At 42.5% G+C, this 72,089-nt stretch overlaps 2 protein-coding genes across 3 annotated transcripts in view; both read right to left on the bottom strand.

Moving 5' to 3' along the window:
- The window catches only part of Elac1 (elaC ribonuclease Z 1), a 20,265-nt gene extending 17,357 nt beyond the window's left edge, over positions 1 to 2,908 (bottom strand). Inside the window, exon 1 of the mRNA XM_040741617.1 lies at positions 2,816 to 2,908. The gene's annotated coding sequence lies outside the window, so the exon portion shown is untranslated. The remainder of the gene's footprint in view (positions 1 to 2,815) is intronic.
- A 12,464-nt stretch (positions 2,909 to 15,372) lies between these two features.
- Positions 15,373 to 62,472, bottom strand: Me2 (malic enzyme 2). 2 transcript variants are annotated; one of them, XM_013116836.3, is made up of 16 exons: positions 62,266 to 62,472; positions 54,326 to 54,445; positions 50,856 to 50,989; positions 44,539 to 44,688; positions 42,969 to 43,044; positions 41,401 to 41,562; positions 41,028 to 41,131; positions 38,262 to 38,371; positions 38,068 to 38,165; positions 37,515 to 37,628; positions 34,741 to 34,855; positions 32,632 to 32,774; positions 26,858 to 26,960; positions 19,323 to 19,393; positions 18,380 to 18,478; positions 15,373 to 16,159 (listed from the first exon to the last, which is right to left on the bottom strand). In XM_013116836.3, exons 2-16 carry the CDS (start codon positions 54,431 to 54,433, stop codon positions 15,992 to 15,994), a joined length of 1,755 nt encoding a protein of 584 aa, XP_012972290.1. In that variant the 5' UTR covers positions 54,434 to 54,445; positions 62,266 to 62,472; the 3' UTR covers positions 15,373 to 15,991. The 2 variants fall into 2 exon arrangements, with proteins under 2 accessions (XP_012972290.1, XP_005074661.1); XM_005074604.4 differs by lacking the exon at positions 62,266 to 62,472 and adding an exon at positions 61,972 to 62,246.
- Positions 62,473 to 72,089: the final 9,617 nt, after the last annotated feature.

The following is a 72,089-nucleotide window of genomic DNA, read 5'->3' as shown; positions in this document are numbered from 1 at the left end:
TCAGAATTTCCTCATCTCTCATCCGAGTCTTCTACCTCTATTTTACATAATTGTTGCTATCCCCAACAAATAATGGGTCTAGACAAGAGGCTGGGAAAACCAGGAGCATATCAGAATTCTTCAGGGAGCTTAAAACACCAATGATTAGGTCCCATTTCAGAACAATTAAATAGAGAACTCTGTAAGGCACATGTTTAGTACTTTTTAAAGGGGGTACAAAGGTTGTTCCCCTGTAATTCTAACCATGAGTCACATTTAGAACTATAGAGTGGAACATGCTAGGTGATGCATACCCCAGCACTTAGAATGTAGAGCTAAGAGGATCTGGGATACCAAAACCAGCCAGCTTCAGCTGCATGGCAACTTTGAGGCCAGATTGCGCTACATAAGATACTTTCAAAACAGCCCAGCAAATACTTTCAAAACAGCCCAGCAAACCAATCAACCAATCAAACGAGAATGCCTTGGTAGGGCACTATAACCCAAGGATCATACCTGTAATCATTACTCAACATTAAAAAATGTTTTATTAAGAAAAATTTCAGGGGCTGGAGAGATGGCTCAGAGGTTAAGAGCACTGACTGCTCTTCCAGAGGTCCTGAGTTCAATTCCCAGCAACCACATGGTAGCTCACAACCATCTGTAATGAGACCTGGTGCCTTCTTCTGGCCAGCAGGCATACATGTAGGCAGAACACTGTATACATAATAAACAAACAAACAAATAAATAAATCTTTAAAAAATTTCAGGTGGGTCATGGTGGCACATGCCTTTATTACCAGCTCTCTGAAGACAGGCAGATCTCTGTAAATAGTCTACATAGTAAGCTCCAGGCCACCTAAGGCTACACAGTAAGGACTTGTCTCAAAAAACAAACAAACAAACCCAAGGTGAAATTTTCAGAGGCTAGAGAGCTATCTCAGCCCAGTAAAGTACCTGACAACACAGCCTGGGAATCTGTGTTCAGATCCCCAGCACCCACATAAAAATCTGGGTCTAGCAGGGGTGTTTATAATGCAAGGGCTGGGCAAGCAGACCAGCAGATCCCTGGAACTCACTGGACAACCAGTCTAGACAATCTGAATGAAATACCTTGTCTCAAAAAATTACAGTGGAGAGTAATCTGGAAGAGATGCAACTTCCGGCCTCCACATGCATTTGCACACACGTGTAGTGGATACACATCCACAGACAAATTCCAGGTGGGTGTGTTGGTGAACACCTCAGACCCTAACATGACAGGAGTCGAAAGTAGAGGGATTGAGAGTTTGAGACCAACCTGGGCTAGAGAAACCATGTCTTGAAACAGAGACAAAGAAAAGAAGAGATTTCAAATACAAAGAGAATTAGACATGTCAGGACAATACACTGCCATGACTATTCACAAAACTTCAAATTATCAACTCCTGGGCAACCTTGACTCATCTACACTCCAACTTGATTCTCACCACTCCAGAAGTACTTTCTAGGTGGTAGGGTGTGCTTCCAATGGAACTGACACCATGCTAGGATATTTCCTTTTCTGGTGTTAACATCTACTAATGATCACTGGCAAAATCCATCATTTCATTAGGGGCTGCCACTAGGCGACAAGTCAGCTTGTTAGTTGTTCCTCACTCGATTATCAGCTTATCCTGAGGAGAGCTTTGTATATAAGAGATCCATGAAGAGAGAAATAAGATCTAAGTCTTCATGATGAAGTATGAAATAATCAGGTCTCTGTGTACACAGCAGGCCTCCATAAGGTTTTCTAAATGCCAAAAGTAGAACCAGAACCAGAAAATGCTAAATACCACTTTACTGAGGAATTTCATGGAGATAGATTGGATAGATGGATGAATAGATAATAGATAGGTATAATATGTATATTACATATTTAAAAGATAATATGCAGGCTGTAGGAAAATACACATAGAACACACTGCTTGGTTTTTTAGCTAGTACAATACAAGGGGAAAACATAAGAGAGGGGATTAGGAGAGCAAAAGAGACAGGAGACATCACTTGTCTGTAATATGTGTAGCTTGTCTGGCTCCTGCTTTGGATAAACTGGGAAGGGAAGAGACAGCAGGGGAAATGTAAACACCGACTGGATAATAGATAATATGAAAGGCTATCTAGACTGATGATGACTTTGTTTAAAAACAGCTATCGACTCTTATAGACAGCCTTTAGCAGGTAGAAGGGTACATTTCAGAATCGCTTTAAAACAACAGTGGGAGAGGGTAGTGGGTGAAACAAGTTCGACCATGAATTGGGATTTTTTTTCCTCCATGGATGCTTGAAAATTTCTCCAATAAAAAGTTTAAAAATAGACTCAATAATCAAAAACCCTCCCGGTAGGTCAGGATGGCTTTGTGACACGCATCTCTCTAGGTATTAGGAATTAAATGCGAGCAAACCACCTTCGGTCCCTGTCTTCTGAACAAAAAGCAGCTGCTCGCTTTCTCAAGACTGTCATCCACGTTCGAGACAAGTGCGTAGTAATTTCAGCCTTGACAATGCTGTCACTTGTCACTTGGGGCCTGCCTGCAGATCAACAATATCTCTGCTGACCGTGGGGCCTCCCACAGCACCTGGGGGACTAGTGGAACCCAACAGCTCCTCAGTGTCCAGGAAGACAGTGTCAGGCCTGGGGTGCAGGAGGGTGATGACACCGCCCTTCATTTTTGAGATGAAGGAGCAGTGTGGGCCTGAGCATGAGCGGCCAGGCCTGTGGCCACCGCCAGCCCAGGGCACCAGGCGGCGCGTCCTCGCGCTCTGGCGCTCCCGGGACCTCTGCGCCCGCCCCCCTCGGGCGTCCTGCCCCACTCACCCTCTCTCCGAGGCCCGCCGGAGCCGAGGGAGGCGCAGGCCGGCTGCGGGACCCAGCAGTGCACGAGCGGCGACGCGCGGCCGGAAGTGCGCCGCCCCGCGGTCCGGCGCTGCCGCTCTAGGCGCGCGGGAGGTGCGCGGGAGGTCCGCGCTCGGTGGCGCACGCCCCGCCCGGGTGCAGTAGCTCCGAGAGGGTCGCGGGTCCCCACCCACTTCCAAGTGTCTGTAACGCGGTGACTGCGACGCGTGCCGGCCGCAGCTGCTGACCCCAAAGGGAAAACGTTTACTCTTCCGCGTTTGGTTTGATTTTCGTTCCCTGTTTTCCCAGACAGGAATGTTTAGCCTGATGCGCTTGCATAGTTTTTAGTCTTGAGTTGGGATGAATCTTCCAGCCGCAAAACCTGAAAGTGTAAGCTTGTGCTTTGAGAGGAAAACACTTGGCATAGGAGTCATTATCAGCATAATCACGTGCATCCTAAGGATTTTGTTAGTTTGTTTTTTGTTTTGAGACGGTCTCACTATGTTGCCCTGTCTAGGTTTGAACTGGATATGTAGGCCACACTAGCTTCGAACTCTTCGAAAGCCGTTTGTGTCAGCCTCTGGGATTAAAGGCTGTTTCAGTTTGCTGTTTAGGGATAATCTTTTATCACAGAAGCGGAAATGAAGTTAGAAAACTAACAGTGGCTTCCAAGTTGTCTTAGTTCTTGTTTTTACTGGCTGGAGATCGACTTTGTGTTTGATGAGTGCCACTGGCACCAAAGATATAAATCTCTTTGATTATAATCAATGCCCGTTTTTAGATTAGAAGGAACTTTATTGGCTCTTCCTGGAAGGCGTGCATGAGAGTGGATCACCTGCTGTCTTGATGCCCTTTCCTGTTAATGTGTGGGTTAAACCCAAATCTATTCCCTAAAGCTGCACATTCTGGATCTAAAGCCTGTTAGGAATGGATGTTTCCATACAATCTCTTGATCCTAAATCTTAGACGCACTCTCTGCTCTTTTCCTATCTACTCAAGGTGGTTGTTGGTACTCTTGTTTTCTCTGCACCAAGCTAAAAGCCTCAGCAAAGGGAACTCCTCATCCTCACTGCTGATTTGCTGGTCTGCTTTATAAATCTTTTCAAGGACAACCCTATCCACCTCCTAACTTTTCTCCTTGTGAGACTCTAGTCTCCCATCTTTAATTCTGGAATCTCACTAAAGGATGTTTCGAAGACCTTCCATAACTTTTAAAGCTAACATGAGTAAATTTACACTTTAGGAGTTGTCACTTGAGTTTGTTAAAACCTCAGTTGCTCTGTGTGTCTGTCCTTAAACTTTGTGCTACTAGACAGACAGTGGTATCTGATCCAGGTGGGGAATTCTGCACCACTTCTCCAGACCATGTGTCTGCTCCATGAGGGTAAAAATTGCCTCTGAAGCTACAGGGAATGATATCATTGCCCAGTAGTGACTATCTTGGACGGGCTAGGAATGGAACTATCCCAGGTTGGCGACGGGATGGACTGATGTTTGATCCAGGAATCTACTCTTACTTAATTTCTTTCCTTTTTCTTTTAGATATACAAGCATACATACATGGTTTAGTTTCACTATAAATTTTAAAAGTAAAATGTTTGCTCTAAAATGATTTTGAGAAAGGCACGTCCTTCTGTGAGGGCACACCTCTCAGGCACTTTAAGTCTGTAGGATGAGCTTCCCATTTTGACTTTTCTACTTTCACTTGGAATCTCCTTGAGCCTTAATGATCAAGTTAGACTCTGTGTCCTTACAATGTGTTTCCAAGAAAGGGCCTACCTTTGGAAATATAGACCGAAGGTTAGCGTTGCTTAGTGCTATAAAGAAAATAGATAAACTTAAGACTGACAAGTGATGACTCTAAAAGAAGGTTACAGATCTTTGGTTTTTCTTTTCTTCCTTTTTTTTATTGACTCTTTGAGAATTTCACTCCAATACCACTCATTTCCCAGTTCCTTCATATCTGTCCTTCACCTTGTAGCATCCCCCCAAAAGAAAATTTAAATACAAAGTTAAAAAATTAAGTAAAAAATTTTAGTTTTAAAATTAAAAAATTAAATAAAAAGTAAAAAATTTTAAAATGCAAATAAAAATATTAATTAAAATAAACATAAAACAAAAAAGAGCAAAACAAAAACAAACAGAAACCACTTCTGTCCTCCATCTTTCCCACCTCTCCATCACTTCTTCGTTTGTCTCAGTGGCATTGGGAGCTACCGTGTGTCAAGCAACTCTACTTGCAAATGTTCATTGTTTAATGTCAGGTTCAAGGCCTCTGGCTTATGGCACCCCATCAATACCGGACTCTCACCAAAACTCCCCATGGATACCCTGCTGTTGCCCAATCCTGTGGCCATGGCTCTCCAGGACTACTCCTTTCACGTGCTCCAGCCAGTCATAGATGGATAGACGTTGATGTATGCCAACACGAAGGCCTGGATATGTGCCTGGGTGGTAGCTAAATTGGTCAAGCCTGGCTGCTGGGGCCACCCCCTCAAACAGGGGCAAAACAGCTCTCCCACAGTGAGGGGCGGGGCCAGCTTTCCTAGATAGGAGGGACAGCTCTCTTGTGCCAGGGTCATGGAGCAACTGTCCCAGGGCGGGTGAGGGGTCAGCTATCTGGTTGGGGGGGGCTCTCCCAGGGTGAGTGAGGGGTGGAGCCAGCTCAGCACCGCCCTCATACTTCAACACATGGTTCACATGGGCCCCTGTGGTAACATGGGCAAGGCACATCAACACAGATGTCAGCTGCATCGGTATCTTGGACCTAGACATGGCCAGCAGCAGGTGTGTTGGGCCCAGATGTCATCATAACCCAGGGTGGCAGCAGAGGCCTCTCAAGTCAGCATGGGCTCAACAACAGTGTGGTTCCTAGACTTCATCATGGCCCCATGTGGAAGCCCAGACCCTGGGCTTTCACATAGCCTTCAATGGTAACAGGAGCCATGGACATCAACACAGACTCTGTCTGGAATAGGGCCATAAACCCAGACATGGCCCCCAGACACAGTTTGGCCTGGATGTCACCACAGCCCCAGATGACAGATAGTGCAGGTAACTCCATTTGTATGGCTCCAGTGTCAGCATGACCCTCAAACATCAACATAGCCTCAGGTGTGGGCCCAGACCCTGGTCATTTGCACAGCCTTTGGTGGTAATAGGAGGGTCATGAACCCTAACAGGGCCCTTGGCAGAAGCTCAGGCCCCAGCACAGGCCACTCAGATCAGCATGGTCCCTGGCAGAAGTACGTCTCTTGGACTTCAACATGGCCACAGGTAATGGCACAAAACCTGGGCATCTGTGTGGCCTTTGGTGCCAACATAGGCCAGGGACCCAGACATGGTCCTTAGCAGTAGCAGGGGCACTGATGTCAGCATGGCCCCATTAGGCAGCACAGACCACTCTTTGGTTTTTCTTAATCAGTCTGTATGTATAAGTATGCATATGTATATGTATGCATTATCTGCATCTGCTTGTTTGTTTAATTGTTCTGAGGGGGTGTTTTTTTTCTTGTGTGTGTATGTGTGTTTCCATGGAACTAATTAGATTATAAATGATTTTTCATGTAAAGCAAACTACTTAAAGGTGACAGATGCCTTTTACCTCTAAAACAGAAAATCATCTTTAGCTGACTTGTACACACTGCAATTCCATACTTGTGTTAATGGATATATCCTCATCTGCAGGCACATATTCAAAAATCATCTCCTGTGCTAGCCTGGGCCTTCCAAGAAACACATAAGATAAATTTAAGCATTCAAGTAGCATATTAGGAGACATGTTTGTTCAGAGTGGGGAAGAAGCCAGCAAAGGCTGTGAGAGGCCTCAAAACACCATGGACATTTGCTGAGTGGTGGTGGCACATGCCTTTAATCCCAGCACTTGGGAGGCAGAGGCAGGTGGATCTCTGTGAGTTTGAGACCAGTCTCCTCCTCAAGAACTAGTTCCAGGACAGCCTCCAAAGCCACAGAGAAACCCTGTCTCGAAAAACAAAACAAACAAAATAACCACGATGGGCATTCGACCCAATGTGAAGGAGACAGGTAAGGAAGGAATGTTTGGATAAGCAAGCACCTTACTTAGATGGAAACACAATTCCACAAGACCACTGGGAGGCCATGAACTGATGTTGCTCTTTGGAAGGGTCGGTCCTTGACTGTCAGGCAAGGGCCTGCCATACTGTGCCTGCTGCCCTAAGTTGTTGCCTGAGAGTGTCCAAAGGCAGCCTGTTTTCCAAGTTCAAAGAAAAGATGATTTCAAAGCATAGCACTCGTGGCTCATAATCTAGCATGATGAAGGCATTCTCGAGGCGGCCACACTGAGTCTCCAGGTGGACAGTGAAAGAATTGAAACAGATCCTGTGGGCTGCAGCATTGCTTGCTTGGGGGTGAAGGGAAGTTGCACACACCAGAGGTCAGGAGACTGTTGTGAGAGGCTGTGGGAGAAACGTGGGTGTTTTGTAAACACGAAAGAAAAAAAGCTTTGCATTCATAGCATTCTTACTCGGTTGGGGGGAGACACATCATAAAATAAGTATCACTGTATCAGATAGTGGAGAAGATTAGGGGGAATGCTGGAGAGTCTCAGCTGCAGAGGGTGAGTCAGAGAAAGCCTTCCTGAAGTGATACCGGTGAAAGTTGAAGGCGCAGACGCTGTGAACTCAGCGTTGCAGGCAGAGGCATGGTGAGCGTGGAGGCGGCTCTTGAGGTCCAGTGTGTAGCCTGGGGTAAAGGAACATCATGCCCGCAATCCACTCTCAGCCATTCAGAAAGTAACCTTTATGTGTACAGAGCGACAAAGGAGGAAGAGGGAAGGAATGATGAAGCAAAAGGTAAACACATGTGCCTCTGGGTGAAGGCTGGCAAGTCCTTGGCGTTCTTCCTGCACCTGCCCTGTGCCTTGGACATAATGTCTTCCTGCCCCTGCCCCTAGCCAAAACACATATAAAAGCCAGAAGAAATGACCTGTATGAATGCATATGGGATTATGAAAACTTTAATTTGGGCTTTGATTAGCAATGGGAAGATCTGTGATTGTGGGGTGGGTGTGAAGACCTGGATGGAGTGATACAAGGTCAAATAGAGGCAGACCGGTGTTGTAGCTCGGAGAAACGGTGCTGTAGCTCAGAGGGAGGATTGGTGCTGTAGCTCTGTGGTGAAGCATTTGCTGGGCATGGCTGAGGCCCTGGGTTCAATCGCCAGTACTGCCAGAGACTGGACAGTGACAACTGAGGCCAGGAAGAAGTTAGTTCAAAATTCCTCTACTGAGTTTTGTTTTGGATCAACAGCCTGAGAGGAAGAGGATCTAAGAGCCTTGAAGAAGTTAGTTCAAAATTCCTCTGCCGAGTTTTGTTTTGGATCAACAGCCTGTGAGGAAGAGGATCTAAGAGCCTTCCCAACACTTTCAGGATGAGGGAAGTGGAAGATTGTTTGCATCCTGGTGCCAGTGAATGGCAGAGAGAGGACTGATGGCAGCAAGACAGTAGAGCCAATGGAACCAAGCTCCTGGACTGAGAGGAATGAGCCCAGAGCCCAAAGAGCACATGGTCCTGGTGTGTGTGTGTCTGTGTGTGTGTGTGTGTGTGTGTGTGTGTGTCTTCTGGCCAAAGGCCTCAAGGAATGCATATGCAGTTCACCAAGTAGGTTACTGCTTATTCCTATGAAGGAGTATGTATACTGCAGGGAAATATGGGTGTCTTAATAAGTTAGTATTCTCCGAGCTGAGCTCAGAAGGCTTGCTTAGCATGTGGGCGTGATCCCCAGACTCTATAAACACATTTTAAAAAATGAATAACTATACCTCTTGCAAGCTGTGGATCTGGTTAGGTGAACTTGCAGGACCACTGAAGTTGAGGTTCACTCAGGATTGGGGGTTTCAGGAAGCACAGACGTTTCTAGAACAGTTAGTTTCACAAACTGTATCTGCCAAGAATCAGCACTTGACCATTCTGGTCAGGAGAAGTGGATGATCAATTTTTTGTGGTCTCAGCAATCGATGCCTGTGTTTTATCTAGGTACAGACAAAGTGCTCCTGCTTTACCTGGTTCCATCCTGATCAGTGTGGCCTTATAATGATTTATATGCCACAGAACACAGAACACAAGCATAGATGATCCCTAAGCAGCAAGAATAATGGAAAGAGAGCCCCAGGGCGCCCTCTTCTGATCATTCTTTCTCTGTAAGATGGAAGCCAGGCATCTGCCAAGCATGAAGGTGCAGGGGGATGTCAGTGATCTGAAGGAATGGGTATCAGAAGTTCACTGGACAGGGACATGGCAGGCAACAGGGTTTCTTGAAGTTGGTGGTTTTGGCCATCGACAGTGACAGGTTCTGTAGTCATGCTTCACTGCACTAGTCAGAGATTCCGTCTGGAGAGTCCAGCTTAAAGGGGACTGAAATTCCACTAGACTATGATGGGTTTGGAGGTTTGAATCTTACCATTGCCATCCCAGATACCTCATTCCACTGTGCCTGATTTTGCATCTGTAAATAGGGAAATTAGTACTACTGATGTCCCCTAAATGTTAAGAAGTTTAAATGAGTTATTTTGCCAGATACCTAGAACTGAGCTGCATTGGGTGGGTGCTACCTATTACAGCATCCACCACCCCCATCATTAAGTCAGCATACATTTCTAAAAGTGTTGGCATGGGTTCGGGTCTCCTTTACCATTGCAATTAGGCTAAATTTGGAGATACAAAGAATAGGAAATGGAGCACAGAAAAATAAAGGCCAAAAATGAGGAGCTTAAGAAGTGTTCCATGTGTGGATTTAAGTCTAACAAATGTCCAAGGGGTCAAGCATTTGGGAAGAAAGGAGTGGCTCACAATAATACCAAGTTTTAAAGGTATCCTATGCACTCTTTAAAAACAAGGTTACCCAGTTGTATAGCTTGGTCTACTTGTGGAACTCCTAGCAGTTGGAGCAGGGGCTGTCCCTAATGCTTTGGATGGTTTTGGGAATCTATTCCTCATATTGTCTTGCCCAGCTTTAATACAATGGGACGAGCTTAGTCCTACAGCAACTTGATATGCCATGCTTTGTTGATACCCATGGGAAGCCTTCCCTTTTTTGAACAGAAACAGAGGAGTTAATGGGGACTGGGGTAGGGGAGAAGGAATGGGAGGAGAGGAGGGAGGGGAAACGCAACTGGTATGCAAAATAAATGAATACATTTAATTAATAAAAAAGGTCACAGCCATTTTATGCATAAGAAAAATTTTACTAAGAAAATATAAGAACACATTTTATTACAAGTAATAATACATCACAAAAAGGAAAAATAGTTCATATAACTATCAAGTTTTTATACCAGTCTCTGGACTGGTAAGAGGTCAACACAGCATGATATACTCTACACAGAGTATTCTCCTTGGTCTTCCCATTAGGGAATCACCACAAGACTTGTCATCCCATTATTTTACCTTAGTACAAAGGTAAGAAAGGCTAAGTGATGACATACAATGTGTGGTTTCTCCAAATCAGTGATTGATACTGGTGATATTACTGAAGGGGATGTAACAGCATCAAGTGTAAAAATACAGTTCTACTTTCTGGTGATTTGAAAGCTTATTAGGCAGAGTACAATAAACAACATTGGGTAGAAATCTTGTCAAATGTTTAGTGAATATGGCTTTCCAGAGATTCCTTATTACACACATATCCCTCCTTCATGGAAGTTGTGTGTGCACATGATACAATAATGTCATTAGAGTATATGTTCCAGGTGTACACTGACAGGAATAGATTCTCAAAGTGAATGACAAGTGCTACTGACACTGATTTCCAGAAGTCACGGCAGCTGGTGGTTCTATGGATATTATTCAATCAAGGGTTGTTAGTGAACTAGCTATTGAGAATCTTTGGTATAATCTATCAAATTCAAAACAAAACAAAAACTTTTAATATACACATCCAATGCTTAACAAAGAAGTGGTTTGTAGTGTATTTGAATTGTTAAGTAGGAATAAGGGAAAAAAAACCACATGAACTGGTAAAATGCATTCAAGAGGACTCAAAACTAACCTTGTACAAATAGGTAAAGAATTTTCACTCAGATAAAATTGGCTGCAGAGGCCAGCCAGCCCTGTATTGACAGCTGAGCCCCAGCTCGGCTGTTCACTATGAGATCCTTAACTCTGTCCTTGTAACACAGGGTCAGAAACACAGTGCTCCAGTGCAAATGTACAAGATGCTTTGAATGTCTGACACAGGGCAAGCACAGCCATACAAGTATGTCATGACTTGCCAACTCTATATGAAAGGCAATGGTGACAATTCAATGACCAAATGAGCATCAATGATTTTCTAGAAGTACTCAGTTAGGAAAGGGAAAATACTGTTTCTAGAATGTGTGCAGACTATTCCGGCATGGGGGAGACTAAGTCACAAGTGTACAGTTTAACTAGGCTATAATAGCCCTTCCTCAAAAAAAAAAAAAACAAATAAAAAAGCCAAGTGAAAGAAAAAAAAAAGGTTCTGAAAAATGGAGGAATAAAGAAACATGTCTCAGAGTCTAAGAGTTAACAAATAGGGTATGGAAGGTAGGAATAATGTCTAAAGTAGCAAATTTGAACATACATTTTAACTTGGAAGAAGAGTTCAGTTATTGGGGAAGTATCATTTAGCCAAAGATATACTTACTTGACACATGTGCTAGCCTGGGCCGTCCTGGAAACACACAAGGGAAAATTAAACATGCAAGTAACACAAACTATGTATTTCCTTATCTCTTGGAGGGAAACAATTTTCTTTAAGGAACTGCTTTAAGCTGGGCAGTGGTGGCACACGCCTTTAGTTCCAGCACTTGGAAGGCAAAGGCAGGCAGATCTCTGTGAGTTTGAGACCAGCCTGGTGTACAGAGTGAGTTCTAGGACAGCCAGGGCTACACAGAGAAACCCTATATCAATAGAGATAGATGAGAGAGAGAGAGAGAGAGAGAGAGAGAGAGAGAGAGAGAGAGAGAGAGAGAGAGAGAGAGAGAGAGAGAGAGAGAGAGAGAGAGAGAGAGAGATTGTTTTAAAACCTAAGTACTACTTTAAGTCCCAGTAAAGATTAGAGAGTTCCACAAGCCATGCCCCCCTTTGGACTCTCTGAATGTCTTGAAATTTGAAAGAAAAACAAAAATCCAGCACTCCTTCTTCCAGTACATATTAAGATATCTGACTTCAGATGAGGTGGTTTTCTATTGCTGAACTATCTTGAATATTTAAACTATTTAGAGTGTAAATGCTAACATATCTTTGGAGGGTTTTGGGTTTTGAGGCAGGTTCTCATGTAACCCAGGCTGGCCTTGATCTCCATCTGTCGTTGAGGCTGGCCTTTAACTCCTGATCCTTCTGCTTCTACTTTCCAAGTGTGGAGATGAGGCTCACAGCACACCTGGCCAGAATCTCGCTTTAACATAGTGTACAAAGTGCAAGTCACACTGGTTGATGGCAGACATGTTCTAACAGACCTGTCCCACGTGTGCGGTCAGCAGTGTCTACACAGGAGTGTGTCTTGAATGGAAACAGGCTGCTGCTGCTGTTCCTGCAGGGTTTCTCTGGGAAGGGAATCCCAGTAAGGAGCTTTGAGATTTGTAGTAATGTTCTCAAGTATGGCAGATGGTCTCCAGGGTTGGTTCTGTTTAGGCAAACTTGAGAACAGGGACACTTCAATAAAGACCAAACAACACTACAGGGACATCTGTACTTTCCCCAAAGGCAAGGAAGGCTCTTTGCATTGTCACCATCCCTGTGGTGCAATGATGAATACTCTCTACTCTGCACTCCTTAATAACCATCAGTCCGATTCCATCAGTAACTTTGTAAAACCTCTTCTCTAAAAGGCGGTAATTTAGAGAAGAGTCAAAGGACCAGCAAATCCTTCCACAGAGAAGAAAACTGCCCCACAAGTAGATACTGGACAGCTGCTGTTTCACAGATACAAACCCGTCACCAGATTTCATGATCTTAATAAAGCATTATAGATTGCTCTCAGAAAAAAAATCTATCTAGAGTTTCCTTATTAACTTCAAAAAATATCCTGTATTAACTAAAAGAAAATCAACTAAAGAAGGCCATTCTGTATAATTTCAGTTGACCCTTTTCATATATAGAGAAGCATATAGTGTCTGAGCACTGAACATAAAAGGGCATGCAACATACAGTACTTGATGCAAAACCACCTAGCCAGTTCTCTGTACCAACAACACGGGTACCAGCGAGATCATCAGAAATGTGACAACCAAACCAAAACCAAACAAAAGCACACACCCAGATGAAAATCCTGAGCCTTCTGTATCAGCCTGGGGACTGCCCTGGAGTGTGTTGACATACCCAGTGACTCACCATTTCTCGTTTTTTTTTTTTTTTAATATTGTTGAGAAAGCAGCAGAGACAGAAAGAACATGAAGTGGGTTGGGAGGATTTAGGGGGAGGTGAAATAGGATCAAAACATATATTAAAAATAATTTAATAAAAAGTAAGTTTTAAAAAAAGAAACGCAACGTCATGGACCCCATTCTGAAACTGACAGCAGCATGGGGCCAACAATCCAGATGACACGGGTGACACATTAAGGCAGTGACTATGAGAAAGAGGTGCCATTGGTGCTGCTGAAAACACACCTGCCAGCCTCTCTCCCTCAGAGGTCATTTAGGGGTCTGAAGGTGGGGAGGAGGGGTAATCTCCATTAAAAGGTTCACAGTGATTCTGAGGCAAACTTCCAGTTAAGAAGCCATCCTTGGAAAATGGTTTGATGAAACTCTTAGAACTTAACATTATCATCTATGCAAGAGCTTTACCCTCACCAAGTTACACACTTGGTTTCACAATGGAAAGAAAACAGAGACCCTTTTTCTACTGATAACTGGAAACCCTTCTCTGCCCAGTATAAACACCCCATCACCATGCTTCCAAGTAATTAGCTTCTTGCTTGGCAAAACTACACACGGAAGGCCCAAAGAGTTCTCCCCCTCAATTTGATGCCATCATGGCCTCCCATTCAGATAAAAATACCAAAATTTACATCCAGTGATTGATACTTACAAGCAGGGTGTATTTCATTTTGCCATCTTCTCTTTAAAAAGAGAAAAATACTGCTGTGAATTGTACTAGACATCTAATCCAGCATGTCCTCACCTTTAACAAACTAAGCAAAACCCTGTCAATTTTTATACCTGTAATATTCAAAACTAAGATTTCATGTTAACAAAAACATAAAAAATAAAACTTTCATTTTTGTTACATTTATTTATGACATGTGTGGGTGTCAGAGGACAACTTCTGGAAGTTGGTTCTTTCTTGCCACCACATGAGTCCTGGGATTAAATTTAAGTGTCAAATCTTGGGGACAAGGGCCTTAACCACTGATCCATCTTGCTTTCATTTTGTGGTTTTTTTTTGTTTTGTTTTTATAGACAGGATGATACTATGTAGTCCAGTCTGGCTTTGAACTTGAGGTCCTCCTGCTTCAATGCTGGACCCATGCCTGAATAACCTTTCATCTGTAAAGGAACCAGACTATGATTCACTTATTTTACTAAACAGACTTCTGACTACTCAGATATTACCATATCTACCCACACTTAAAATGGCAATGCCATTGCAGGCCTGATTCTTTTTGGGGCGGTCCTGTGGACTGAACCCAAGGTCTGCTGCACACCAAGCAGTCTGAATATCAGAATTTCAAATCAATCTCTTTAAGCAGGAAGCTAGAGAGGTCTTTTTCACCTACAGAGTAAAAAATATGTACTGCGATGTGCACCTATGAATTGCTTTGTGCTGCTTCCATTCTAGGGTAAGCGTTTTTAAACTCTGTCCCTGAGGAGGGCTTGGTGGTTCAAAACTATGATCTCAGCGCTTGGAAGCAAGCCAGGGATACAGTGAATTCCAGGCCAGCTTGCTACAGTCCCCAAACAAACAAAAAAAAGCTTTGCCCCCCACAGCATCTAGATAGGCAAACACCACAGCCACATTGCTACTTCTCAAAATATTTCAAAGAGTTCCTTTAGCATCCCCATCATATGACCCATGGACACTGATGTCTTTATATAGCACTTAACATCTTCCTGGTATAAAAATGGCATTTCCTTCCAGGTGTAGTGGTATATACCTTTAATCCCAGTACTCTGAGGGTAGATCTCCGAGTTCTAGGCCAGCCTGATTTTAGAGTTAGTTCCAGGACAGCCAGGTATGCATAGTGAGTCCCTGCCTTGAGAAATCAAATGGCATTTCCTGTTCTAATTCTATTTTATTTACAGTCACTAAGCTTGGAATTCTATTATCCATTCTTGGCAGAAAAAGATTGTCACTACCAATATTCAAAGGAATATATCATAGAAGAATCCCTAACTACCCAAAATAACAAACATGTTAGACAGAAAAGAGGTATAGGCTGTAGTTAAATCCTTCACATACGATGTCCAAATCACATGACAATAGTCATAAGTTAGATAAATGACACTTCCTCATCTAGAAGTGAAGACAATGGAACTGTTTTCATAATCAACAAACCTAAGTTTCTGTTTGGACAATAAGATAATGTAACTGAAACAATTAAATGTAAGGTATCACTTTTATTAAATAAAAGTGGTTTTGTACACTGTTGCAGATGACTGTTCAGCTTGTGTAAAGGCAGCAGTGGCTCCTCCCACATTTCTAGAATGTTCTAGTTAGCCTTGATTTAGTTCCAGGAGACTGGGAAAATCTTTTTTCATATTTCCCAGGCCTGTCTACTGCAAAGGGACTTCAGAGGATGAAAGTAAAATGAAGCACATACAAAAGAACAGCTTTAAGTACTGACAATTTTCTTTGGGATTAGGTTAAAATTTGGTTTCTTCTCAACATTTTGTACTCATATTCACAGCTCTAGAAGAACTGGGTGGAAGGGAAAGATACATTCATGTAACAGCAAAAATACCGCGGCAAGCTCCACCAAGAGCACAAGGGGCAGCATCCGTCAGAACGAAAGCGTTCTCAGGAGCGGACTGTGGGCCCTGTGGGCTCAACAGTATATTCAACGTATCTGTCCCTAAGGAACGAGATTCACAGGGAAAAAAGCCAAGCAAAGTGGGCGGAGGAATAAAACACAGACGACACTGCAACTCTGACAAAAGTATCTTTTTGTCTAAAAACAGTGGTTCCCTGAAGCATGGAATGTCTTATGGGGAAGCTTCTATTCTGATATCTGAGGAGGCTTCAATGAAGACTCTGGCCAATCATACACATCCGGCAGCAGGGAAACATAGTCACTCCGCCATATTCTTTCCTTAACATATTTGGCCTTGTCTTCAGGCTCTGGGTATCGGAAAGCCATTTTATTAGCATACAGGTATTCTGTAACCTGGAAAATAAACACCATTACTGTTTAGGCTCTGAATGTCCATCTGTCACAGAAATGAAATAGCATTACAATACACAGACACAAATACAGAAGAATGGGACTTTTCTTTTTCCAAAATATAAAAAAAAAATACTATTGTGACTCATTTTACATTTTTAAACTATGCCATGTTTGAAAGGCATAATAAACATTATCTGCCATCTCATGATAACTTGGATGTGTTCTGATCACCTTTCTTCTGTAGAAAAGAATTATGAGTATTTCTTTAAATTCAACAGGCAAATCAAAGTTCTAGTTCCAGGAGGTTAATCTACATGCAGGTAATATACCACCAGCCACCATTCCCACAGACCTGCTGAAGGGTTACAATGTTTAAATGACACTAAGTCCTAACAGAATTGTCCCGAAGAGCAAAACCCAATGGAAATATAATGTGCCAAAAAACGGGAACAGACAAGGGAGCAGACACACCTAGAAGCACAGCTGCGGTCCTCACACTGTCCTGAAGTGTGGAAGGTGACCCCACCTCAGGGCCATCTGCTGTCCTCACACTGTCCTGAAGTGTGGAAGGTGACCCCACCTCAGGGCCATCTGCTGTCCTCACACTGTCCTGAAGTGTGGAAGGTGACCCCACCTCAGGGCCATCTGCTGTCCTCACACTGTCCTGAAGTGTGGAAGGTGACCCCACCTCAGGGCCATTTGCTGTCCTCACACTGTACTGAAGTGTGGAAGGTGACCCCACCTCAGGGCCGTCTGCGGTCCTCACACTGTTCTGAAGTGTGGAAGGTGACCCCACCTCAGGGCCATTTGCTGTCCTCACACTGTCCTGAAGGGTGGAAGGTGACCCCACCTCAGGGCCGTCTGCGGTCCTCACACTGTCCTGAAGTGTGGAAGGTGACCCCACCTCAGGGCTGTCTGCGGCCTTCAGAGTGAGGCCTGATCCCCACACCATCTCTTTTGTGAATCTGGTATGCAAGTTCTCCTGCTCCACACTTCTTGTTCTCAGTTCTACACAGTTCCTCCTTCCTACAACATATGAGATACGGATGGGGTACACAGGACAGTGCTTAGCTCCCCGGAAATCCAGATGGGACCCAGATGTTCACTCCAGTGCTAATCAGAATCCTCAGACTAAGAGCATCAGCATCACCCAGGAACTTGGAAATGCAAACCCTGAGCTCCACCCAAAATCTACACAGCCTCTCAGGATAGAAGCCTGGTCCTAGGGCCCGGGTCTCTGTCAGCAAGCATTCCAGGCAACTGTGAGGCCTTTTCCCATTTGAGATACACTGTTCAGTGCACTAAACTTTCTTAGGCCCATCCACTGAGATAACAATATAAGATAACAAAGAAACTAAGTTCTGGGCTGAAGACATGGTTCACTGGTTAGGAATACTTGATGTTCTTGCCAACGGCATGGGATTCAGTTCCCAGCACTCATATGGTGACTCACAATTGCCCATAATTCCCGTTTCAGGAGATATGATACCTTCTTCTGGCGTTCTTGGGCACCACAATCATGTGGCACATTTAACGTACATGTAGTCAAAATATTCGCATACATAAAATAAAAATCTCAAAAATAGAAAGAAACACCAATCAAAAGGGGGACAAAACTCTTGAAGGGAAGGTGGGACGCTTCCTCAGAGTGCAAGTAATAACAGGCAGCTAAACACATTAAGTTGCTCCCAAAGTGAATGCAAGCTATGCTTTAACCTGGACCACAAGGCCCAGGCACAGAGTAGTTCACACTGGCATTCCCCATAGACATGGCTAGAATTAAGCCATTAGAGAAAAGCCCAGGTGGTCATGCAGGGTGACTGGCTGCAAACCGGGGAACACACAACAGCCCTGTCCTGACGCAGAACTTTCTAGCCACTGGGTTATAAGAAGGCAGTCAGGGGTTTCAGGCTCCTGTGGCTACAAAGCCATTCGTGTTTTCCTGAGCTTTTTCTCTTAAGAAGGAAAGTCAGCCTCTGGAGTGGCAGCAGATTCCCTCCCTTCCCCAGGTCAGGGATGCAACAGGCCAAGGCTCACAATCTTATAGTAACCCAGAACAGGTAGACCGGGCTAAATCACCCCCTTCTTAAAATAAAAAAGTCAGAACACACATCACATAAAATTTCCTTCCAAACATTAGGAACTTATTTCCAACGCACTTGTATTAGTAGGATAAGAAAATGGCATCAGAACTTATGTAAGACGACACCGATTACTTACTTTAATAGCTATATTAACAGAGACCTCCTGAATATTAGCGAGTGATGGGTAAAGCCTCCCTTGGGCTAACTCTTCATCTGTCAACTGACTTGTCAGTGCCTGCAAGGAAGCCAGCATCATAGTTTTGTTTAAACAGAAAAATTCAGTAAGTAAAAAGAACAAAACATTGAAGAAACAAAAAAATCATAGACAACAGAATTTTTATTTCTTGTAGGACTATACTAAACCAATATAGACATTAATACTGCTAGTCTCTGCTGGGCATGGTGGGACATACCTTTAATCTCAGCATCTAGAGGCAGAAGCAGGTGAACCTGTGAGTGAGAGGCCCAGCCTTGGCTACACTGTGAGTTCTAGGCTAGCCAGCACTACACAGTGAGGGCCTGTCTCAAAAAAGAACATCAAAAAGCCCCACCAAAACGCAAGAGAGCCAAAACAACACTGTTCATTGTTGAGCAATAAATAAATAGCCTATGGCTCAATATGCTCTGCTTCCTGATACAAAGCTGGGCATAACAACAGCTAAGAAGAAAACAGACATCAGCATTAGCATTAACGTGAGTTCTTCAGAATTCCTACTCAAAGTGGGGCGCTCCATTAAGGATATGGAAGGAGTTATATTTTATCTTTGTTGTGACAATCTACCCTGTCATAGCATTACCTTCAAATGACAGATCACATGAGACACAGGGTAGAACACGAGTGCTATGTCACCTTCATACACACACAACAGACATAGGTACAAATGGTAAATGTGAATTGTCTCACATCTTATAACCAGACATTTGACAAGTTATGATTTGAAAACATTAGCATAATACACAAAGACAAACAGCAATGGATTGCTAACTTCCTTTTCATTCATAAGGATATTTAACCCACTCTGGTTTTAAGATCCATTAACCTCCATAACTCATACAATCAGCAGTATTTAAAATCTTACCTTTGCAGCTTCCAAGAAAACACTGTCACTGATGTGTCGGGTTTGACAGAGAATAACAGCTAAAGCCACACCTAGAATATACATTATACAGTTTATTTAATAAGGTCGTTTTTCAAATTATGAAGAGCTGAATTCCTAAACTGAGAAAAGTAGACGGTAATAAACCCCCAACCCAAACAGTTCAAGAGAAAGCAAAACCCAACTGAAATGAAAGCCAATGACCTTTGTTAATTTCCTTCCAAACATTAGGAACTTATTTCTAATGCACTTGTATTAGTAGGATAAGAAAATGGTATCAGAATTTATGTAACATGACACCAATTACTTACTTTATATCTATATTAACAGAGACTTCTTATTCATTAGCAAAATCATTTTACAAGTAAGTGGCTGTCTTAATTTTTTTACATTTGTTAATACAGCAAATACTTCTGGGTTTGTGTCAGGACCTACTTCAACTCCCAGTGCCAAAAAGAGCAAGCAAAAGAGAGACACATACAGACATGAGGGGGGAGACACACAGATGACACATGATCACGGACAATGACAGAAACGCCAATCGGCCACACAGAAGCGTGCATTCACTAACTTGTAAGGAAAACAAAGCAAGCCCAAGCAACCTCGGACCTGACTTCACACAGTGGCTACTGCCGGTTCTTTCAGCTGGCATCTCATGGCTTGAGTCTTTAGTAATTTGCCTTCATTTCCTTAGATTTGTTTTTGAACTTTAGATTCCTCCTGGTTGAATACAAATAGCCCTCTTGCTATTTTTCCAGCTTCTCTCTCTCCTCAATATGGACAAAAACATATGGGTTTGGCCTACACTGTTTATAACTTTATAAGCGTTTTTCAATCCAGGCCATGTTAATGCCATACTGGGGTTATTTCCCCTTCTGTATAAATTTTCTTTTTCCTGAGTTTACTGTTCTGTTTTCCCCTTTACTGTGACCCTTAGCAATTAACATTTCATATTGGACCTCTTCCTTAATTGCCCGATCTGCTTGTATTTGGTATCCTGTGTATTTTCTGGCACAGACCTTTGCAGCAGCTCTCTTCGCTAAGTTGATTCTTCACCCAGTCATTTACAGACTGTGCTTCTTTGAGGCCATTTTCCAAGGCGCTTTTCCTAGTCCTTTTTTACCCTTTCTTTCTGAGAAACAACTGGTGGGAAGTACATTTATTTTTTCAACCCTGCATTTATGAAAATATATGTGCTCACCTATTTCCACTCCTCTGGGTTTAGGATTTAAATTTGAAAACAGCTCTGTATCTCCTGGCTTCTAGAGCTCTGGCCTACATCTGACTGGTTTCAGGTCCTGTTTGGGCATTGTCGTCTCATCTCTGGAAGCATGGAGATCTCGGATTCTGGTTTTATAACCATGTCTTGGTTATGTTTTCAAACCCACCAAGTCTGGCACTCAGTGGTGAGCTTTTCCAGCTGGAGAAATGTGTGCCTTTGATGTCACACTCCCAGCCCTGGGCCTTTTTTTTCTTTTGTCCTGAAATTTCTATTTTCTAAACTTGGAGCTGACATCTTTACTCTTTATTTGCTAGCTCCTGTTCTAAACTCTATTTTTAAGTGATTCCCTCACCTGTTTTTATTATAATCTCTCTGTTACCAACTTTATTTTCAAGAACCTGCTGCTTTCTAATCGGAACCCTATTTTGTTTTGAAATACAGTATCTCTGTGAAGATATTTATAGTTCTTTCAAAAACTTTTCCCACAGACCTGTTTTGTTCCACGACATCCGTTTTGTTTAAACACTGCTTCGGTCTCTTCTAATATGAACCATTTTTTTAAAACAAAAAGTTTTACAGGAGACTTAGATGACAACTCTGAAAAAGGAGCCAGTGCTCTTAACTGCTGAGCCATCTCTCCAGTCCCAAGTTTATCTAACACCCTTCTCTCCATTCCTTCTGCTAGTGGTCTATCTCACTTTAGACACTTAAGTATCTAAGGCTAAAACTAGTGTTTTGTCTTACATTTGTCCTGCCCAGTCTACGATTCCTTTTTTTTTCTTGCTTGCTTTTGAGTGTTTCTGTTTTGCTTTTTAATTGTTACATTTTATCTCCCAATGTTCCCCAACTGGAAATAGCATTTTTTTTTTAGCATTCTAGTGATTGTCCTCATGTTTGTAGCACTATCCTCACCAAAAATTTCCATTAGTTTAAAATTTATTTTCCTGCCGGACAACATGAATCCCTCCTAACTGGTTAAGTCTATTTAACTGAAAAAGCATTGCTGTGCATTTTGTCTCAGTACATTTTTTGAAATGCCGCATCACTGTTTTGCTGACTATAAACATTTGAACATTTGCTATTTGCACATCTACAACATGCTTTGCTCTTCATTCCCTCCTATCTCTGAGCTTCTGGAACTGCTTTCCATTGTCCTTTCATTTCATGTAAATATATAAGCAGCGAGTTCTATGTATTACTGAAATATCTCCATTTTGCCAATAATTTGTGGTGATATTTTATTTAAGACCCAATAAAGCTTGCCTGAAGATCAAAGTACAAAGCTAACCACAGCTATAGAGGCCAGGCAGTGGTGGCACACACCTTTAATCCCAGCACTCAAGAGACAGAGGCAGATGGATCTCTTGTGAGTTCAAGGCCACCCTGGGCTTCATGAGAGTGACTCAGGCAAGATTTATTAGATCATAAAGCATCACACTAATTCTTGTGAGATACTGTCACTGTGTAATGAATTCTAGATTGCCAAGTATTTCCAACAAGCAACAAGTACAGATCAGCGATACTGAGAAGTCAGGTGTTGCTCCCATAGCTGCACCAGCTACTGTCATGATTTCTCTTTCCTGGGACTTCCTGAAGCCTCGCAGTGAGGGTCTTAGATATGGACTTCTTGTCTATCCCACAGCGGTCTCCCTGAGCTTCCCGGGAAGGCCATGCAGCCTACAATGCTACCTCTGCTCTATTCCCACTCTCACTGTCTTCCAGGATTTAATAATGACAATTAAACGTCTGATTCTTACTGGCTTTTCCATGTTTTCCCTTTTGACTTTATTCTGTGGTATCCTCCAGTTATTTGCTTTGGTCTAATGTTCATCCACCCATTAGGTTATTACTGTTATTCAGTTCTAGACGGTAACTGATTTTGACTAAAGTTCTGAAGCTTCGGTTTTACTGCTCTAAAGTAATAATTATGTTTGTGTTATAGCACTGTCTTCCATGTAGACCTGAACATGTCTTCTTGTCCTGTGGCATCTGCTGGTGTTGTTAGGTGTTTGCAGAGGCCTCCTTTTTCCTTCCAAGCATGAGTGGCATTTGTACATTTCTTTAGAAAAACAACCTGAGGACTGGTGTCATGTTTTCACAGACTTCTGTTTGCTTCTGCCAGGCACTGGCAGTCCAGAGCAGAGGCTGGAGATTTCTAGACCACCCACAGCTATAAGCCACAGTCCACTCCCAGGTGCAGCCTGTATGGTTGCAGCCCAGGGTGGGAGGACATTTGTAAGGGGAGGAGTCATACCTGGATAAACTGTCAAAATTGTCTTTCGTCTAGTGTTGGGGGATATTTGATCACACTGGGAATCCTAATTTTGCATTTGCATCAATTAAGTATTATTAATCTTGGGTCAGGAGGCTGCATTAGCAAATAGTTGACAAGAAGTAATCATAGAGCATCAGAGAGACACAGGAAGCTCTCTTCTTTTTAATCTTGACACAGAATCTCATGTCTTATCAGTTAATATATTATTGCCTCTGCCTCCCGAGTGCTGGGATTAAAGGCTTGCACCACCACTGCCCACTTAGAAATATTTTAAAGACTTATTCAAAAATATATTCTAAGCTGGGAGGTGGTGGTGCACACCTTTATTCCCAGCACTCGGAGGCAGAGACAGGAGGATCTCTGAGTTCAAGGCCAGCCTGGTCTACAGATGAAGTTCCAGGACAGCCAAGGCTATACAGAGAAATCCTGTCTCAAAAAACAAAACAAACAAAACAAAACAACAAAAAAAAAAAAAAAAAAAAGAAAACGAAAACAAAAAGAGAACAAAACTGCCGGTGGCTATGTCAGAGGAGCAGCAGGTGGTATTGAAGTTCAAGGTGTTGGCCTACCAGGAGGTAACTCTGACAGGTGACTCTTGTTTAGACAAGGCCATGGGACTACAGACCCCAGAAGGTCTTTTGCTTCTGCTGTGTCTTTACATGCTTGTTACTGCAATGTTCCTCTGGTATCTAGCATGGTGTGAGTGGATGTGGGAAGACCTTCACTGCCTGTAATATAGTATGTTTATCTCTTGGAAATATCCTGTTCTACTGGGCATTTTTATCTGTGGATTGTCAAGAAGACGACCCCTCCCCTAAATGTATTGTCTAAATTGATAATGATAGCCTATACAGAGTTTTGATGAATAAAAATAAATACAAGGATACGTTTCACAGCCAGGGCCTGTGAGTTTCACCTAAGGATTTGCATTGATTGTAGCTCAAGTTAATGATTAACAACTGAGTCCCAGTTGCTCAGCTAGTTTGAATTCTTTTAACCTTAATGTTGGGAGATGTGTTCTCAGGTTTCAAGTGCATCACAGCTGAAACAAAGCTTTGAAAATAAAGTGAGACTAAGATGTTTTGTCAAAGCTAGACTAAGATGTTCTTGAGGCGAAAAAACACAAGAAGACAATCTAAAGTTCTAGAAAGACACATAGTTGAATGAGGAACTTGTTAAAGTCAGGGAACAAGAACAAAGCAGCCCAATTATCGTTGGCTGATGTACCTTTCTTGCTAGGACTGGTTGATGACCAAAGGTGATGATCAATTCCTTACACCCATTTCTTCTCTCAATATCCTGATACATATACACCAACCTATTAATGAGAGGGTATGTACCCTAAAGATTTAAAGAAGAGCTGACTTATTTAACTTATATCAAAGTTTAAGTTTGTCATTCCTTTAAGATTCCTTATAAGAGTACCTTTCAAGATAAAGCCATAAAGTAATTGGCCCTTTCTTTGTAACAGCAAAATGCAGCCTGCCAGTAAAAGACCTGACAAGAATATCTTGTTTGTCCACACAGTTCATCTATAACAAGTTGCTTGGGTATGAATGTACATGGTTTCTTGGGATAATTTGTTTTTCACCTGTAATACATAAAATGTTTAATTATGTAAGGAAAATAAAAAAAAAATGGTTTTGCCTGTATTCATTATAATCATTCACTTGAAAAATAGAATGCAATCACATTATGGCTCCTCTATTGCCTGAAAAACTGTTGTGGTGTATATAAGTTATGGAAAAAAGTATACAAGAGAGGAAAGAACATGAGAGAACAGAGACCTAAGAAGGGAGCCATCGAGATGGTGTGTGAGTCTCTTTTTCCCTAAACTCCCCCTCAGTTGGAAAAGTCTTAGTTTATGCCGACTGTGGAGTCCCTTCAAGACCCTGTACTGCTGGAGGCTGGCCCCCCCAGACAGCAGTACAAAACAGAATATAGATTCTAGAAACATGGCTAGAGTGTAACAGCACACCTGTGAGAACAGAAGACCGTTCGCTACAGAGATCAAAATGTGAAGTCAAGGAACGGAAAGTGGGGGGGCGGGCATCATACTTGACACTGCAGAAAAATGCAGTGACAATGAATTTTGTACTTAACAAATCACAATCTAGCTGGCAAATACTAATTATGTAATCATGATTTTGTGGTGATATATTATTTATGATTTATTAAAGCTTGCCTGAGGATTCAGAGAGCTAAGTCAGCCACAAGTCACAGAAGCCAGGTACACACCTTTAACTCCAGAACTCAGGATTAAGAGGTAGACAGATCTCTTTAGTTCAAGGCCACCATGGTCTACACAGGAGTGAAAAGTAACAGAGCTCACACTTTTAATCCCAGCATTAGGGAGGTATTTAAGACAGGAAAAGGGTCTCTCAGAACTGGCGTTCATTCTCCAACCACATTGAGGATAGGGAGGCATTGAATTCTCTCCAGCCCTGCTGAGGAGAGACAGCAGTATGGGGCTTGGTGAGAGCTCTTGGAGACAGAATCAGCCCTTGCAGCCTGAGGTAGACGTAAGAGCTAATGTCCGGCTGTTTTGCTTTTCTCACCTTCAGCTTGAAGCTTGAACCTGTCTCTGGGTCTTTTATTTGTCATGCTATGTGATTTTTTTTATATATAATCATGGTTTTGAACACTCAATCAGGCAAAGCATGGAAATCAACAAAACACCATACACTTGAAAAACTCTCCACAATGGAGAGCAGCAACTAACCAACACTGAAGTGTAGTAAGATAAAAGCTAAACATTTGCATTATTTCCTTTTTCATTTACCAAACTAATAATACTTTCTGGTGAGACAGCTCAGTGATTCAGAGGGTTTGTATAACTATGAGGACCCTGAGTTTGGATCCCAGTACCCACATAAAGAGCCAGGTGTGGTCTTGTATGTGCTTGTGACCACAACACTGGTTTGCAGGTATGGAGACAGCAATGCTGGGTTTGCTGGCTGCCAGACTAGCTGAGTGAACGTCAACTGCGGGTTCAGGAAGAGACCACACCTCAAAGTAATAAGGCAGAGAGAGCAGTTAAAGGACACCAGATGTCAGCCTCCAGCCTCTGCATGCACACACCCACAGACACGTGTGCATATACACCACAGATACAAAAATGTAAACTTCCAACAAAACCTTTTGTTGTATAAGGTAAAGGCAGGAGAATAAGCAAGCTACACCAGGCAGCAGGAGTGGCAAGTATCTGAAGGAATGTATGCTGCTGATGGTTCACAGTGGGGACTTCATATTTACAGACAATTTAGAAGAACCATGCTAAAGAAGTACACCTGTTGATTGTAGCCACCAGAAAAAGGGCAACAACTCCATAGTAGTTACATCACAGAGTGTGACAAAAAGTACCAACAGAGATGGAGAAAATGTAACCTTCTGTTCCTCTGTACTTTGGTTTTGTTTTTCCAAGTCAGGGTTTCTCTATGTAACAATCCTGGATGTCCTGGAACTTGCTTTGTAGACCAGGCTGGCCTGGAACTCACTGAGATCCTCCTGCCTCGGCCGTCTGAATGCTGGGATTAAAGGCGTGTGCCACCACGGCCTAGCCTGTTCCTCTGTGCTTTTTTGACTTGTGTACTATATTATCTTTACTTTAAAATCTAGTAATAGGAATACATTTTCAAAGAAAACAGAGAAAGTTAGAATTAATGAATTCCCTGGGTCCCTGTAAATATCACACTTCTGTAAATACTACTGGTCATATCAACCTTAATTCTAAAGAATTCCATGAAAATGTTTTCTTTTTATTATTATTATTATTATTTTGTGTCTGGATATTTTGCCTGTGTGTATAACCCTGCATCACTTTCACACAGTAGTGGCAAAGTCAGGCAAGGCCATCAGAACTCCTGGAACTGGAGTTACAAACAACCATGAGCCTCCACGTGGGTGCTGGGAATCAAACTGGTGTTCTCTGGAAAGGCAGCCAATGCTCTTAGCCAGCCCCCTGAAATATTTTTATGCAATTAACGATGGATCTATAGCATCATTCATGAGGGCTTTTACCTGGAAAAATATATGCATTGTTTCCTTGGCCTGGGGTAAAGACTCGTCCATCCTGGAGTTTCACTGGCTCAAACGGGCTGCCGCTGGCAAACAAACACCTGCCCTGTTAAGATGAAATAATCTCAATTTTTCTGGTCACTTATTCAGGCAAATTCATAAAGATTAAGTCTTACATTTAAGTTAGACTACTAAATTACCTGGAAACAAGAAACCACTTACTACATAGTACTTTAATCTAAATTCTCTTATTAGAAGGAGGCTTGCTTTGTACATTGTATATACGCAAATAAGGTTGAAAATATTCATTTAACTCTAAATCTCTACTTCCTTTATAAAGTTAAAACTGATAATAGCATCTCAAATAATAAAGACTAACATGAACCTCATAAATGAAATGGGAAATAGCAAAATTAATTTGCTACCACTTGTGGTCCATCTGTCCAGCTGGCTCCATGCTGGGCACTCTGTGCCAATCAGTTCATTTCCCTTCCTGAAAGCCCTGTTTACTTGCTACTATCTTCCACTCAATGATTAAAAGAACAAGAAATGAAGGATCTGACATTTCCAAGTACTTTGTAATCACTCTGTGTAAAATTTGTAGCAGTTAAATTTGAATTCAAATTTTTACGAATCTAAATCTAATGTTTTTTCCTATTTTGTCATGATATCCACCCTGCCCCGAGTTGATAATATGGGCATGTGATATAATTACATTACTGTTACAGAACAAACTTGTCATGCTGCTTTGTTAAGGAAAAGTAGTCTCCATGTATTTTTTTTCTTTATTCAATTTTAGTATTATGTCTATAGAGACATGTGATGCTAGTCGAACTATCTGTATTTCTAAAACAGATGCTCTTATGGGCTATAAATTTAATTAATAAAAAATTGTTCACATTATTGTCCTCTTTACCCACCAAAATCAAAGCACAAAAGCCACACAATAGCACTCAAACAACCTATCTTGGAATGTTCAAGAACAGCTAAAGTTAGTTAATTTAGGTTAAAGAATGATTCACAGAAAACTGAAATATCACAATTGTCACCTACTAGAAAATTCAACAGTTGCCTCTGACTCCAGAGTGTTAGGATTACAGATATGTAATCAGCAGCTTTGTGCGTGTTAGGTAAGTACTGCACCAAGTGAGCTGTGTTTCCAAGCTCCAACACTAACAGTCATCATATTAAATGCTTGCCAATTGAATAGGGCTATGCTATATTGTACAAAGGTACAGATTAAAAGTTTAATTTCAAAATGATTCAAAGTTTAGGCATGGGAGCTAGCTAACTATGCTAATGGCTCAGGTAAATATCTCAGATGTACACATCCATAAGCTAAGTAGTTTCCACTTATTCTACAGTTATTAGAGGTTCCTCATGCAGAACGTAATATGGTCAGATTTCACTACAGTAGCAGTCCAGTTTTAACTGGCTATTAAAACATGAAGACATTGTTCAAACAGTTTCCTCCTGTAATCCCAATTGCTTAGGGGACAGACAAGAAGCTAACTAGTGTTGAGGGCAGGCCAGTCAACACTGACACCCCATCTCACAATAGGAAAGGAAGTACTCTCGATGAGCAGCAGAGGGTGTTAGAACAACAAGTCTTTTCTCCCTTTGCTAAAAAGAGGAGCACTAAAAATTTGGGCAAATACAAAACATAACACCACTGTTCTGTGCAACAATGAGAAAGAATTCATATAAGCTATGAGTCAATGGTTCCATGTTTTATTCTGCAAAGAGAATCTCAAGTTTTTTCATAGTAGTGTGTGTGGTCTGTACTTGGTTTCCGTGTTAAAGCAAACAGATGACTTGTGGGAGTTTGTTCTTTCCTTCCGTGTGGGATATGAGAACTGAACTCAGAACTGAACTAGTCTTTGTGACTTTAGCTGCTGAGCTATCTCCCTGGGCCTAAAATCTGAATCTTAAAACTGATTGGCTACAGTTTATCAAACTATTCTCTTTGGAGGATTTTGGTTCTTCCCAAAAAAGTGTGTTTAGTTCAATAATATTTTTCAAAATTAAAATCCTAAAATATCGGAACAGTCTTTTCTTAATTTAGTACTTTGTAAAACATTATATATGTATATGTATACATACACATACAATGTTGAATATTTCTTTATTTTGAAAATGTCAGCTAATGTTCCTTGTGCAAGAGAACGGCTTAATTTGGGGAATGGCAGTCATTAATTCTACCTAAAACTGGTAGACAGGATAAGCAATCAAGCTAACAATAATAATACTTTATTTCTGGTAAAAGCTTAGGACTAAAGAGACTAAGGAGAATAGCTTTTTAAGAAAATTTTAAAATTTTATGTGTGTAAATGTTTTGCCTACCGTATGTCTGTGCAACCATGTGCATGCCTGGTGCTTGTGGAGGACAGAAAAGGGGAGGCCAGTTTAAAAAACAAAACAAACAACAACAACAAAAACTTCTTTATGTTGATCTGTAACTGGTTTGAAAAGAAAGGATTTCAATAGGTAGTATAGGTTTAAAATCATATCTACTAGAAACTAATAGTCACAAGAATTTATTTTTCCTAACGGTGCAATGACACCAGCAGGAGCTGAGAGAATAAACACTCTGTAACAATGAGAAAAGGGGATGCTAAGTACATCTGCAACATGAAACTAAGTCCAGACAATTCTGCAAGTTCTGCTTTGGCAGTGACATTCCAGGTTGTTTCATGCTCCTGTCCCCTCTGGTTACAGCAGAGTGACGGACAGCTAAGAAGTGTGTTGTCCTACAGGGTTTTAAAAGAGGAAACAGAGTGTAACCACAGCAATCCGTATTTGGTGCTGGCAGATGGAGGAAGAAAGCTCCCAGGCCCATTTTCCCGTTCCCAGCATTCAAGGCATTTCCCTTCCAGGTGACTGCTGATCTCAACAGCACAGCTGTGGCCGAGATCCTGAGCAGCTCTGGGGAGTCTCCCGTCAACACGTCAACACAGGAAAACTGTAGTACGGGGGCACAGAGACAGAGGTTCCAAGTAAATGCCTCAGGGCTCCGATTTATACCCAGAGCTGCCCAGCAGGAAGGAGTGAGAACAGGGTGAAACCTCCTAGACCTTACCTGACTGTGCCAAGTGGATTATGGCCCAGCCTACAGCCACTAGAGAAGTAATGGCCCCGGGAGTAAGACACCTTCTCCCCAAGCCTCAAATAACTGTTACAACCTGCCATCTGCTGCCCAGTCCTCTCACACACAGCAAACAGCTAAGCTTACACGAGAATTGAAAGCTAATTACCAAGGGGGGGGGCAGCTAATAAAAATGAATTTACAGGAAGTGAGATTTTGTCACAGTCCAAATTTAGCTATAATTCACATACTGAAATGAACTGAAAAGACAGAAAATGTCAGCAGGCAGAGGTGGCTATGCAGTCCTATAATCGGGGTACCTGGAAGGCCAGAGTAGTAAAATACTAAGTTTCAAGCCTGGAGCTTGCTTCAAAAGTAACAGAAAAATCACAAAGGAAAAAAAAAACTCAGTAGAAAGCTGAAAGATGCAGCAGAGAATAAAATTACAGCGGAGGGCCAGTGAGATGGCTCAGTGAGCAAGCATGCCTATTGCCAAGCCTGATCCCCAGGAGCCAGGCGATGGTGGGAACCGACCACCAAGCTGTCCTGTGACCAACATGCACATGATGCGGCATGTGTATGCCCACACATGAACACAAAAAGAAACATGTATTTTTACATTTTAAAGATGGTACAGTACTTTGTGTAATTTTGATCTTTTTTTTTTTACTTTCTTACTGAATGCGGGTGTGCGCGAGTTTCTGCTAGGGCACACATGCAGAAAGAGGTAAGAGGACAACTTGTGGATTTTGGAAACTGAACTCAGGTTGTCAGGGCTGGTGACAAAGGCTTTACCTACTGAGCCATCTTCCCAGCACCTGTACCATTATTTTTAAGACTCAACTTCTGAGAGATACAATTGATATCTAAGATCTTTAAAATCATCTGAGGAGTTATGAAAAAAACAAAATTACAAGTCAGTTATCAGCAATGAGAATAATAAAGACTTACTACATTCTTTATTCTCAAGAGTATAACCAAGCCATACTGTGGTGGTGCATACCTTTAATCTCAGCACTCAGGAGGCAGAGGCAGGTGGATTCTATGAGTTCAAGGCCAGACTGGTCTACAGAGCTGAGTTCCAGGACAGCCAGGGCTACACAGAGAAAGCTTTTCTTGAAAACCAAACAAAACAAAAAAATCCTTCAAAGTATAATCTAACAAGTATATTCATGAACATTCATATATTCAAGAATTAAATAAGAAGTAGGTGTATCATAGTGAACAGAACTGTAAAATTCACATCCTAGGGTCAACCAATATTACTTAGTGGTAGCTTGCTGGCCTAAATGTGCACAACTGCAAGGCTATAGATTCATTACACAGAACAAACAAGCAAAAGCTCCATTTCCTGGAATCACTTTGATTAGCTACAAGAACAAAAGAAGTGATTACACAGTGGAGATTAAAACACTCTCCCACAGATCACTAGGGGAAACCCCACTACACACATGCATGCATGCATACATACATACATACATTCATAAGCTAGTATCTGTAACTGACATGTAGTACAGCACCAATGTCAAAGGCCCAAAGCACTGACTCACTAGCAATCTGGGTAAAAGTAACAAATCCAGTTCAGACAGCTACCAGTTTACAGCAAAGTAAAAGCCAGCCCCAGCAAAGGCAAAAGAGCATCTGAAGGAAGCAACGGAATTATTTATAAAATAAAAAGAAGACAGAATTTTATATTATTCTGAACTTTTTTTTTTTTTTTTTTTGGTTTTTCGAGATAGGGTTTCTCTTGTTTTGGAGGCTGTCCTGGAACTCGCTCTGTAGACCAGGCTGGCCTCTAACTCACAGAGACCCACCTGCTTCTGCCTCCCGAGTGCTGGGATTAAAGGCGTGCGCCACCACCGCCTGGCTATTCTGAATTTTTATAAGTGAAGAATATGTAAGAACTGACACCAAGAACCTAAGGACAGATTAACACAGTAGGAAAGGGACTGCAAAGCTGATCAGACAAGTCCATAGTAAAGTGGGTGGCACTCACAATAGAAATAGACATGGTTACAGTACTAGCCATGCAAATGGAATCTCACAAGAGAGAATGGCCAAGCAGAGATACCTGCCGTTTCCCCAACAGAAAGGAAACTCCACTGTCAGCCACTGAATCATAGACTCAGAGCACTCTAGACTCCAGGAAGAACTAACACAAAGAAAACTATAACCAGGTCCAAGCTCAAACCCAGAGCAATGGTGTCCAAACACAATTCAGAAAACAACAAACTGCTTTTACAGCACTGAAGGACAGCAACTACCAACTGTCAATTCCATGTGGGGTGAAAATGTGCCCCAAAATGAAGGTGAAAAATACTACCGACAGAATTCCTCAGACCTGTACTGAAGTTCTTCTGGGAGAATGATCCCAAACAGAAGCAGACAGGCAGGGAGGATGGCTATAGGGAAAAAAAACTTTAAATGTAGGCAAATTGGAACAGATAGTTTCTATATAAGAAGAACTAAGAAAAACATCAAGAAAAAAGAAGCACATTTGGTTTCAGAATATCCGGAGAAGCACAAGGCACACAGCCGGTGTTATGAGGCAGCTGCTCTCAGAACTGACACTAAATCTGGTGACCACCGCAATCGCCACTTAGACACTGAAGAGCCAACCACACGTGCACGAATGTGCAGCTAAGAAGCTAAGGAAGCGCGTGAGCAGCACGTGAGATTTTCTTTGCTATACCTCTGTCAGTGTATATGCTTCTTCAGCTGTGCACTCGGCCTGCGCTGTTGGGTTACTTAGTGCAAATATTATAGGCCTTTCGTTGATAGAGGCCATGGCTTTGATTACTCCAGGAGTAAAAAGCCGGCCAGCACCTGCCACTCCTGCAATAAATAAGGGGAAAAAGCCATCAGCACAGGCATAATAAACAGGTTCTTGCTAAGTGTTTCTATAGCACACTTACTGTAACAAACCACAGGTATCATTTTGTTTTGATGAGAGACACTTACGTATTGTCTAGCACACAGAGTGTGCTAGAAAAACTAAAAACTATGACTATCTACTCCATGTTAACCAATGACCAGGGGACAGTGAAAATCTACTCATCCGAGGGACCAGAAACAGACCCTTAGAGAGGTCAGACAGCATCTGCCAGGGCCTGGGGAAATGCCCAGTCATTTAATGGGTATAGTTCAGCTTCAGGGGTTGCTGCTCAGAGGTTGAGAAACACTGCTCTAGAGATAAACAATGACTGGATATATTGTTTCCATATTGAGTTTTGAGAGAAGTGGAGTAGAGAACCTGTAAGATTTCCTCTCAATATAAAAAAAATAGTAAGAGTTCTTATATATAAAAAAAAAACCACAAGCAGAGTTCCTAAATGAAAACTAGTAAAATACGGGATTGTGAACTCCGATTTACAGCTACACAAGGAGTAGCACTGGATCTGAGCTGAGAACTCAGGGCTGTGTCAGCACAGACGTCAGCTACACCAGCCTCACAAAACACATGCAAAGCCTCCACTTTGTTGCCAATGCAATGCCTACTCTGCACTGGATTTTCCTGGTATAGTCTGTCAAGTGACCTTGGCCTTTTAAAGTTGCATCAGTCACAACATCTCTAAAAGTAAAACACTATAAAGAGCCAGGCATGCAGTCCTGGTCCTGGTGCCTTGGGAGGCTCAGGCAGGACACTCACTGGAGACTGGGTGTTCAAAGCCAGCCGACAGGAGAGTAAACCAGCTTCAGGTTTGTCTTCAGTTAAAGTTAAAATATAATTCTAAAATTACGTTTCTCTATTTAGTGTCTATGTGTATGTGTGGGGACCCCACACCATGGAGTACATGTGGAGAGCCCAACTGGAGGAGACGTTGCTCTCCTACTATGTGGATCCCAGGGGGCTCAACGCACACTATCAGGTGTGTAGTGAGCCTTTACCTGCTGAGCCATTTTGCTGCCCCCTCCCGTTTCCAGATTTTTTAGATAACGTTTCAGTATGTAGCCTAAACTGGTCTTGAACTCATAATCTTAACTTAATCTCTATAGAGTGTTGAGAGTAGAAGTGTGTACACCATAACTAGCACGAGATTTTGTTGGTTAAAATTTTTATGCCCCAGACAGTGGTTGCACACACCTTTAATCCCAACACTTGGGAAGCAGATGCAGGCAGATCTCCTTGAGTTCAAAGCTAGCCTAGTCTACAGAGTGAGTTACAGGACAGCCAATGCTACAAAGTGAAACCCTGTCTTGAAAAAAATAAAATAAAAAGAATTTTATGTGCAGTAACCAAAAATATTAATTTGAGTCAGGCCTCTTTATTTGTGGGGTTCTGTATACACAGAGTCAATAAATGTACATTTTCAATGTAGGCTGGTATTGAACATGCTCAGACCTTTTTTGTATCATTCCCTAACAATACAATTGAAGAACCACTTATATAGCATTTACATTAAATGTAGGTCACCTATAGGTGTGCTCAAGTATATAGTGGGGTGTGTACAGTTAAGAACAAGTCCTATACCTCTTTTTTTTTTTTTTTTTTGGTAGCTTTGGAGCCTGTCCTGGCACTCACTCTGTAGATCAGGCTGGCCTCGAACTCACAAAGACCCGCCTTTCTCTGCCTCTCAAGAAGGCGTGTGACACCACAAGTCCTACACCTCTTAACATAGGAGACGCAGGTGCGGCAGGTTTGAGTATGTCCAGTGGGCTTTGGCACCAGTCCCAATACACTGAGAGACCACCTGCATATGCTAAAAACAAGGTAAAATACATCAATTTATTTTAGTAATCCTACATGGTAGTTATGGCAGATAGCTAAGTAACAGGGTTATTTATCAACAGCTTCACTTACCAATTATAACTGAAGGCTTAAGTTTATTCACTGCATCTTCAAAAGTTCCAGGTATGTTCTCTGGGGCCACGTGAGCAAATGGTTCCTGGTTACCATCTATGCTAGCAGTCCGCCCCTGAATGTTTTAATAAAATATAGTATCAGTAAGTGCATATTAAAGATAAACTGGACACATGAAATAACAATTAAATTTTATCCTTGTGATACAAATGTACTTTTATTTCCTTTTCTCTTCAACCTTTATCTTCTAATTTTTTTTTTGTTTTTTTGTTTTTTTGTTTTTTTTTTTTTTTTTACGAGACAGGGTTTCTCTGTACTGTTTCGGAGGCTATCGGTCCAGCCCAGCCTCGAACTCCGCTTGCCTCTGCCTCCCGAGTGCTGGGATTATAGGTGTGCGCCACCACCGCCCGGCTTATCTTCTAATTTTAACTTCACAGAATCCAAAATTACAGTCCATCAAATCACATCATGTCTAGAACATAAACTTTGTACTCTCTCTCAAAAACTCATTCCTTCCATGAAGTCCTCCTAAATTCAATACTTACAACGAAGAATCATTAGTATTTTAGAAATGTAATATAGCACCAAGTGGGGAAACCACAGCCTACCAAATTTATGAACAGTCACACCAAAAAAAGTTTCTTTTTGTTACAAGGAATAGACCCCAGGGCTTAGAACATATCTACTGTGGAGGCGAACTCCCCAACTTGCGTCCCCCTTTAAGACAGGGTCTTGCATGACCTAGCCTTCCTTGGCTGCTCTCAAACTCACTACATGGCTGAAGCCCTGCCCAACCATCTCTACGTGGAATAGGTTAAGACTGCTCAGAGTACATGTTTCACTACCTCCACATCATCACAGCTCTGCAGAGAGGTAATTTAGTAAGGAACACGGTGTAGCTTATCCAAACGGATGACAGGTTTAGGGCCACTAGAAAAGACACACAGGCCAAGCTACTTTAATTATTCATTCTAAAAAACAAAACACACTTGAGGGTGTAGGTGAGTAGGGACTCTTGCCTGTGTGGAGGAAGCTGTTGTAGCCACCAACACTCAATCACTTTAGACTCAGACCCTGGATGAAAACCAGTACGACAAAGTGAAGCCCTGAACTGTATACCAGTAGAAATACATTCCCCTCCAGGTAAAAATGTAATGTTTACAAACATTCCCTTCTACATGTACTGGCAAACACTGCAGCTTCAGCACCTTTGGAGCAACAGTTTAATAATTCAGAGGCTGGGCTTCATACTCAGGCAACATTCTTAGGTAGGCATTCTGCCTCTGTCTCTTTGAAACTGATGACTTTGAAAACAGCAAGTCTTCTCAAGAGCAACCAGGGCTCTTCTGAGCCACCTCTCTAGCTCTCCATGATTATTTTAAACTTGTTTCTGTGGTTATAAAATTTCCTAAGGAAAACAAAACAAACCAACTCCCTCTCCCCAATGAACTTGCTTCTGTGACTGTAAAATTGCATGAGGAAAACAAAACAAACCAACTCCCTCTCCCCCCAAAAGGACAGGACTTTTGAGAGGACTAAAGGCAACAGTACATATAATGTGACCCCAATATCCGGGTACTGACACCAGTGAAGGAAAAAGGCCCAGGACTAGAGCCACGCATACGTCCAATACATGTAAATGCATGCCTAATACATGTAAATGGGAAAGAATTGTCCTGTCATTAGATTATGAAGCAAACATGGGAAAATAAAATAGTACTGCATCCTGGATAGATGAAAATATGCCACACAACATAAGATCTATGATATTCTTTACCTGATCAAAAACAGTAACTAATGCAAAGGAATGTAGGCAGGTAGGCTCAGAGACGCTAAGATAATTGGAAAGATCCTTACCACACACGAACTAACACGGGATTATGACTTGCAGGACATTACAACATTAAGAGTTTCTGCTCGAATATTAGATACACTGCTAGTAGTTTAAACAGAATGGTGTTTTAGTGTTAGGGGTGTAGCCCAATGACACGCATAAGGCCTTGGGATCAATCCCCAGCACCACAAAAATTTTTAGTTTAGGAGAGTCGAATACAATCAGATGTAGTAACTATCCCATTTCTTAAGAGCTTGAGAACACAGAGAGAGTAAGTCTGGTACCAGCAGACAGATTATGATTTAAGTATGAAATAAGAGGCTTTATAAAAGACAGTGCTGGTTAGCTGAAACTGCCAACTTCACACAAAAACCTAGAATCACTTAAGAGTCTAAACAAAGAATTATCTAGACCAGGTTGGCTTTGGACATGCCTGGCAGTAGTCAGATATGTGTGGAGGGGATGTGTGTGTGTGTGTGTGTGTGTGTGTGTGTGTGTGTGTGTGTGTGTGTGTGTGTACTGACTGGACTGCCTTAATTGAGGATGGATGGGAAAGTCTACCCTGAATATGAATGACTCCATGTCATGGGCTGCGCCTTGACAGTGTAAGAGAAGTTAGCCGACAGCAAGCAAGACTAATGCTCTCTGCTCTTGACTGTAGTTTCTTGACTTCCCCACAGTAACAGATTATAATCTGCAACTGTAAGCCAAATCCTGTCCCTTATGTTGCTTTTTGTTGGGGTTATTTTATCACAGCAATAAAATGAAACCAAGACAGACAGCAAGATGGGACAGGCTCTGCCGACAACGCAGTGGAGGCCAGTTCTTGCACACTGTGGTAGGTAGTGAGATGCATGACTATAAGAGAAGATACTAGCAACACCCAACCGAAACACCCCAGCCAGATGCCCTGTTGATCCTCCAAGTTCTGTATCCTTACCTTAACTAATAAGCCATTCTTGTCGAACATCCAGACCTTCCTCCGTGCCTCCTCTTCTGAGAGGCCACTTTCCACCATAGACATAACTATAAGATTTGCAATTCCAAGTGCAGCCTGTCCAGTAAGCACATATTTAGAAATCAAGCCTAGAGTATGAGGTGATGCTCAATTGCTTTATACGCGGGGATCACATGATCAGCCATATTTAATTGTCTTCCCTTACAAATCACATAGTCTCTCTGACAACAAATTATTTATTTTATGAGACCACAATTCATACCATTTTCAGCAAATACTAAATTCATTGTGATCTTCAATAAACACTAACACACTGTCTTACTTTCCTTTTTTCTTTTGAGACAATCTCTCTATATAGCCCTGGATATTCTGGAACACGCTATGTAGGCCAGGTTGGTCTCAAACTCGCAGAGATCTGCCTGTCTCTGTCTCCCAAGGACTAGGATCAAAGGTGTGAGCCACCATCCCTGGTCAGTCTCACTTTATAGAAGAGAACAGACTACTGGTTTTAATTATAAAAGCTTTAAAAACTCACCTCTCCTGCTCCAAGAAATAAGATTTTATGATCTGAGACGGGTTTATTAATAACCTTTTGGGTTGCAAGAAGACCCGACAAAGCAACTGCAGCTGTCCCTGCAGGAAAACCCAGGATTTTTACAATGAAACAAACAAAGGATACATTATAAACACTTAAAAAGTAGGGGGAAAAATATTTCCCTTTTGTTTTACCTTGAATATCATCATTGAAGGTACAGTATTTTTCTCGATATTTTCTTAAAAACCGGAATGCATTATGATTTCCAAAGTCTTCAAACTGAATGAGTGTGTTCCGGCCATATCTAGAAACAGCAAACACTTTAATACATTGTGTGGAAAGCACCACTGTTAAACAGATTTCCTGTTTACTATTTTTAGGATTAGTATCTCAAAGTAAGGTATTACACTAGCTCAAGGCCATGAGTTTCAGAGCTTGTAAAAGTCTAGAGCCAAAATGTAGACACCTGTGACTTGAACACAGAGGCACGAATGGGCCTATGGCCACTCTCTGTGTAAGCACTTTCCAAAGGCCCAGGAAGGTGTTCAGTGCATACAAGCACTAAGCAAACCCCCAAAAGGGATTCTTTCTGCATGTCACAGATGAGTCTCACTAAAAAACGATGACTGACAACACAGGAAGGCACGTTAGCATACAGGAGGTAAGAACTGCCAGGTGAGTTCACTGGTGAACAGGGGTCAGAGGGAAGGCCATGCAGGAATGGTAGCACACACGTGGACCCTGCACCAGAGGCGCTAAGGCAGGCGGATCACAGGTTTGAGGCTAGTACAGAAAACACAGGAGACTGACTCAAACAAATAAACCAAGGGGGGAAAAGGCAGAAAAGGCTGGAAAGGGAGCAGCGCTGGATTTTCATCTGGTAAACAAATAAGAAGTAAAGAGGATAGTTAAATAAGGTACATCCTAGTGACCCCACATTTTCAACAGCCAGGGTATGGATTTCAGGCTTCACACTGAAGGACAAGGAGAAGCTGGCTCATGTTGAATCCCTGAAGGCTGTAGAGCAGGAAGAATTCACAACAGCCTCCTGATAGCAAAGACAAGCTACCAGTGGTGTGTGGCACAGACTAGTGTGGGAAGATGAGAAAGACGGAAGCGGCAGCTAGGAGTCTATAATGACCTAGGAAACATGAGGCAGATGCCATGGTATACCAGAGCACACTGGAAAGTGCGGGGCGGTCCAGTGCCAAGGCGGTCTGGAGCTCTAAGAAGACACTGCCTTGTTGTCTGAGGGAGGGAAGTGAAGGAAGAAGGGACAGAGGGCACTGTGGGGAAGCTGAGCAGTTCAGCTCTGAATCTGTCTTCGTCTTTGCCTGCAGTAATGGATTCATTTCTGAGTATCTCCATGTGCCAGTAATTTTAAAAGCTGAGCTAGAGTTTAGAAGATGACTCAGTGGTAAAAGTGCTTGCCCAGTAAGTGTGAGGTCCTGAGTTCAAATATCAAGAACCCTCAAAAGAGTTGGACTCAATGTTAGCATAAATAATCTAGTGCTCTTACAGGGAAGTAGAAAGCAGAGGCAGGACAGCCTCTGGAAGCCTCTGAAGTAGCTAGCAGCATAAAAAACATGCCATAAAAGAGTAGGCAGTAGAAAAAACAATGAAGAGATCCTGGTTTAGGGCTAATGGTGAAGACAGACACCAGAGGTTATTTTCTGACCTCCACACTTGCCATGGTACATGCACCAGCATTCATACACACAAATGCATATATGCATATGCATGCACACATATGTACAAACACATATATACACATGGGGAGAGACAGAGAGAGAGAGAGAGAGAGAGAGAGAGAGAGAGAGAGAGAGAGAGAGAGAGAGAGAGAGAGAATAAAGATGAGGAATTTGGGTTTTTAAGCTGTGGCAGTAGAAAACCATCGAGAAATTTCCAGCAAAAAAAAAAATGTAAAGCAATACACATTCTTACAAGATTAATCCAGGTATTAGATGGAAATAAACTGGAGAGAAACTGGCTGGAGAAGAGTTCAGAGGAATCCAGGAGAGGTGAAAGAAGGCTGTGGTGACAAGAGACAGACATATGAGGTATGCAAACGTTAGTGCCAGCTGAATCTGAGGAAGCGCTGATGGAATAGCTGGTTGATGGAGGAGAGTCATAAACAGCACCAAGGTTAAGGGTCTCACAATGGGGTGAAGGTTACTGCCATTATTAGCAGTTAGGAATAGAGAAGGCAGGGTGTTTGGAAAGGGAAAGCATTCAATTTGAGATACAGTGGCAATTTGAGTAACAGCATACAGTGACAGACCTTCTCAAGACAAAATCCCCCAGCAGTTTGGAGTAGAGAGCCATACAGGTATATTTATGCATCACATGTACGGAGGCCACAATTTACTGTCCATGCAAGAGCTGAGAGTCTAGATCAGTCAAACAGTGCTTGTCTGGCATGTGTGAGGCTCTAGACTCCATTCCCAGGACAGCAGACCACAAATACACGTGTAAATAGAGGCTCCATTCATGATGGTCCAGGTACAGTGTTTGCCAAGCAGGCCTGCAACCTGAGCTCAATGTGCATACAGGTAGACAGAGAGAACAGACTCCTAAAGGTGTCCTCTGACCTCCACATGCACACCAGCACACATGTGCACACTCCTCCAGACGTAAACAAACAACCCCACAAAATGAGCCCAAGAAAGATGCCAAAGCTTCAGGAGAGCTCCAGTGGAGAGGTGAGAATGAGGCTGGCCACGGAAGGCTTATGGGAGCAATGGACTTCGAGAGTTCACGAGAGGTGAAAGCGGACTTTCTTCCAAATGTCAGGTAACCCCAGCCAGCAACGCAGAACAAAGGTACCATCTGTGCCAGCACGTATCAGTGGGCATGAAAAAGTCCCCACAACTTAATCCTTCCCTTACAAGCTCCCAGGACATAAAAGAAAACAGCAGAATAGTGCCCCCCACCCCATATCCATCAGCTTCACAGGGTACCTGTCAGTAATTGCCTTCATAAATTCATCAATCAGATCATCATAAAGTTGGGAGCGATCTCGCTTCTGATACAAGCCCATATAAAATGGATCTTTCAATAGTGCCTATATAAGAAAGTGAATGTTAAAATAAAGTTTTTATTACAGTATTTATTTACAGTAAACATGTAAGGTAAAACTTTAACCCTTTAGGAAACTTACTAGACTAGATTTACTGTCACTTATATAAATATTAACAGCCGAGCTTAAGACAAAGATTAACATCTAAAATGACAAGGTTTTTCCCCCTTCACAAATCATCTTCGAGGATGGCTACAGGGTTTTGTTAGTCTGTTTACACTAGAGGAACTGGGCAAAGGGGAGGGTTCACTCACTTTATTATCAGTCCCCACGTCGATACACACAGGTAGGCATTTCTCGGGCTGTATGCCAGCACATGCTGTATACAGACAAAGCTTTCCCACGGGGATCCCCATTCCATAGACACCCAGATCTCCAAGACCCAGAATTCTCTCTCCATCAGTCACCACAACAGCCTTCATTATAAATAAAATAAGACAAAAAGGGTATTAGAAGCTGCCAAAAGTGGGCACTAAGGAAGTGCATTTTTAAAGAGAATGGATTCGTTTGCTCTGTTTCTACTCTCACTTTCAGAAGTAGAACCATTTATGTCTAATTCCAATCACAACCCCATGGAGCACACTTAAACTAGGACTTCTGCCTACTATGAGGTATTAAAGAAGAGTTAGGTTTGGGAACAGAATGAGGGGACAGGAGGACCAAGCTAAGTATTCTTTCTATAGATTGAAACATAGGAGAAGTGGATTAAAATCTGAGGTTACCACATAAAAAGTCTAAAAATAAACAGTATGATCTACCAACCTAGGGCAATCAAGAGAAACCTTAGCAAAGTAAAGGAGAAAAACCACACACACACACACACACACACACACACACACACACACACACACACATATATGCCTACATGTAAGTAAGATGATATTGTAAATTTAGTTATTTTACCAGTTTTTTCCTAAATTATCTGAACTAATGACTTTGGAAGCATGGGGAGAGGGAGGCAGTGTCAAATTTAGCACAAGCTGGCCTAGAGTTCCCTAAGCAGCGAAGGATGGCCTGATCCTTCTACTTTCACCTGAAAGTGCTGGGGTTGTGCATGGATGAACTCACAATTCATCAGTATTTACTTTGGTAAAGAACACATTCATAACAAAGGCAGTAAGATTACCACAGTGACAAGCATGGTGCTACCCAAAGATCTTTAACTAAGTTATTCAGTATGCTTCATGAAAGACAGTTACATTAACCATGCCTTGCATTTGCTACATTTAAAACTATTTTGTCAATGTAGTATTTGCCAAGGATCTAAATTTACCTTAGACAAAAGAGAGACAGATAGACACACACACACACACCACACACACACACACACACACACACACACACACACACATATGAGAGAGAGAGAGAGAGAGAGAGAGAGAGAGAGAGAGAGAGAGAGAGAGAGAGAGAGAACACTAACTACCCCCAGAACCAACATTCCTATGTTGTTTCCTTTTCTGAGCCAGGGTCTCATGTACCCCAGGATGGCCTCAAACTCAAGCTTCTGGTCCTCCTGCCTTTCCTTCCAAGTGTAGGGATTAGAGGATTACAGATCTGCACCACCACACTTGGTCCAACATTTGGTGAAGCTGGAGGGCTATGGCCAAGCTCCTTTGTACACTGGTGCCACTGTCTTGCTCAGAATAGGCACTGTCCCAGTGGTCCATCTCACAGTGACTACTACCAGCACATCCTCAGACACAAAGCATACATCTGCATGTACAGAAGTATAAATAACTCAAGGGAAACTTGCTCTTGGCAATCTAGAGTTAACTTACAAGGAAGAGAAGACATTGTGAGAAGGAGGGTGTGCTCTTAGTACCTTAACATGATTTTCTGGCCAGTTATCCACAATTGATCTGACATGACCTCTGTCTGAGATTGAAATAAACAATCCCCTGCAATAGAACAAAAATACCTTTACATTTCATGACAGTTTTTCCTATGTTTTTGTCCATAATTGGGATACTTAAAGATATTTTAATAAAACATCAAGATATGGTTTAATTTCCAAGCACTGATTTATTTTCAAACAATTCAACTCTTTCAAATGATAATTATGTTGATTATAGTGATAACAAAGATTATTGTTAACTGATGTGATCATTTACCCCAAAAGAGATGTGTCCACATTGCATGCTCTAACCATCAAAGTGAAAAATAAAGTAAAATTTCCTACATAGGATGCAATGAATTAATGCTTTAACAGCATCCAAAGCCCTGCGCCATGTTGCTATGTCTCCTGTCAATAGTCATCTGTGGTGCACATGAGAATCACAGAAGGAGCTGTTATTAACTATACCGGGGCCCACGCCTAGCTAGCTGAACCATGGAGTGAGGTCTAGACATTGCACTTTCCAGTTTCCTTTGCTCCTTTAGCCTAAGTTGAGAAACACTCTTCTAATAGGAAACCACACATGCAGCCAACCACCAGGCTATCTCCTAGAAATGTTTTAGATACTCTGGAACAGCACCATACAGGTTAGATTAAACAGTGCCAGTTGGGTTTCTGTCACATAAGCACGGAGAGTGCTCACTAAGTTCAGGCTGCTAGATCTTTTTCCTCATCAGAAGTTTGTGGGGAGAGAGAAAGTTGGCAGGGTTCAGCCTTTTAAATAATCCAACAAGTGCTCTTTACAGACTCAAGTTTGAGAAGAGCCTTCAGACTAGATTGGGGGGTGGGGGGACGGCTGAGGGCTAAGAGATGCTGCCATTCCCGGTTAAATTTCTACAAGGGTGCCAGTATGGTGTGAGCTGGCCATGGGAAAAAACAATGACTAAGGTAAACAACAGACCAGAAGGGACAGAAAAACTAATTAAGAATAGGCTCAGACAGATCCAGTAAAACAACAGCTTTTAACAGGTTCTTTCACCCTTAGGTGACAGCCAGCCATGTGCTCACTCAGGGACTAGAGGTAATGGCCCACAGAGGAAGTCTTCCCAATAAGATGTACTAAAATGTTTGACTGTGTTAGAATGGTCTGAAATTAAAATAATTCATCAAAGCTAATTTCCCTTTTAAAAAGGAGGACAAACATCAGAAATTAAAGCTGATAAATGAGGATGTCAACCACAACCTGGCAAACTGCCAAAAGGCTCAACAGTAATTATGGTCTGGGGTGGCGGGAGGAGAAAGGTACAGTTACTATACAACTCCTCTAAAAATGGCAATAATTATTAGGGGCTACTTAATTGAGCTATTTCTAGAAAAACAAAAGATATGAACATGTTTTTATTACTCTCAATTACACTTTTAATACGAATGGCTTTTGTGAGATGAGAAACCTTCCAGGGATAAGACTGTAACACACAGAAACCTAATTAGATGTTACAGAATGGTGTTTTTCTCACTTAATAAACAACACATATTTGTATTTAAAAACAAGCCTTACTTAGGTCTTCTAAAGATGTGTCCATATTGGGAGCAGGCAAGACCAACTGTTGGTGTGTATACAATTGGCATCAGACTTTCAATATCATCTTGCAGTATTCTATAAAACAGTTTCTCATTTCTTTCTTGTATGCCCATTATATAGATGTATCTGAAATTAAGCACAGCAAATAATGCCTAAATTAGCTTGCATCATGTAGAAAGTTGACTTTCAAAAGTTAACCTAACCGTCTAAAACTGCACCTTTTGCACACGTGTACACACACATACACACTTTTTCTCTCATACCCCCCACCCCTAAGTTATAATTCTGTAACACTCATTACTATAAATTAGCAAAGCACAGATGACATAAGTGATAGATAACAAGAAAAACAACAGCTAGCCCTTTAGACAAAGGCCTGGAGATGCTAAGGGGCCAAGAAGAGGCCCACGTGTAAATGATGAAGCTAGAGGAAGTGGTACGCATCCAATGCTCACCAAACCCTGAAGGCCCAAGCACTGCTCTGACGTTCAGGGACACAGGAAGTCACCAGTGCTGATGAGCTATAATCCAGTGTGTTTTAAGCTTTATTAGGTACATGGAGCAGAAACACCACCAAGAAAACAAGGGTCAAACTAAAGGCCATTCTTAATTTCCTCTCTCTCTCTCAATCAATCAATCTCTCTCTCTCTCTCTCTCTCTCTCTCTCTCAATCAATCAATCTCTCTCTCTCTCTCTCTCTCTCTCTCTCTCTCTCTCTCTCTCTCTCTCTCTCTCTCTCTTTTCTTTCTCTGCCACAATCTAGTAGATCACTGAAGCCTAAAGCAAACACCTACAAGTATCCTTCAAATATGTCCATTTCTTCTCCCCACATCCAGTCTAATCCACTAGTCTTCATACAATTTTCCTTTCTTGCTCCAATTGATTCTTTTAAAACACATTATCTGGAATCATTTATAACTGTCCTTAAGTGGATTCTAAATGCCAATAAGATAAGGCTCAAACCCCTAAAAGATAACATGTACTTTCCAGCCCCATTTCCTCTATCCTGACTTACTGCACCTCCTCGGACAAGGTGCATCTGATGGCCCCGGCTTGTTATCTGCTAGGGACAGTCCCTTACTCATGTCTTCTAAAGTAGCCCGGAGGCCATTCCCTACTGCACACAGATACTCGACTTTACTATGTTCTGCTCCCACTGTATCCTATTATTTCTTCTGTATTCACCTTCACGTTGCTTTTGTAGTGTTAAGGAAAAAAAGCCCTTAAGGGAGTGACCATCTGTAAAAGAGGGTATGTGTGGAGTTATATGAAAATACTCTCTCTTATGCTGGGCTGTTACACTCAGTCACAGCTTCCAGGGAGCCATGCAATCAAAGGTCAGTCATTTCCTCTGAAATGGATTGTGTTGTTGAGTTATGGTATTTGGTGGGTTGGGTGTACTAAGCATGCCTTCACCTTACAACATTTTCAATGTAAAATGGTTTATTAGGACATAACTCCATCTTAGGCTGAGACCTCCGTGTCACTGTATTTTATTTGGCGAACATGTAAGTAAACCATTTATACGAATGAACTATATTTTCTATACAGTTACCAGGAACATCAACAGGTAGAAATTGAAGAGACGATTCTCCTCACTCTAGGGAAATATTCAAACGGGAAAGACAGCTTTCTAAAGAAGGCTCTGAGAGTATTAAAGAAACGGACAACCCATTAGACATGTGAGAGGGGAGCTCCTCAGGCTATCACTCACTTCATTCCACTTCAGCCACTTCTGTTTGCCCAAACTGACCTTGTTCCTACCCAGGTCTCTTAACATGTAGGGGTGACAAATGCCCCGACTTCCACACTCATCACAACCCTATCCTCTTCTCTAATTATTACCATTTGGGAAGTCACGGGTATGCACACCACTACCACTGCAAAACTCTACCAAAGCGACTTTGTCCCCATCTACCAATCAGACAGTCAACTCCAGACAAATGGGCTGAACTTAACTTCATAGTAATAATAAGCCTAGGATAATGCCCCCAAACCTGAATTGATGCTACATCTCTCCTTTTCTGTAGAGATTAACACTGTCCATGTGAGACAGCACTACAAATGAGATCATTCCACAAGGCCTCCTACAGTTCCTTGTGTTTAGACAGGGTCTCGCTATGTAGCCCAGGTTAGCCTTCAAGTTATGAGCCTGCTCCTTCTGCATCAGTTTCTCAAGTGCTGTAAGACCTGAGAAGTAAGTATACCACAATATCAGGGTTGCTCTTCTTAACCCATCTAACTTGGGAGGGGCTTTATTTCATATCCAAGTGCTTCTTCCTCACCGAATAGGCTTAGCCCTTCTACATTTTATCTGAGACATTCAAATTCTATTTTAAAAAGAAAACTCACAACAGGAACACACCTGAACAAAATAAAAGCAATACACAGTAAACCAACAGTCAACATCAAACTAAATGGAGAGAAACTCAACGCAATTCCTCTAAAATCAGGAATAAGACAAGGCTGTCCACTCTCTCCATATCTCTTCAATATTGTACTTGAAGTTCTAGCTAGAGGAATAAGACAACAAAAGGAGATAAAGGGATACACATTGGAAAGGAAGAAGTCAAACTTTCACTATTTGCAGATGATATGATAGTTTACATAAGTGACCCGAAAAGCTCTACCAGGGAACTCCTACAGCTGATAAATACCTTCAGCAAAGTGGCAGGATACAAGATTAACTCAAAAAAATCAGTAGTCCTACTGTATACAGATAATAAATGGGCTGAGTAATCTGAGAAACATCATCCATTACAACAGCCACAAACAGCATAAAATATCTCGGGGTAACACTAACCAAACAAGTGAAAGACCTGTATAGCAAGAACTTTGAGTCTTTAAAGTAAGAAATTAAAGAAGACACCAGAAAATGGAAAGATATCTCATGTGTTTGGATAGGTAGGATCAATGTGGTAAAAATGGCAATCTTGCCAAAAGCAATCTACAGATTCAATGCAATCCTCATCAAAATACTGGCACAATTCTTCACAGAACTTGAAAGAACAATTCTCAACTTTATATGGAAAAACAAAAGACACAGGATAGCCAAAACAACCCTGTTCAACAACAGAATGTCTGGAGGCATCACCTTCCCTGACTTCAAGCTCTATTATAGAGCTATAGTCCTGAAAACGGCTTGGTATTGGCACAAAAATAGACAGGTAGACAAATAGAATCAAATTGAACACCCAGATATTAACCCACACACATAGAAACACCTGATTTTTGGCAAAGCTAAAATTATACAATGGAAAAAAGAAAGCATCTTCAACAAATGGTGCTGGCATAACTGGATGCTGGCATGTAGAAGACTGCAGATAGATCCATGTCTATCACCATGTACAAAACTTAAGTCCAAATGGATCAAAGACCTCCACATAAATCCAGCCACACTAAACCTCTTAGAAGAGAAAGGCAGTACCCTTGAATGAACTGGTACAGGAGATGGCTTCCTGAACATAACACCAGTAGCACAGACACTGAGATGGACAATAAATGGGACCTCCTGAAACTGAGAGGCTTCTGTAAGGCAAAGGACACAGTCAGCAAGACAAAAAGGCAACCCACATCTGATCTCCAAAATTAACAAAGAACTCAAGAAGTATCCAAAGTACCAAAGGATCCAATTAAAACGTGGGTTACAAAACTAAATAGAGCCGGGCGTTGGTGGCACATGCCTTTAATCCCAGCACTAAGGAGGCAGAGGCAGGTGGATCTCTGTGAGTTCGAGACCAGCCTGGACTACCAAGTGAGTTCCAGGACAGCCTCCAAAGCCACAGGGAAACCCTAGAAACCCTGTCTCGAAAAAACCAACCAACCAACCAACCAAACAAACAAAAACTAAATAGAGAATCCTCAATAGGAGTCTAAAATGGTTGAGAGACACTTTAAAAAGTGCTCAACATCCTTAGCCATCATAGAAATGCAAATCAAAACAACTCTGAGATACCATCTCACTCCTATTAGAATGGCTAAAATAAAAAACACCAATGATAGTTATGCTAGAGAGGATGTGGAGAAAGGGGAACACTACTCCACTGCTGGTAGTAGTGCCAACTCGTACAGTCACTTTGGAAATTAGTATGGAGATTCCTCAGGAAAATGGGAATCAGTCTACCACAAGATCCAGCAGTTCCACTCTTAGACATATACCCAAAAGATGCCCATTCATACAACAAGGATGTCTGTTCCACTATGTTCATAGCAGCATTATTTGTAAAAAGCCAGAACCTGGAAGCAACCTAGATGCCCCTAAACGGAAGAGTGGATAGAGAAAATGTGGTACATTTACACAATGGAGTACTATTCAGCAGAAAAAAAACAATGGAATCCTGAAATTTGCAGGCAAATGGATGGCACTAGAAGAAACCATCCTGAATGAGGTAGTCCAGTCACAAAAAGAGAAACATGGTATGTACTCTCTCATATATGGATTTTAGACATAGATCCCGGGAGTGCCAGCCTACAATCCCATGGCCAGAGAGTCTGGGAAACAACCTCATTCCATGGCTGATGGAAGCAGAGGCAGACTCCCAGAGCTAAACACTGAGCTGAACTCAAGGAACCCAGTGACAGAGAGGGAGGATTGATAAGCAAAGGGGTTAAGACTGGGCTGGTTTAACCCCCAGAAACAGCTGACCTGACAAGGGTTAGCTCTTGAATTCCAGACTGCTGGCTGGGAATCCAGCATGGGACTGATCAAGACCCCCTGAACGTGGGTGTCAGTGAGGAGGCCTAGGCAATCTATGGGGCCTTTTGTAGTTGACCAGTATTTATTCCTGGCATACAAATGGACATTGGGTGCCCATCCCACAATGAGAGATGCACTCTCACCCTGGACTCTTGAGGGAGGTTCTAGGCCCTGCAGTGGATGAAATGACAGACTATGGAAATCCCCAAGGAGGGCCTTACCTTCCCTGGGAAATGAGGGAGTAGTGGGGGGGGGGTTTGGTGGGAGGGTGTGGGAGGAGGGGAGGGAAAGGGAGGGGAACCTGGGATTGACATGTGAAGCAACCTTGTTTCTAATTTAAATTTAAAAATAAAGACAGTCTCATTTAGATGAGACAGAAAAAAAAAAAACCTCATTTGATAAGTAAAAAATAAAAAAAGAAAACCCACGTCACCAGATACGAGTTCAGAGTCACCACTAGCACACCTACCTTTACCAATATCTGTGATGACCTCCCTCTGGATTAACAGAGCCGTTCACCTCTGCACTTGATGCTATGCCTCCCTCAGGAACCTAGCTGTAGCAGTTTCTCCTGAATCTGTTCTTTGTAACTATGAGTGCACTCAACTTGTTCCCCAAGTGAGAACACTTAAACCAGAGTTCCACTCTATTACTCAATGTCTTTCCTCCCCCTCTTACTTGAACTTCTTCAGCGTAGGCTACATTTTCTTCCCACCCACTCACTTCTCAGTGCAACCATCTCTTTGTCCCACTGCATCAATGGAACTCCTCCTACAGGCCAGCAGTGTTTATATTTACCCCAACAGATACAGTCAGTCCTGAACTCAGGTAAGTCCCCTCTACCTGCAATACCTTCCTCTTTCTCATTCTGACTGTTAGCTTGCAACATCCTTTAAATTTCAGCTCAGCTACCGCCTTCTTCGGGAAGTTTTACCTAATTCCCCAAGTTGGGCCACATGACCCCTCATGCTCTCAGAATAGATCCCACGTGCAATTTTTCTGCCCTAACACATACCGCAGAACAGACAGAGCACAGTTACAGTCACGGAGTAACTATTGGCTGCTGAACTCCTAGAAGGCAGGGCTGGATGTTACTGTGTCGGTCCCTGGTCTATCATGAGAGTATATCAGCAGATGCAACGTACTTATAAAAACGGTTTGCTCCCTCACTGTTTGATGTCCCATGTATCCTCAAGAACCTAGTCTCTACCAGCAAGAAAGGCCTCTCCAGAGGCAGTCCCTTACCCCTGGATGCCTGCACTTCCAAGTCTAGCAGGAGAATGTCACCAAGTGGGAGACCACTGAAAATGGTGGAATAGAATGTGAGCAAGTTAGATGGCACCTCCTGTTTCCAACATTCCAATCACATGTGGAATGTGAATGCAAGTATATCACTGGCACAAAACTTCTTTCTGCCAAACTCTACAACAGTGATCACTGGCAAGTGTGCTTTAAAGTGACGAAGACAGAATCACCAGGAGTTAGCAGACAAAAGAGCACACTTGTGAGGGTGTACATTTCTCATGCCATAAATAATCACACCGTGATTCTAAAAAAAAGACTGCCAACATAAACTAAACATCCAATCAGCTCTTACTTTTCTAAAGGGCTAGTCATTTTTTTTAAGTTTCTATGGAATCGTAAGGCTTGAATATCTTGTGTCTCTATTTTAGGAGGTAAAAGTCCTTGAAGACCAAGCATTTGTCGTTCTTGTAACGTAAACGCCATCCCCTAAAAAACAGAAATAAAAAATTTAAATTAGTACTAACTGTAATAGCAATAGCACCATCCTTTAAAATACAATTTAAGTGAAAATTCTGAATAGTAAAATTCATTTTCCAGGAATTTCAAAATGTCTTGATGATATCACATTTTGATGAGTGTATGGAAAGGGTACTTTACCTCTCAGAGGTACTGTTGTTGGGAATGGAAGACAACATAAAGTACATATCAACATCTTGGTTTTTTTGGGGAGTGGAGGTAGGTGTTGACACAGACTTCTGTCTGAAACTTGCTCTATAGACCAGGCAGGTCTCCGCTTTCCTAGTGCTAGGATTAAAGGTGTGTGCTACTAACCTGGCTACACTTAAATACCTTAATGCACATATTTTCTAATGAAGCAATATGGCCTGCACTCAGCCACTCCAGAGAAATATCTAGTTAAATAGGGAATACAGAGGTATACAACAGTGATCAGTTCTAACTGTGCTCCTGGATCTCTTGGCTATTACAAACTAACCATGCCATCATCTATGCCACAAAGAATTTATAGTAGATCCATACCATGAATACCAGAGTTGTCAATCAAAGCACATTTGTTAACACATTTATGCTTAGAAAATTCACATAAAACTTCATATTATATATAGATGCATGTAACATATAAATGAAATCAAAATAGGGCTAAAAAATAATCTATGTCAGAACATATTCAATTTCCAGGTTTTGGCTGTGGGATAAATTATATTAAAATGAACCCAGCAAAAATGCTAAAGTATGGACTTCTGAAATTTGTTTCCTCCATGAAAGGGGTAAGAACATTGGCCAAATGATCAGAAGCAATTTCTTTCTTAGTTCTGGAAAATAACTGAAGGCTTATTACAATGATCAGGGAGCATTTATCCAAGAAAAGTGGCTGAACTTAGTTCCAGACAACTGCTTGAAACGTACCACACCCACAGCAAACAGGCTGAACAAAAAGCTGCACAGGAAAGCTTAGGGAGTAAGATGCCCACGTGAGTGAGGCACTGAAAAGCTCTCAGGTACTGGGGGATACAACTTCTAGGAAAGTCTTGAAAGAGCCAGAAGATAACTGGCAGGCTCTGAGAGCAGAAGCTATACGCAGTGTTTGAGTGGTGCAGGCATGCATGCACCATGCAAGAGAGCCCTTAGCAAAGCATGGGAGACTAAATGGTTCTAGTTCCAGACATTTAAGTCTTTGTCTTATCATTAGCCGACTGCCAAACTAGCCAGAGACTTCAGCAGCTACATATAATAAAAACAACCCCTGCTTAAATATTGCTATTTAACAGCTCAATGATAGAAGCTTGCTCAGCATGTACAAGGCCTTGAGTCTGATACCTAGTGCTGGGTTTGGAAGAGAAAGAGAAGGAAAGCAGAGAGAAAATGAAACATCTGTCACTCTAAGAAGCGAAGTATGGTGTGACAGAGAGATAGCTCAGCAGATAAGAGGACATGTTGCTCTTCCAAAGGACTCAAGTTCAGATCCCAGCACCACCCACACCAGGGGGCTCACAGCCACTTGCCACTTGCAACTCCAAGTCCAGAGGGTTCTGACACCTCTGCCTCTGCAGGCACAGAGAGACAGACAGACATACACACACACACACACAATTTAAAGTCAAATAAGTAAACCTAACATATTTACAAAATGGCTACTATGAGACAGTAGAAAAGACACAAAGTAGATGAACTGTGCTATCTCAAAGAAACAGGAAATAGGCTCAAAAAGAGAAACTCATGGTAACAAGGTCTTAGGACATGAAAAGCAGCAGAAAGAGACAAGAACTGGTGATGGCATAGGGCCAGGGGCTAAAACTGCTGCAGGGTTTCAGAGAAGGAGCAACTACCCATCTATGGTGGTGTGGAAAAACCTCCATGTTGTGCTTTGTTTTGCTCTGTGATGTTTCTAGAGTCAAGCCTCCAAGTGTACATGCCATGCTGGTGCTCTGCCATCCACCATGTCTCCAGTCCTGGGTTAGGAATGAGTGACATGCACAGGAGCATGGAAGATCTGGAGGCAGAAGGGATCTCCTTCTTTAAGCATGCTTTAATGGCAGCTTGCATGACTCACAGACATGCTGAGATGAAGAGTACTTTATGCATCTACCGTTCCTGTGCAGGCCTCAAACTCCTGTAAACATAGGATGCTAAACAGCTCAGAAGTTTTCTCATACAGTCAAAAAAAACTTGGATTGGCAAAAATTTTATGACAAGTCTTTTAAAACAGATCACACCTTTAATCACAATGTAGCATTCCCCAAAAGGCACACTTCATATATTGTGATAAACTCTGTCTATCTTCTTGCAAGATTTCTCTAAGAAATCTCTTTTCAGAATTACATTTTTAAAAGATATTTCATTGTCTTAGTTAGGGTTTCTATTGCTGCAATGAATCATCATGACCAAAAGCAAGTTGGGGAGGAAAGGGTTTATTTGTCTTACACTTTCAGATCATAGTCCATCATTGGAGGAAGTCAGAACTGAAACTCAGGCAGTCACATGCTGATGCAGAGACCATGGAGGGGTGCTGCTTACTGGCTTGCTTAGCCTGCTTTCCTACAGAACCCAGGACAGCCATCCCAGGGATGGCACCACTCACCAAGGGCTGGGTCCTCCCGCATTGATCACTAAAATGAGAAAATGCCTTACAGCTGGATCTTATGAAGGCATTTCCTCAGCTGAGGCTCCTTCCTCTCTGAAGACTCTAGCTTGTGTCAAGTTGACACACAAATCCAGCCAGTACATGTTGTATGTATCTAGGAACATGGTAAGCATGCATGCTACCACTTAACTATTCCCCAACCACTACCGACACATGTCTTAACCACACACCAGACACTATGCAAAGCACATCAAAAGCCTGTTTTATCCCTCCCCCCACTCCCCCACCCCCATAGAAAGCATCAACAGGCAAGGGCTACTGTTCTGCCATTTTTTTCAGATGACATCAGGTGAGCTGCCAAGGGGCTTTACTCAGATGCCAGTGTCATATAGTAAATGCAGGTCAGAATGAGTCAAAACCTGAATGTTTTCTGGGGAGCACTCAAGAGGCAGAAGCAGGCAGATATCTGAGTTCGAGGCCAGCCTGGTCTACAGAGTGAGTTCCAGGAAAGCCAGGGTTACACAGAGAAACCCTGTCTTTGGGGGTAAAAATCAACCAAATAAACAAAGAAACAAAACCAGCTGAATGAAAAGATGTGGTATAGAAAAGTCAACTCTCCCTAAAAGGCCTTAGTTACCCAGCTATAAAGCTATCAAACAGGAAACTTTCAAGCCTTATCAGTCTAAAAAGTACTCCACTACATTGGCATTAATGTTACTAACCTTGTTTGTTCTCGGATTCAACATGAGTGGCTTGCCTTTCTCCTTCAGGTGCAAATGACGACATGTCAAAGTACAAGGAGTAACAACGGCTCTTACCCGGGAAAACATCTTTTCTCTCACCTGGGAAAAACAAAGTGCTGGTAAGAAACACACAGCCCCCAAAGCATCACCTCACCCACTTCAAAAGCAGACTCGGACACTTGCTGCACACTGGAAAACACTTTAGTTTAAAGGCATCACTGAGACAGCTGGCAGGGAGGGAGAGACACTACTTACGTTACATTTCCTGACCTTGGCAACTGAGCTACATTTCACTGTCAATCTCACTGGTATTAGAATCACCCAGGAGACATACCTCAGGTGTCTATGAGCACATTTCCAAAAATGTTTACTGAGAAAGACCTACCCTGAGTGTGGGTGACACCATGCATGGGCTGGGGGCCTGGACTGAATGACAAGGGAGAAAAAGAGTAAATCAGCCATCATGTCCCTCTACCACTTTGGTCCCAGCCACGAGCTCTTCCTGCTGTCATGAACTCTGCCATGCTGCCCCTGCCAAGATGGTCCCTACCCAAAATAAACCCTCTCTTTGTAAGTGTTTTCTTTTTTTTTTTGGTCAGGTTTTGATCACAGCACCAAAAAACAAATATATAGTAACCAATGATAAGATGCTTGTTTTTGAATGCATGTTACAAAGTTACAGGGGGAAGGGGTATGACATGAGTCAAATACATCTTTTGAAATTATTTTAAAAATAAGTCTATGCAGTGCTGTCAAGTGTGCCAGCAAATGCTGGAATAACCACTTGATTTATTATAAGACCCCAAGAAAGACTGAGATGGCATTACATGTAATATATATTATATAGCTACCTAGAAAGCTCAAATGTGTAGCTTTTGGTTGTCTGTCTGTAGATGTTATGGACAGTCTTTTGGCTTCTCCACTTCTCTTTTCAACCTTCCCAATAAACGGGAAGAACCTTTGCCAAGTAGAGTTTCAAAGCCAAAGGACTGCTAACTAAGCAATAAAACAAAAACACAGCTTGCAACTAAAGAAGAATTACTCAAGAGCAACCACAAAACATGACTTTTAAATAGGTGCTCAGTTCCCTTTCACAGAAGTTACAGAGACAGTATGGAGTTCTCGGATTTATTTTCTTCCCAGTTTTTAGTGTCTCCCCCCCAAGAGACAAAGGGAATTCTCCAAGGAAGACAACTGTGCACTACACTTAAAATTTTATCATCAAACAAGACACTAGCTTCAAAGTGTCTTAAGACTATACTGTTTTATGGGCAAGCAATACTGCTTTATGATAGTGTAGGTTAACAATCAAAATGGGTGTGCATTTCTAAAAGCAACAGGCTGTGGCCTGTTTGTACATAGTCCTTGACCTAAGAATGGTTTTCACAATTTTTTATAGGGATCCAAAAACACATATGTGAAATAAAAACACATAACACAAAGAAAGCACAGGTGGTTCAGAATACTTAACTATTTACTCACTGGTTCTTTACCTAAAACAAGCAAAAAACCCACAAAAACAAAAACACTTGCTAGTCCCTGTTGCAGAGGCTATAATAAACCCTGCAGGATATAAAATCTCCTGCCTGTGTTGTACTTGTCCACACACCCCATGGGCCTGGAAATTAGCAGCATTTCTAAATTGTTTTCTATTATTTCAATCCAGAGATCAGCAAACTCAAGTAAGGCCAGTTTTCAAAGTACTGTTGGTCTCGTAGTCATGGACACTGAAATACCGCAGCTTGCAAGTAACTCTGCTGAAGTTGTTTTCCATCACCCACCAGAAATCAGAAGAAAGGTTCCCACCTTTGCATAAGGCTTGGAGCCCCACCAACACACCCACATCTGGAGGGTGATGCTAATGCTAGATGTAATGCAAAGCTGAAGACTTGCAACATTGTCACAGATGTTCTACTCAACGTAGATAGCCCATGGATGCAAGTAACTTTAAAATAAAGTATCTTTAAAGGGAATGTAGTGAAAAGAATGTGTGATAGAAAGGTTTTCTGCTCTTGAAGAAAGGGAAAAATCACTACGCATAAAAAACCAAGGCAGAAATGAATTTCATCAAAAGTTTTAGGGAAAGAATTTAAGCATTAGGTGTGAGCCTTATAAGCTGACAAAGTAGGAAGTGGTGAGAACAGAAAAAAAAAGTTGGAAGAAAACCTAACAATCAAAATCTTCAACAACCTGTTCAAATCCCTCAAAGACCCATCTATGACCCAATTCTAGCCAGGAACTAAAATGCAGCAGTGACTTCTTTTAAGAAAAAAGGTGACAAGAATCTTCTGAAGCAGAACTTTGTGCTTAGTGATTGTACCCATATAACATGAATAACACATTAAAGACAAATTTACAAATGTAAATAAACACATTAAGATCTGGAGAGATGGGAGAGCAGAAAGAACTAAGTGGATACGATTTTCAAGTCTCTCTTCATGCAAATGTTTTGTCATTCCTAGAATCTTAACTTAAACATGATCTGAATATTCATGAAGATACCCAAATTTACTGTTGGAAGATCACAAAACCAGGAGATCTAAGAACCAGACAGCTTAATTTCTTCAGATTTAAATTTCCTTTTCATTTGCATATTGGAAATTGAAGACAATGTTAAGAGAATAGTGAAGTTTCTGTTTTCCCTGCCATGCAGTGCCCCCATTTTTTAAAATAATGTTTTCTATTTAGAAACAATTTTATTTTACATTTCAATCCCCCCTTCCCTCTCCTTCCCATCCTGCCATGCCCCCTGCTGACCCCCCAACCCACCCCTACCCACTCCCCAAGTGAGACCTTCCATGGGGGATCATCAAAGTCTGTCACATCATTTGAGGGAGGGCCTAGGTACTCTTCCATGTATCTGGGCTCAAATAGTATCCCTCCATAGGGAATGGGCTCCCAAAGTCCATCTGTGCCCTAGGGATAAACACTGGTTCCACAGGTAGAGGTCCCATAGACTGCCCAGGCTTCCTAACTGACACCCACAATCAGAGGGCTTGTTTCAGTCCAATGATGGTTCCTCAGCTTTACAATTGGGGTCCATGAGCTCCCCCTTGTTCAGGTCAACTGCTTCTGTGGGTTTCTCCAACATGGTCTTGACTGCTTGGCTCATCCTCCCTCTCTCAACAACTGAATTCCAGGAGTATGGCTGAGTGTTTAGCTGTGAATGTCTGCTTCGGCAATTAAGGGAGTCATCAATCTCATTATAGGGGAAGGGCATCAAAGGCAGCCTCTCCACTATTGCCTAGATTCTTAGTTGGGGTCATCTTTGTGGATCTCCAAACATTTCCCCAGTGCCAGATTTCTCTTTAAACCTATACTGGCTCCCTCTATTAAGGTATCTCTTTTCTTGCTCTCCTCTATTCCTCCCTGGATTCAAAGCTCCCCATTTAAACAAGCACTGTCACTAATTTCCTGACCTGGTTAGTGGATCCACTGCCTATAGAACAATTAAGGAACAAAACTATCTATTTATGTGTAAAGAGAAAACTTTTTACTCTCCTTCCACATTTCAGTCACCAGTCTATGGAGATGCAGCATCTCTCTCCTTCTATGAATTTTAGCAAATGCCTGACCAGATGGATACAGGCTTACCCCCCCACAATTCTACAGCAGACCCCAAGGATGCCCTATAATCCCAGTCAACTGTGACACTACACGGACAGTGTCAGACCGATAGGTTAAGGACTCATGCTCACAAGATGGGCCTCACTCCAGTTGCTGACTTAAGTAGTAGATCGTCACCTATACTCCTCATCAGGCAGTTTCCATATGGTCTTGGTAGTTTGCTAGAATGGTTCACAGTACTTGCAGAAAGACTAAATCTACTGTTTAATTATAAGAGATATGGAAAGGATGCAGATGAACAGCCAGATAAAGAGAGGCACTGGGCAAAGTAGGAAGGGGCAGTGTACACTGCCTCCCCTGCTCTTCCACGTGCTCGGCAACCCAGAAGCACATGAACTCTTCTAACTCGGGAGGTTTTATAGAGATTAATGTCCAGCCCCACCCTTCTCAGGGGACACAGGTGAGGTAGAACATTCCAGTCCTCTAGTCCCCACAGTGCCAGGCCTATCCTGGAACTCTCCAGGAGCTCTACCCTGTTACCTCATTAGCGTAAGATGAGGTGATCAGAAACTCTTATCAAGAACAAGGAAGGACATTCCTATCACTCAAGAAGCTCCAAGACTTGCAGCTGTCAGCAAAGAACTGGGCAAAGACAAAGTACATTTCATATTCTTAGGAAATGGAGCCATGACGTTCTCCCTGTCCCCTTTCAAGAGTAAGCAATGACACAAAGAGGTTCTGAGGCAGCAGATCTCTTTCTGGGTACTGTACTTCCAACAGGAACTTTAACTGTAAAGTCACTACATGCCCTGGAGACAGAAATGAGATGGCTCCACCTGGGAAGGCTATCCATAGAGACCAGAGTCTTAGACACTATTCACAAGGCAGAGGCCACGACTTGGTGTAATGAGCCAGTCTGGCTGTCGGAAACCTGAACTTAAATCTGGACTCAGATCATTACTGGTTTAGAATGAGCTGTCACCCTGGAGATCCCAAATGGTCTTTGAATTGGTATTGGGGTTAGTCAGGTCTTCTTTGGCCTGTGACCACCAAAGGAGAGACTAGGATAGTTTAATAGTGTTATTCATAATAGTAAATGTACCCTTTGTTTTTATGTTATTAGTTATGATCTTTCCTTTGGGCAGCTAAATCCTATCTTTTAGGACAGGATGGGGACAGTGGACTTTGGAGGGTTGGAAAGATGTTTCAATGAGTAAAGTGCTTGCATTACAATCCTGAGGACCTGAGTTTCAAACCTTAACACCCACGCATAAAAAGCCAGTTACATGGGTGTAACCTTAGTGCTGAGGATGGGGCTGGGGGGAGATCTTGCCAGCCAGTATAGACAGAGGTCAACTCTAGGCTTAGTGAGAGATCCTGTCTCCAAAGAAGATGGAGAAGCAGCTGAGGACATTCGTGACCTCTGCACTAAATGCACATAGGCACAACCACACAAAAGGCAAGGCAAACCCAAAAGCAAACATACAGAATGGTGACGTATACATACACACAGTATCTTGATCTTGTCACAAAGCTCCACTGCCTGACTTGAAGGTTTTTCCAACAAAAAGAGAGGCCTAAGGGCAAACACTACAGTCAAACTGCCCGGACTTAAACCCTTGTTTCTCCACTTGCTGGATCAACTAATTCTTAGTTAAGTCACATCTTCACTAGGTTTCAGTTCTCATAGCTCAAAACAAGAACTTCTCAAAGGGCTTTCTTCACTCCCTCAAGCTTTAAATTAAGACAAGTTAGGTTTAAATTAGACTCAACAGGCTTCTTACGGTGTTCTTTGAATGCTCCTTACTAAGCCTCGGTCAGAAGCTGCATCCTGAACGCCAGTGACTCTCTGCATCAGCACATTTTTAATGATTAAATTTAGAGGCTCTGAGGATAATCAAGATTAATGTCTAAAATACTTCATTTCCTAGGTCAAAAAGGAGTCTAAGGACAGCAGAAAATACTCTGCAGTACCTACAGAAATAATATGTTTTTCACTTTGAAACTTGTAAACATTGATCCATTTCAGTCATGTATAAGCAAAATGATCACCTTCAAATAAACTAGCTAACTTTCCATAAAACAACTAAAGTTTTATTAAACCAAATGTAACTTTGAACCCAGATTTTTTTTCTGGTTTGGTTGGTTTTGTGTGTGTGTGTGTGTGTGTGTGTGTGTGTGTGTTTCAAGACAGGGTTTCTCTGTGTAGCTTTGTAGACCAGGCTGGCCTCAAACTCACAGATATCGCCTGCCTCTGCATTCCAAGTGCTGGGATTAAAGGCATGTGCCACCACTGCCCAACTGAACCCAGGTTTTGTTTCCTAAGATTAACAGATTGTAGTATTGTAGTGGTTGTTTTGTTTTTTGTTCTTTTGCTGTGTGTATCAATATATGCCTAGTTTGCTCCAAGCTCAATGAGTTATAACTTTAGTTTAGCATAATATGAAGTTTAGTATGGATGAGAACTTTAAAAATGGAATTGAATACAAGTTAGACATAAACAGCACCATAGAAGCTTTTCACTTAAACACCACCACTTCTAAGATGAGCACCATCTGGAGGCTCAGGGGTGCAATCCCAGCACTTGGCAATCAACGCAGGAGAATTCAGAATTCAAGCCAGCTACATTAGCCCCTTTCTAAAAACCAATCAACCAAGCAAGTAAAAACACAGCAACCCTGAAACGGTGAACCCTTTATGGCTTTGAAATGTATTTTCCTAAGTTCACTAAACTCCTTATAAGGGTGTGACTCAGCGGCTTCTCCATTGCAAGCTTTTGAGGAGAATGAATGAAGACCTTCCAATAACAGCAAGGTCCAACCGAGCCTAACGATGATAATGCACTGTATCAGCATTTCTGCCCTCTGTATCTAACTTTCAAGCTTCCATAACCACAGCAAAGAGCCAGTTTCAGCTTACAATCAATGCTCAAGGCTGATTTCTTTAAAATCCAATATTTAAAAAGTTAAACTGTTGTCTTGTGCTTCTGGAAACGGTGTAGCAAATGTATATAGCCAGCTAATTACAGCGGTTATGCATAAGACATTTACTTTTTTTTATTTATTGGGGGATGCGACCGACCGCTTCTTCTCTGAGTTCCCGAATATTTGGAAACTACAAATAAAACTTTGCATTACTTCCCAATCGCTTAACAACACAAACAGCGCTTAAGGAGTACACATGATTAAGAGGGAGAATAGCTATGAAGTTAGCTTGAGTTTGAATCCAGTCCCTCGCTTATTTAAAGACTCCGGTCTTGAAATAGTTACTTTACCTTCCAAGGTATTTACTGGGAGATAAGAGCACTAACCTGAAAGGGTTATTCTGGGGTAACCTGTTCAGAGAACAGCGCCCAGCCCATTTCTAACAACAGTGCTGCTACACCAAAAGAAATAACAATGTTATTAACTGCTTTGCTTAAAGTGACTGCCACAAGCATCTAAGAGGATAATTCCAGGGACCCAACGTTACTAAGGGTGCACTTCTGTTGAGGTCAGTTATTTTGATCATGCTCATCACCACAAGCAACACATTTTCTAGAATGATCACTAGTACCTCCCTCCCCCAAATAAAGTCGAGTCACCTGCCAATACCGGTGCACAGGTGCCATTACAGATGAATGGAGAGAACCACGCCAATCTTAGAACTTTCTAGCCTGCAATAACTCTTTTAAAATATGGGATACGAACACACACACACACACACACACACACACACACAGAGAGCGCCCAACTCCTGTGCCTCCCTGAGCTCTTTTGATAAAGAAATCTTGCCAAAGGGGTTTCGAAACACAAAGTATGTCTTTCCCCAGCGCAGGAGGAAAAAAGGGACTGACTGGGATGCTGGAGATCTGCAAGCCACCGGGCTGAACTCCTGGGAGGAAAACAGGGTGTCCTGGCACCAGCCAGCAGGAGCCCAACAGAGTGCGGCGCCGCTTCCTCCAGCCGGCTGCCCACCCGCCAGACGGGCCGCACGCGGCGCTCCCGGGGCTGAAAGGCCCGCGCCCCCCCCCTCGCCCCCCAGCGCGCCAGCACCAGGCCGCCCGCTCCGCGCCTTACCGGACCCGGCCCGCGCCAGGTGGTGCTGCAGGCAGAGAGGTCGCGGCGCTACTGCCCAAGATGCTCGGCCCTGGCACCGCCCCGCCCGGCCTCCCGTAAGCTCCTGGCAGCCGGCGCCAGCTCCAGCTTGCTCTGCCGGGGGGGCCGCCCCACAGGCGAAGAGGTAGCGGAGAAAGAGGCGCGGGCCAGTGCCGGGCGGACGGACAGGTACACGGACCAATGGGAAGCCGGGAGCTGGTGCGGGGCGCGGCTCTGGCCTGGTCCCACCTCCAGCTCGGTTCCTCTCGGCCGCACCTTCCTGCGCCGGGTTCCTGGGTGTGAACTGTTCTAAGGCGGCGCGCACCGGTTCATTTGCGACCCCGACGGCGGGAGGAGAGATGTATTTCTGGGGAGCAGGGTGGTACCCGGCTCCATGAGGATGCAGAGGGTGGCTTATGCCGGCCACCGGCCAAGCACTCCGGGTCGGCTGGGAGACGGCGGCCACCGCAGGGCATTCACGCGAGAAGACGCAGTGCGCAGGCGCGGCGCGTGGTCTGCGGGTACCAATCTCCTAGTCCAGCAGACACGAGGAAATTATGATGTGGGTTCTCGTGAACCGCTTGTGGAGGAGGGGAGAGATGGGCAACGCAGGAGAAAGGAAAGCAGGGAGCACAAGAAACGCAAACTCCGGCGCTTTGGTGGTGCTGTGTTTTTCTGAGCAGTATTTCTTGGAGTTTGTAGGTCTTCTGAAAAATTCTGTGCTATCCACCATGGCTGCTGGCCCAGTTACTGGCCTACCGGGAAATTAATAATCATTAATGCTGCCACCGTCACCATGAGTAGATATTCAGTGTTCTTGGGAAAACGCTGGGACAGTCCCTCTTTGCATCCTTGAAAGCAGCAAGCCCCGTCCCACATCTGTTCCCACCCATAACTAGGGTTTTGCAGGGTATTTATTTTTGTTGCAGAAACTGTGATCGCTAGACATTATTTGCTATAATGAAATCTACATATTCTTAAGGGATATAAATACTGATTTTAAAACGATAAAAGGATAGATAAGAGGCAACAAAGAGAAAATAAATTTAAATATGTTGGAAATGTATAGGAAAGGTTTAAGAGAAGCTAGAGAGAGAAAAGTGAATTGTTTCCCTCCAAGCAGGCGGTTACACCGCCCTGAACACTGAAGGGTGGGGTGCTTGAGGGAAAACTACAGTTAGATGACAAATAATAGGTATGGTGGCTATAGTCACCACCGCAGTAAAGAGGAACTATAAATAAGTGTGGCCTGACATAAGCCTGCCTGCCAGAAACCGAAGGTGTGGCAAGCTGAGTGATAGAAGCTGCAAAAGTGTAAATGTCATGAATTCATCAGTGAAGTTCTGCTGTTCTTGGAAGTTTGACCTGTGTATGAATTAATCCAGGCTCAAAGGTTAAAAAGAGCTATCACAGTGGGATTTTGTTTGCTTGAGGTCAATAGAGTCCTTATTAAATGTAATATCTAAGAATGTTAAGAAGACAGGTACCCATCTGCCTCAGACTTGCAGATTCTCTAAGAGATTGATCAAATGCCTTTTGGTGAAAGGTCAACACTTTATTACTAGAAAGACAAGAGGTAGTCTTTCTGCTGCTCCTCCTCTTCCCACTGTTGCTCTCCCCCCTCCCCTTCATACACACACACACACACACACACACACACACAGAGAGAGAGAGGGGGGGGGAGCTGGAGTTTCTTTTCTGTTGCATACACATATGGAAAAACATGGCAACTTACTGTGTTCTTTTTAAGAAAGAGTGGGGAAAAGGACTTGATGTTTCTGCAAAATATGGGTAATCATTAGTGGTGACTTAATGTTTAAAATCCTCATTTTTGGTTTCTGTAGTCAAGGATTACATCAAAGGCTATAACTCCTGAAATAGTAAAGTGACCACTGCTTTGCGCGACTGAGTGAAGCAAATACACAAGCTTTAGAAAATCTATTTTCTTCAGAATTTACTGATTAGCAAATTCCTAATCTCTTCAGTATTGCTAAGATCAATTTCATCTTCCAATGATACTATTTTTGATTTGATAATAGTTATAGCAAGACAATAAGATACCTTTTTAATATTTGCTTTTATTGGAAGGATGGTGTTAGTATTCAGGCATCTGTACTGGCTTGCCCTTGGTGTTCTGACAGGATAGGCCCTCAACTGCAGCCACTAAAGGCACTACCTGTGCACATTCACTACATTCCCTTTTAAAAGGGCCCTCCCTACCTCCCATTCTCTCTCTCTCTCTCTCTCCCTCCCCCTCCCCCCCCCCCTCTCTCTCTCTGCTGCCCCTGTCTCCAGAGGCTGGTCTCCCTTTCCCCTAATACAAAAGATCCTCCACGTGAGATCTGTTGCATGGCATCTTTTTCTCTTGTGCTGTACTTTTATAAATTACAACATTGGTTCCCTGACCAGGAAAGGCTCTCCTGGTACTTCCTCCTGCCCATAGGCAGTTTGAGGCACGTGGGGATCCTGGAACCCAGTCCAAAAAGACAACCTCCCTTCCCTGGATCACTGGGTCCATCCAAAACCAAAACCAGCCACCCCCCCACCCCCCACCTCTGGCTATTTCTGGAGTGAGAACTCATTTTTTCACTTTTTGGTCTCCTTAAGGCAACCACAGCTCTTTCAGGCTCAAAGTCGTCCTCCTGCAACCCCCCCCCCCCCCCGTGCCTTTGTCTGACCACTCACTGTCCCTTAATTGATGAATCACTTGGTTTCTCTAGATTTTTCTCTGCCTTACTCATGAGGGAAAAGCCTACCAAAAATCCACTTCCTGGCACTTTGTAATCACTTCACACTGGGCCCCACCCACCTGCTCTACCCTCAATAGATCCACTCTTCCCCCTGCAACAAATCTGCTCGTTCATTGGAGCCTTCACCTTCCGTTCAATATTGGCTATTGGGTCTCAGGCGGGGCTACCCACCTCTGATCATTCCCCTGGATGTGAGGCTTCATTTCCCAAGTGCAGTCTTTTCATGGTCTGGCTTTTCTCCAAGTCCTGGTACCAGGCGACTGTGTCTCTCTCAGGCTCAGAGTCCTTGCCCCGCCCCCCACTTTGTATGATGACTTAGTGGATGGGCTGTACCTGAAATCCACCCTCTCTGAATTACTGGGGTGCTAGAAATTGCAGGCCCTTGGGTCTCCTCTGCCTCACTGTGTCATCATCTATACCTCCTTGCTCCCATTGGGATGTTTTTGGAGACCCACTGACCATTCCTAATCAGCTGTTGTTGCAGGACTACCAGCTGTTGGCCATAGGGCTGAAGGCACACGACTCTCAAACATGTCTAGTGATGCTGTGGTGATGGGAAAGGATCAGGTGCTTTAAGCTCTAGGGAGTGTGCTTGGGTCCACCTCGGACAGCATTTTGCCAGCTCCAGGCAGTGCCTGATGGTTCCACAGAGGCTGGACAGTGAAGTGAAACAGCCAGCTACTCCAGGATATGGCCAGCACCACAGCTTCCCCAGGTCACCCAAAGATGAATGATGCCCCCCAGGTCAGCAGGAAGTAGTCTTGAGAACATGGCATCCTCAGCCCCACCTCACCTGCTACCCCTTTCTAACTCATCTTTTTATAATAAATAAAAAGGAGGAATGCTAGTATTCTAGCATTCAAGTATTCAAGTCTGGGGACAGAATTCAGGGCTCCAAGCTTGTCAGACAAGTCATCTACCACAGAGCTTCTGTACTGGCAGACATGAGCACACAAGAACATGGAAGTCAGAGGGCAACCCATGGGAGTCAGTTCTTATCTTCCACAATGGGGAATTGAACTCAAGTAATTAGGTTTTGCAGCAAGTGCCTTTATGTGCTGAACCATCTCTCCAGCCCTCACTAGTTACTACTTAAAAGGTGAAAGATTTATTCAATATGGAGAGAGAACTAGAATATGCTAGCTAATATTTAAAAGGCCAAAGGAATCATACACATCTCTGCATCTCTAGGAATAATGTAAGGATGTAGGAATTTTTGTGTATGTAAGGACGTTCCCTTAAGCATGCTAAATAAGTCTTTTGTCACTGAACTATGTCCCTAGCCTTTCTTTTACTTTTTATTCAGCACAAGGATCTCACTGGGTTTTCCAGGCTGACCTTGAACTCACTGTTATGCAGCAATTCCCTCTGATATACAACCTTCTACACATGATGCTCTAACACAGTGGTTCTCAGCCTGTGGTGCGTGACCCCTTTAACAAACCTCTATCTCCAAAAATACTTGCATGATGATTTGTAACAGTAGCATAAGTATAGTTGTAAAGTAGTAATGGAAATAATTTTGGGGTTGGGGGGTCACCACATGTATTAAAAGGTCTTAGCCTTAGGAAGGTTGAAAACCACTATTCTAAAGTGAGCCAAAACATTCTGTCATGCAGGGAAGTTCATTAAACTCAGGAAGTGAACAACTCAAAAGGTTCAGGAAATTCCTAAAACAGAATAGCTACATTAGGTCCCTCCCTCCCCAAGTATGCATAAGCAATAAAGACTACTGCTGGAAACATTTAGATAAGTCCATCTGCCTAGAAAACTGTCTGATAAACTGAATTGCTTAGGACAGGCTCAGACCAACTGAGCTGCCTGGAAATGACACTCTCCAACCTATTGGCTACCTGCAGGTTTTCTTATGTACCCCAGGTCTCCAGCTTTCATGAGCTGTCATCCATGCTAGTTGGGTTTTTGGTGACTCAACTGTCTGAGTCATTCTGTGCCTGTAGTAATCCTTCACTCATACTCTTAGAAGTAACCTAATAAAACTCACAGGTCCACCAAGTTGGATTTGGTAGTATCCTTACTGTAATGGTTTGAATGAGAATGGCCCTCATCGGCTCATAGATTTGAATGTTTGGCTACCAGGGAGTGGCACTATTTGAAAGGATTAGGAGGTGTGGCCTTGTTTTATTCTTTCTTAGATATATATAAATTTTCTGGGCACCATCCCTTACCTACCTAGTAAAAAACACCAAGTCTGGGGACAGAATTCAGGGCTCCAAGCTTGTCAGACAAGTCATCTACCACAGAGCTCCTGCCCTGGCAGATAAGGGAATACAAGCTCAAGTTTGCCTCGCATCCATTAAGTACTGTTTACTGCTCAGAAAAGCTAACTGGGAAAGAGTAATAGTAAACACAATCTTTCCCTCAAGTTGTTCCTAATATAATACAAAGAGAAAGCATTTTCTCACACATGTATCAATAGACAGTGTGTTGTCAAATGCATCTTCTCATATACATATTATAAAAAAACAGTGTTTGCAGGTGGGTATATGATGGCAGTGTCTTGCACTCTGGGGAAAATGGAGAGAGACATAACAATATTATCAAGTTTGGTTGACATTTTTATGAGGGATTATTATTCTTGAATTTCTACTTTTGTGTTTAACTGAATATTTCATTTATTTTGAACAGGTGTTTTTTGTTTTGTTTTGTTTTGTTGGTTTTTACGAGACAGGGTTTCTCTGTGTTGTTTTGGAGGCTATCGGTCCAGCCCAGCCTCGAACTCACAGAGATCCGCCTGCCTCTGCCTCCCGAGTGCTGGGATTAAAGGCGTGCGCCACCACCACCCGGCTTGAACAGGTATTTTTATAAGATGTGAAGAATAAGCTCCAAGTGCCGTAGTTATTCAAAAGAGGGATGACCCAAGGAAGCTCTGTGGAGAACATGACATGAGGGTAAGCCTCGATCATTAGAAAAGTTCCTTATATGACATCCCGTCTACTACAGCTCCACAGAGTGTTGGAGACAATCCTCAAACCCAAATGTTTAAAAAAAATTTGGTAGTTTAAGAATGTATGACAGTCGGAACAGTCAGAATTTGTCACAAGTCTCTCTGTAGTCCTTGATTTCTCTCATAATTAAATGATCATACATTTCTCTTCAGAAACTGAGTGTGCTGTTGGTGAGATGACTCGGTGGGAAAAGCACTTGCTGCTACTGCTGCTGGTCTGTGTTCAACTGCCCTGGCTCACGTGGTGGAAGGAGAGTACCAATTCCCCCAAGTTGTCTCTCACATACACGTGAACACTGTGGCATGCACCCATGCACACACACATGCACACGCACACAGTAAATACATGCAATAAAAGTTCTTAAAGAAATATGAATGCATTTCTGAGTCACAGGCCCAGATCCCACTGTGAGTATTGCATAATGAGCACAATACACTCATTATAATATTTTTCTGAATCCAACAGTTTCCAAATCCTCAACCCCTACCCAAGGCCTTGTCCATTTGTATGATTTAAAAAAAACAGTGCTAGTGAGGAAAGGCTATGGGTAGTTCTTTCTTTTTACTAAGTAAGGGTAAGCAGACAATTTATTACATTAAAACAGATTGTTTTAATTGCTTATTTGCTTACTGTTGATGTGTATGGGCACAGGTAGAAGTCGGAGGAAAACTTGATTCAGTTCTCTCCAGTGTGGGTCTCCTGGATTGCAGCCTGCCAGCCCCAGGCTGCTTGTTAGAAGGTCTAAGAAGCTAACTTTACTGTGAGTGAGAAACAACTGTTTTGATATCTTACCTGCTTTTCTGATAACAGAAATATCTGACTCATCAAGTTATGAGATTTAACATAATACTCTGATGATAGAGGTCAATAGTGTGGTGTTAGTCTTAATGTGGGCTGACAGGAATAAGAAACTTGTGGAAGCTAAAAAATCAGTCTGGCTGGCGATGGTGGCTCACGCCTTTAACCCCAGCACTCGTGAGGCAGAGGCAGGTGGATCTCTGTGAGTTCAAGGCCAGCCTGGTCTACAGAGTGAATGCCAGGACAGGCTCCCAAGCAATACAGAGAAACCCTGTCTCAAAAAACCAAAACCAAACAAACAAAATCAGTCTGGGCAATGGCTACACAGGTGTGGACTTACTGAAACGTCTCTCCAAGACACACCTCTCTGAATGACTTTTATATCTATACCCTGATGTTTACATAAGATAACTCACATTAATGAACTTTTTCTTGTAGAACAAACTCCCTTTGGTGCTGTGGTGTACATGTACTGTCTTCCTTACCTGTTTCCTCATTGCTATCCTCTGTTGTCCCTCCAATAGAACGGAGCAATCAGTCTTGGCCTGTTCATAGCTAACTGGAATGTCAGAGGTCTCAAATGGCTTTGCAGGAAAATACAAATAACACTGGTCCAGAAAGAAGACACAGGCTCTTCTTGTAAGAATCATGGATTACGAGACTCGAGGGAACGGAAAAAAGATGGCAAGACCCGCATCAGTAGGAAGCCTGAATGAGGAAACAGGTGTCAGGTGGGCTACTGAAGAAACAGAAAAGGCTGTAGGTTCTGTTCAGTTTGTATGAGTTCTGAACTGCTAGAATTTAGTTAGCTACCCCAGGCTTTGTATTCCCTTTGCTGTTTGCATGTGAAATGGAAGGAGTCTGAAAAGGGCAGGCAGCTGATTACATATCTAGTCATGTGATTCCTTATAAAACTCTTCAGTTGGCAGAATTTAAATTGAAAGACCTGTACCTTCAAGTCTTTGAAGAAAGAAATTGAAGAAGGTATCAGAAGATGGAAAGATCTCCTATGCTCATGTATCAGTAGGATCAACGAAGTACAAATCAATGCAATCCCTATTAAAATCCCAACACAATTCTCTACAGACCTTGAAAGAACAGTACTCAAATTCATATGGAAAAATGAAAAAACCCAGGATAGTTAAAACAATTCTGAATAATAAAAGAACTTCCAGAGGGCCCAGAAGTGGTGGTGCATGCCTTTAATACCAGCACCTGGGAAGCAGAGGTAGGTAGATCCCTGTGAGTTTGAGGCTGGCCTGGTCTACAGAACAAGTTCCAGGACAGGCTCCAAAGCTACCAGGAAACCCGGTCTCAAAAAACAAACAACAAAACAAAACAGGAACTTCCAGAGGTATTATCATTCCTATTTCAAGTTCTACTACATAGCTATAGTAATAAAAATGAATGGCATTGGCATAAAAACAGGCAAGTGGATCCATGAAATTTAATCAAAGACCTAGTCATAAATCCACACACCTATGGACACCTGATTTTCAACAAAGAAGCCAAAATTATACAATGGAAAAAAGAAAGCATCTTCAACAAATGGTGCTGGCCCAACTGGACATCACCATGCAGAATGAATCCATATCTATCACCCTGCACAAAACTCAAGTCGAAGTGAATCAAAGATCTCAACATATATCCAGATACACTGAACCTGATAGAAGAGAAAGTGGGAAGTAATTTCAAACACATTGGTCCAGGAGACAACTTCCTGAACAGTACACCAATAGCACAGGCACTAAGATTGACAATAAATGGGACTTCATGAAGTTGAAATGTTTCTGTAAGGCAAAGGGACAAAGTGGCAGCCTCCAGAATGGGAAAAGATCTTCACCAATCCCACATCCCACAGAGGGATGATCTCCAAAATATATAAAGAACCCAAGAAACTAGATATCAACAAACCAGATAATCCAATTTAAAAATGGGATACAGATCTACAGAATTCTCAACAGAAGAATTTCAAATGACTGAGAAACAAGGAAATGTTTAATATCCTTAGCCATCAGGGAAATGCAAGTCAAAACAACTCTGAGATTCCATCTAACATCTGTCAGAATGGCTAAGATTAAAAACACAAGTGACAGCTCATGCTGGACAGGATATGGAGTAAGGAGAACACTCTGCCATTGCTGGTGGAAGTGCAAACTTGTACAGCCACTTTGAAAGTCAGTGTGGCAGTTTCTCAGAAAACTGGGAAATCATTCTACCACTGTACCCAACCATACCACTCTTGGGTATATACCCAAAAAATGCTCAATAATACCACAAGGTAATTTGCTCAACTATGTTCATAGCAGCTTTATTTGTAATAGCCAGAACCTGGAAACAACCTAGATGTCCCTCAACCAAGAAAATGTGGTTCACTAACACAATGAATATTAGTCAGCTGTTAAAAACAAGGACACCAGGAAATTTGAAGGCAAATGGATGGAACTAGAAAAAAATCATCCTGAGTGAGGTAACCCAGACTGAGAAAGACAAACATGGTATGTAGTCATTAATAAGTAGGTATTAGCTGTAAGATAAAGGATAACTATACTATAATCCACAGACCCAGAAAGACTATATAACAAGGAGACTTCATGGAGGGATGCCTGAATCTCACTGGGAAGGCAAAATAGAAGATTTTAATGGGTGGACTGAGGTGGGTAGCAATGGAAATATGAGTGATGATGTTGGGGAGGTTGAGAGGGAGGGTACTGAAAGAGATTACTGGAAGGGGGGGCACTTTGGAGTCAGGTAAAAACCTGGTACAAAGGAATCTTCAAGGATGATCCCAGCTAAGAATCCTAGCAATAGCAGATCCATAGCCTGAACTGGCCATCTCCTGTGACCAGATTGGTGCCTTGGCCCAATTGTCCTCATAGAGGCTTCATCTAACAATTGATGGAAACAGATGCAAACCCACATCCAAACATTAGATGGAGTTCAGGGAATCCTGCAGAACAGGGGGAGAAAGGATTGTAGGAGCCTGAGGAGTCAAGGACACCACAAGAAAATTCTCAGAATCAGGGGCTGGAGAGTTGGCTCAATGGTTAAGAGCACTGACTGTTCTTCCAGAGGTCCTGTGTTCAATTCTCAGTAACCATATGGTGACTCACAACCATCGGTAATGAGATCTGGTGCCCTTTTCTGGTGTACATGCAGACAGAGCATTGAATACATAATAAATAAATCTTAAGAAAGAAAGAAAGGAAGGAAGGAAGGAAGGAAGGAAGGAAGGAAGGAAGAGAGAAAACTCAGAATCAACTAACCCAGGCTCACAGGGGCTCACAGAGACTGAACTGACAACCAAGGAACCTGAATGGAATTGACCTAGGCATTCTGCATGTATGTTACAGTTGTGTAGGTTGATCCTCTCGTGGGACTCCTAACACTGGCAACAGGGGCTGTCTCCAACTCTTTTTTGACTTTTGTGACCGTACTCCTCATACTGGGTTGCTTTGCCCAGCCTTAATACATGGGGAGGTACTTAGTCTTACTGCAACTTGATATGCCATGTTTTGTTTTGTTGATACTCATGGAAGACCTACCCTTTCCTGAACAGAGGGAAAGTGGAGAGTGGTCATTGTCT

The sequence above is a fragment of the Mesocricetus auratus genome, unplaced genomic scaffold (genome assembly GCF_017639785.1).
Source record: "Mesocricetus auratus isolate SY011 unplaced genomic scaffold, BCM_Maur_2.0 Super-Scaffold_6730, whole genome shotgun sequence".
Taxonomy (NCBI): Eukaryota; Metazoa; Chordata; class Mammalia; order Rodentia; family Cricetidae; genus Mesocricetus; species Mesocricetus auratus.
The sequence above is the reverse complement of the archived record's forward strand: the minus strand, read 5'-3'. Positions and strand labels throughout refer to the sequence as shown.

Excerpts from the sequence above, each read along its gene's own strand:
- Me2 (XM_013116836.3), bottom strand. The coding sequence starts at position 54,433 with ATGTTTTCCCGGGTAAGAGCCGTTGTTACTCCTTGTACTTTGACATGT. Across the intron at positions 34,856-37,514 it reads AGAATGGCTTATTAGTTAAG|GGGCGGACTGCTAGCATAGA; the intron begins GTAAGGATACAG and ends TAAAACATTCAG. Across the intron at positions 32,775-34,740 it reads TAAGCCTTCAGTTATAATTG|GAGTGGCAGGTGCTGGCCGG; the intron begins GTAAGTGAAGCT and ends TATTTATTGCAG.